The sequence below is a fragment of the Aphis gossypii genome, chromosome 2 (assembly GCF_020184175.1).
Source record: "Aphis gossypii isolate Hap1 chromosome 2, ASM2018417v2, whole genome shotgun sequence".
NCBI classification, from domain to species: Eukaryota; Metazoa; Arthropoda; class Insecta; order Hemiptera; family Aphididae; genus Aphis; species Aphis gossypii.
Genome location: NC_065531.1, coordinates 88,955,491 through 89,027,579, shown reverse-complemented (window position 1 = coordinate 89,027,579; position 72,089 = coordinate 88,955,491). Strand labels below are relative to the sequence as shown.

The 72,089-nt window shown below is 30.6% G+C and overlaps 10 protein-coding genes across 10 annotated transcripts; 8 read left to right on the top strand and 2 right to left on the bottom strand.

Moving 5' to 3' along the window:
• Positions 1-8,368: 8,368 nt before the first annotated feature.
• LOC126550179 (E3 SUMO-protein ligase ZBED1-like) lies at positions 8,369-10,157 on the bottom strand. Its single transcript, XM_050201221.1, has 3 exons — positions 9,332-10,157; positions 9,015-9,266; positions 8,369-8,932 (listed from the first exon to the last, which is right to left on the bottom strand). The coding sequence occupies exons 1-3, from the start codon at positions 9,825-9,827 to the stop codon at positions 8,574-8,576; spliced, it is 1,107 nt and encodes a 368-aa protein (XP_050057178.1). The 5' UTR covers positions 9,828-10,157; the 3' UTR covers positions 8,369-8,573.
• LOC126549906 (uncharacterized) lies at positions 9,945-10,700 on the top strand. Its single transcript, XM_050200306.1, has 2 exons — positions 9,945-9,954; positions 9,996-10,700. Exons 1-2 carry the CDS (start codon positions 9,945-9,947, stop codon positions 10,697-10,699), a joined length of 714 nt encoding a protein of 237 aa, XP_050056263.1. The 3' UTR covers position 10,700.
• Positions 10,701-27,645: 16,945 nt separating this feature from the next.
• Positions 27,646-28,248, top strand: LOC126549905 (uncharacterized). The gene has a single exon (XM_050200305.1). The coding sequence runs from the start codon at positions 27,646-27,648 to the stop codon at positions 28,246-28,248; it is 603 nt and encodes a 200-aa protein (XP_050056262.1).
• Positions 28,249-29,168: 920 nt separating this feature from the next.
• LOC126550180 (uncharacterized) lies at positions 29,169-30,250 on the top strand. Its single transcript, XM_050201222.1, has 3 exons — positions 29,169-29,566; positions 29,634-29,687; positions 29,760-30,250. Exons 1-3 carry the CDS (start codon positions 29,428-29,430, stop codon positions 29,942-29,944), a joined length of 378 nt encoding a protein of 125 aa, XP_050057179.1. The 5' UTR covers positions 29,169-29,427; the 3' UTR covers positions 29,945-30,250.
• Positions 30,251-34,352: 4,102 nt separating this feature from the next.
• LOC126549904 (uncharacterized) lies at positions 34,353-34,885 on the top strand. Its single transcript, XM_050200304.1, has 2 exons — positions 34,353-34,493; positions 34,538-34,885. Exons 1-2 carry the CDS (start codon positions 34,353-34,355, stop codon positions 34,883-34,885), a joined length of 489 nt encoding a protein of 162 aa, XP_050056261.1.
• Positions 34,886-37,359: 2,474 nt separating this feature from the next.
• Positions 37,360-37,833, top strand: LOC126549903 (uncharacterized). The gene has a single exon (XM_050200303.1). It carries the CDS (start codon positions 37,360-37,362, stop codon positions 37,831-37,833), a length of 474 nt encoding a protein of 157 aa, XP_050056260.1.
• Positions 37,834-38,555: 722 nt separating this feature from the next.
• On the top strand, positions 38,556-39,511 carry LOC126549902 (transcription factor Adf-1-like). The gene is made up of 3 exons (XM_050200302.1): positions 38,556-38,712; positions 39,234-39,384; positions 39,448-39,511. Exons 1-3 carry the CDS (start codon positions 38,556-38,558, stop codon positions 39,509-39,511), a joined length of 372 nt encoding a protein of 123 aa, XP_050056259.1.
• Positions 39,512-41,726: 2,215 nt separating this feature from the next.
• Positions 41,727-43,282, top strand: LOC126549901 (uncharacterized). The gene is made up of 6 exons (XM_050200301.1): positions 41,727-41,805; positions 41,881-42,008; positions 42,105-42,301; positions 42,365-42,447; positions 42,808-42,955; positions 43,021-43,282. Exons 1-6 carry the CDS (start codon positions 41,727-41,729, stop codon positions 43,280-43,282), a joined length of 897 nt encoding a protein of 298 aa, XP_050056258.1.
• Positions 43,283-49,157: 5,875 nt separating this feature from the next.
• On the bottom strand, positions 49,158-50,059 carry LOC126550351 (uncharacterized). Its single transcript, XM_050201707.1, has 2 exons — positions 49,560-50,059; positions 49,158-49,487 (listed from the first exon to the last, which is right to left on the bottom strand). Exons 1-2 carry the CDS (start codon positions 49,805-49,807, stop codon positions 49,322-49,324), a joined length of 414 nt encoding a protein of 137 aa, XP_050057664.1. The 5' UTR covers positions 49,808-50,059; the 3' UTR covers positions 49,158-49,321.
• Positions 50,060-54,067: 4,008 nt separating this feature from the next.
• Positions 54,068-55,121, top strand: LOC126549900 (serine/threonine-protein kinase fray2-like). The gene is made up of 2 exons (XM_050200300.1): positions 54,068-54,407; positions 54,709-55,121. The coding sequence occupies exons 1-2, from the start codon at positions 54,068-54,070 to the stop codon at positions 55,119-55,121; spliced, it is 753 nt and encodes a 250-aa protein (XP_050056257.1).
• Positions 55,122-72,089: the final 16,968 nt, after the last annotated feature.

The following is a 72,089-nucleotide window of genomic DNA, read 5'->3' as shown; positions in this document are numbered from 1 at the left end:
GTTTATCACTATATTGACAACTTTTATGATATTAATAACTGTTTAACAGAAGACGGTTATTAAATATATAGATATGAATATTTTCATAGTTCGAAATGGTATCGAAATTAAAAAGGGCCGAATCTATGTACTGTCATAAATGTTCATTATACCAATAACGGCATAAGGGCTCACGGATGAACAAGGACAAAGCGTTCGGCGACCCACGCCCTCTGCGCCGGAGGAGCCCGGGTCTGCACGCTGGGCGCAAAGTCTGCCACACTTTACAAAACGGCCGGTCCCGCGTTCTATGATAGAACGGGGACGCGCCCACGCGCTTTAGCCAATCACAGGCCAGGGATTGCGTATGTTCAGGCATCAACGAAACACAAACCACGGAGGGCGTAGTTACGACCGCAATAACCAATCACAAGACTAACGCGGGCGGCTTCAGCGATTACACAGCGCCACCGCCTATAAATACCAGTGCGGAGCACAAAATCAATCAGTATTCAGCCTACCTCAACCGTAGCAAGACCTACCAAGGCAGACTAGCGCGGTTTTTGGGACCTCTGATGTACGGCACCTAGCTACAGCAAGACCCACCCAGGGCAGACTTGCGCAGTTCAGGAACTATTGCCTACGTGACGACTGTAGTAAGACCCATCAAGGGCAGACTTGCGCAGTCGGACCGTATGGCAATAAGACAGCCAAACCACCACAAGCGAATTCACGGCAACTAAGAAGATACAATCCATTACAAGGCGAGGTACAAAACAATTATAAAGTTGTTTAACTATTTAAAAAAAATTGCAGATTAAAAGCCTGATCAATTACATTCTTATTTTTTCGAAAATCATTTGTTTAAATTTCCATGATTTTTCCTCCCAATTCATTAAAAAATCACTGTTCTAATTATTAAAACAAAAAATTTGTTTTCGTTTTCGGCTGACCACTAAAGGCCCCTATAACTACTATCTAAATCCTACTTCATTTCATTCCTTTCATCAACTAAAAATTTCAAACTCTTCATTATCCTTATAAATATAACTCCTGTTCTATTATATTCTTACTCCCAGCGATATCATTCTGAACCAGCCTTCTCAATAATTCTATCATGAAAAAACAATCAATACAAATTTATAACCTAACATGTCATAAGAGGAAATCGTTCGTAATATCATGAAAAGGCTTAAACCGAATATTTCTAGATATATAGACATTTCGGGTAATACAAATTTTTAAGAGTTTTAAGCAAATATAAAAAAATACGAATCAGATTGAATCACAGGTCATATGTATACCTCTAACTCCCTCATAATTCAAAACCGATATTATAAAAAATCAATTAAATTAAATTAATAGTCAAAATGTAGAAGAAAATAAAATAACTAAAGAAATTAAAGAACTAAAACAAATAATTCAAAAGTCTTTAAATACACCGGATAAACAAAAATCAAATTATTTTAATCATGCTAAAAAAAATGTGACATATTATGTTATTTAAATAATCATAACACAAACAATTGTTTTAAGAAACTAAATTTCAGTCATATTAAATGCCAACTATGTGATATACTAGGACACACGGTAATTAATTGTAAAAAAACAAATTAAAATAAAAAACAAAATACGATAATATGCAATCTCAAGTCATGTAACTAAGAACTGTTATTACCAAAACCGAAATATTATTAAATATCAATTATGTAAAAAATCAGGCCATATGGTAAAAAAACCGTTTTAAACCAAACACCAATTCAAAAGAACTCAAACTGAGGTTAGACTATAGGGTTGACCACGAATTACCCTAAGTCAGTCAACCTCTCAAATGAAAATATTAAACATATTAAAAATCTCGAATAACTAACACTAGAGCATATACTCGTATATGCACAACTAAACCAAAAATAAATTCCAATATTTATAGATACGGTATTAAACATATGCTGTATAAAACATGATATTTTACCAAAGAATCAAACAATTAATTTAGTAGGACTGGATAATCAACCACTTATGGTTTGTGGCTCAACACACATTGAATTAACTATCGAAAATCACATATTTCATATTTTAACATATACAGTCAAAAACCTTTCAAGCCCAATAATATTAAGAAATGATTTTTTAATCAAAAATAATGCTCATATAGATTATGGAGATAAGATAATGACTTTAAATAATAATATAAAAAAAAAGCTATATTTCTCAAGTATGAATATAAATGAAATACATCCACAAAATATTTTAGAAATATTGGAAAAATATTGTTTAATTTTAGGTGAAAAACGCTTAACATTAAACATGCGTGTTCGAACGTGAGTCTCTTTTACGTGTATGAATTAATCCACATAAAAGTACATGTTTACTTTAGAAGGATTAAATAGCGATGTTTGAAAAGCGCAGACACGCACCTAGTATGCTACTACCACCAGCGGTATGACGACCGCGAGGTGTAATCCAAAAACAGAAATGCATTGGAAAAATATTGTTTAATTTTAGTTGAAAGATGCTCAACATTTAACATGCGCCAGATGACATCATGTAGTGGGGATAACGCGCATAAAAACCACAACGCCCACACAGTATACAAGTTAGAAGTAAAACAAAAAAACATCGCCAACCTCAACGCTTCAAGGCACACGAAGTCAATATCGATGACAGCAGGAGAACTGGACAATAACTATAGTACATCTATAATGTTTCATAACTTGTGTAAAGAGTAAATCAGATCGTAATTAATAATGTTCATCGACTCATAACACCAAGTCATCTAATATTCAAATATAACACATCTGTCGACGAAGAAGGTGAGTAAAACTTCAATTTATACATGCAAAACTAAATACATAGTTTCACGTCAATCTAACAATATATTGTAGCAAAATAATGTAATGCAGACAGGGCATTCAATTACCATCATTTACACACTAAATATATTGCCCATATTACCTATTTTTTTTTTTCAATTACTTTATTAAACAACCAATTTACGCCCCCCCCCCAAATTAACAAGCTTTAATTTTGCTTAATTTATTCTACTACATTAACACTTAAACGTTCAGAAGAGTACGAGTAAGGTGATAGAGAAAACATCGTAGACCGAAGACTCCTCTTCTCTAATGAAAAATATGATTCTGATGTAAGTATATTATATGTATTAATTAAATGCATAAATTGTAAAAATTGATCCTTATATTTGAAGATAATCCAGCTTGACATGTTAGGCCAATCAGGTTCCACCCACTCCCAATGGAGACCTTTCTGGATTCCAGTGTTTTACATGAGATGTCAAAGAATGAAATATGAGAACATGAAAATAAGTAAAAAAAAAAAAAAATTAGGCACAGCTACATATATATTTGCTTTTTGAATCTGTAAGAAATTAATAGGAATTATCAAACCAAAAGTATTACTGTCAGATGATGAGGAAGCATTTTATAATGTATGGAGATCTATAATGGACCCAACTCCTAAGCAACTTTTATGTGCATGATATGAATCAGCGAAAATAGATATGATAAAATATTGTTTTACAAATAGATTCAGAAAATCATTTATGAAAATAATCAATATGAAGCAGAAGGAAATTGTATAGATTTGTTAAACACGACAAAAAGATATTGACTTGAAAAAATCAATACTACGTGACGGCTGTGTAACTTGGTTTTGTTTTCAATATTGTAAAAGAATTGAATGTCAAAATATGTAATAGTATAATCTGTAATGCAATGTGATTCTATATGTAAAAATTAATTATTACACCCAATAAAGACTTGTTAGTAAGTACCTAAAAATAATTGTTTTAGTTTTTTATTGTTATATTTATTTAAGTACTGTTTTTAATATTTATTACAGTATTGTTTTCATATTTATAAATATCAAACAAGTTTAATTAAATATCACTTGTTGTCTTGAATTATAATTATATTGTTTTATAATACTAAGATATTCTATGGAGGATTACAGTAATTGGAAGTATTTAATTATTTTAAAGCTATTACAGCAATTATCACTCTAAATTTATTAAGCCACAATTATTCATAGTATTATAGACCAAGTAGTGTAGATACTTCCCTTTAGAGTAATATAACTATACATCATATTATTGTATTTAGCTTGGTAAGTATAACATCAATTTATTTATTTTTTATATTTATTATCTACAATAATAAAAAATATAGATACTACTCCTGTAAGCATAGTTAAGTTAACATTCTTTTGTTGACATTTTTTATATAATACAACAAATGGATAAATACAATAAATACATTTAAATTTTAATTAAATTACATAAAGATTATTAAAATGAGATGCAATTATTCAGAGTAAAGCCGTCTACAAACTATTACTTTATTTCCAAGTATTACTATTGAATACATTTTTCTTATCGACTGTCTGAATTTGAATTTAATAATATTATAACAAGGTAATCAACAAAACACTTTCCAAAAGATTGATTTGTGTAACTGACTGAGATATCATAGCATCTATAAGCTCTTTTGTGTGTAAATTCAATTTTTATATACAATAGTCTGGCCGGTAGAATGCTTAACAAAGTATATTATTTTTGTTGAACCTTCTTATGTTTTTTCATTCAAAATGATTCTTTGAACAGAATTTTGATCGTTAATCACTGAACATATTATCAATAAATTAATTAGGAACATAAGAGTAAACTCAACAGTCGAGTTCTTATTTTTTGACCCTTCCAACTAGGAATGACAATAACTAATGCTTCAATCACTAGTGAATAGCCAATAAAGCGACAATAACAGCTTTTTTTATAAAATAGACAATTAATAATTGAAATCAATTTATAAAGTAAATAACTTTGATAGTACTTTTGATGGTAAATTTCCAAGAATTTTGTGTATAAGTCAACTGTAGACTCATTACATACCTAATTTCTTGTTCACATTTTCTAATTTTTGTACATAATAGATTAATGATTTATAAGAAATATATTATGAGCTAGTTGTAGCACTGGTAGGTATACCTTAACATGTTTGGTTAATACATTTTCAGTGTTTACGATCTTTACACTTGACATACTTTATATTCAACATGTCTTTTATGAAAGTAAATATATACATTCCCATTTTATATTATGAATTTAAAGTACATACTATGAGTATACTCCAAGCTAAATTAAATAACTTGTATTAATTATAGAGATTTTGTACAGTGTTTTTTTGTTAACCATATAACTCATTTTTTAATTAAAATGTTGTATGGGTAGTTAACACGTGTGTTTTCTATCTGTATAAAACCTCAATTAGACGTTGGTATTTTAATTTTTTTTTTTTTTAAGCTTTAGATACCACGTGTTTTAATAATGAAAACACGAATAATAATAATCCTTGCAAATGCGCTGTCAAAATAGCAGTGAATTATTACTCGAATTCGTACGTATTATATTTTATTCACATAAAATAAACAAAACGGCGTTTTAGTCACCGCAGTCGACAACAGCCTCGTTTCAACGATCGCCGTTACAATTATTAATGCACGGTCAAAACATAAGCCATTACATTTATCGTAATAATAACGCTTAGGCACTATTGTAATATGGCCGTTAAATAAATAGACAAAATTATTGTTTGTCCGCACGAACCGTCTCTCTTTCTACAATCACCTTGAACACGTGGTTGTAATACCAAAAGTGTACACGTAGACAACGGTCAACAGAACAAAACTTTGGCGACAGCGATAAAATAAAATATACACGTAGATTTGTTGTAGACTCTATTCCGTACCATTTAAGAGCACACCGGACGGCGAACGAATAGTGGTCGATTGTCGCGCAAAATAATGAAATATTATTATTTTTGAAAAAAAGCAGTCCATCAGTCGGCGTTATTACACTACCACGCACAATGGTGTTCAAATGACAAATAGCGATCGTAAATTCGTAACGTCGTAACCGGCGCGCGGCGGAAATGATAAATAGTCCGATATCATACTTCGTACAGTTGCTTGGAAGGGGAAATATGGGCGGCCAACACGAACGCGGCGGCACGAATTCAGAAAAAAATAGCGGTTCTAATGACGTAGGTATGCTATAATAGGTACCTACATTTGCTATAGACGTATAACGTGATAGGCATGATGGTCCGAGTCATTTACCTTTTACTCATAGGCCGCGGGCCGGCCCTCTTCACGTTTCCGCCGTGTCATGATAGGTGGCGCTTTTCGGTCACTGAGTTACTCTGATACGAAAAAAAAATAATCGTATAGGACCAGCTGCTGCTGTCCTATTTATCACTGATATTATTTACTCGTAGTGTTTTCGAGTTTTTCAGCGCGTTTTTATAATACTGTTATCCAGTTAAGTATTCACTTTTTACACTTTTTTTTTTTTCACTTTCTTTTGTTTATTGTAAAATATAGTGATGGTAACCTGTTATCAATTTTGGGAACAGTTACAAACTGTCATTGTTACTCCAAAAATAATAGTTAAAATAACAGTTACTGTTATTTCAAAAAAAAAAAAAATAAATAAATAACCTATGTCCTATGTTACTGTACTCCTTATTTGGATGTAGTTGTTTTTTTTTTTTTTTTTTAAAAAACTACTTAATTACTAATTTTAAAACATATTTAGTATGTACTATGTACTTAGTACTTACTTCTTAAGTACCTATGTAGGAAGCAGAGCGCTGAAGTTTATTTTTTTTAACAATTGCCCTAAGAACAATACACCAATATAAGAAGATGGGTGAATAATGAAAAATAATAGTATAAAAAAGTCAAATAGTATATTTCGTCTCAGTTCTAAAAATTGTTCATGTAGTTACTACTGTACTAGGTAGTACTGTATAGTACTTATAAATTATAATTATATATGGTGATCAGAATAACAGATGTACTTTGTACCTATTTATTTTATTAGGACAAATGGACAATACTTGTTTTTTGATACAAGTCCTAAATATTATATCTGAAGTACCTACATAAAAATGTACTTATGTTAAATAATGTAGGTATTTAATAATTAAATAAAGAATCATGCCTTACCTAACAATTTAAAATCAAAAAAAAAACTCGCAATAAAAGTTCAAAATAAAATTTGGGATTACTAATTACTAATTAAGTACTTTAACCCTTTCTGTCCCAGACTTTCATAAAAAGTAAAAAGTTAGAATTTCTTTAAATCGTGTTACCATTACCATGTAGTACTTATAAGTGCTTACTGAATATTGAATAACGAATAGTACCTACCTATAGGCTATAATAGATTACCTTTTGTAATAATTACAGTATATAATAAAATTAATAATGTTTTTTTTTTACTTATAACATGTTTACATTAATATGTAAACATAATTAAAAAAATAAATACATTATATATTTTTAATTACAACATAAACCTTATTGAGTTAATAGTTATAGTAACCTTTTGGATAGTCATTATTGGCATTGTGATTTACTTATTAGTTATTATTAACAAGTAAATAAAATTAAAAATATTGTTTGGAGAATTTTCAAAATATTTGTGATTATTTCAGTATAATAACAAGGATAACTAGAAAAAATATTATATTTTACAATATTACAATATTTATATGTTTCTTTTCTTTTCTTTTCAGACCAAAAATTGACTTGTAGAAACATGTTGAGTTTTCTTTATGAGAAAGCATATATTATAAGTACTCAGTAGCTACTTGTAACTTGTTATTGTCTATTAAGGTTTGTAACGTGGTCGGGGATGACCCGTTAAATATATGATATTCAGGGAAGAAGTTAGTTTCTTATGAATATAAGTTAACCGTAGCTCGGGAGCAAATGGTACCCAGGATACAAATAAATGTGGATTGATCCAAATACTTATAAATATATCCAGTTTATTCTTACCTAACTAAAACGTTTACAAGCTGTTGGGCTGGCTTGGAGTTCGTGTGCGCTGGTGTTAACGCGGGGAACTGGCTGTCTCTTACATATATTCTTATTTAGCCGTAGCTTTACAATAGTTAAATATGAGACAGCACAGGAGGGGCATAATGTACATTCATCATAATATATTTTACATGTTTTGGTCTACGATACACATACATATACCTATATACATATATGCACGTATACTATATAATATATAATATGTGTAAGTATATAATATGTACCTATACGGTTGTATAATATTATTATGTTTATAAAATATAGTGATGGGCGGTAACGAATAATTTGTACTATCGATTATTGTACGATTATTCGTATAAACTATCGAATAATCATTCGAATAATAAATCCAGGACTGAATAACATTATTTTTTTAAAAAATTATTTAAATAATCAGCACTATCGAATAATTATTCGAATAACCTGTAATACCGAATAATTTTTCAAATAATCTGCACTACCGAATACTTTTTCAAATAATCTGCACTATCGAATAATATTATTCATTATTCGAATAACCTGTAGGTACTACCGAATAATTTTTCGAATAATCTGCACTACCTACCGAATAATACAAAACTTCTTATAATTTTCAAGTACATTGTATATTATTTATAACTAACAAACTTTTCTTTTCTTTTTAATAATGTTTAAACTAATAATAGGTCGACATAACTATGTTTTTAGTGATTTTACATATTTTTATTAAGAAAAACAAGTGTATCCAGATTTTCGGGCAACAATCTGTTGCGTCTAGCTGACATAATTTGACCGGTCTTGGAAAATATACGTTCTGAAGGTACTGATGTAGCAGGTATTGATGCATATTTTAATGCCACTTCATTTAATGGATACAACAATGTCTTGTGCTTTTCCCAATATTCTGCAAGTTTGCAAGAAAGATCTTGATATGGCATACCTAAATATTGTTTAACTAAAACCATTGCACAACTTGTTGTTGTTGATTGACTTTGCATATCATTCACCTTTGTTGTTAAAAATCCCCAAAGGTCTTCTGTTTCTGTTTGTACAGGATGAACAACTTCTGGTTCTATATTAAAACATTTTTACAGGTAAAAATTGAATTATTATTAATATTAGAATTATTTATTTTATTAAGTTTAATTTATTACCAGGAATTGGGGTGTTTAATAGACTGGCTACTTCTGCTGTTATTGATGCTTCAGCATCAGAAGCATTTTGTTCATTTTTAAATGCCACTTTTTTACATCTAGGGTCAAGTAATGTTGCTCGACCGAAATGAGGAACCAATGATTGTTTTTCTATTCCTTGAAAACGTGATCTAATATTTTCGTGGAGATTAGATTTTAATAATATTCCAATTATTGTTGAGGGATCTTTATTGGTTAATGCAATCTGTAATCCTATAAAATAACTGTACTTCAATAACAAATTTACAAAAAAATATTTTATTTATTAGAAATATTACCTCGGATAAGTGGTATAACTTTGGAAATCGTCGGATATTCTTCAGCTGATAGTTCCACAGTAATGCTGTGAAATGGTTTTAGCAATGGAATGCAATCCTCCACTACATCCCATTCATCAGGTGATAGATTTGGTGGTGCTTCTTTTAACGTCATTATTACAATTGTAATAGATTCTTTTAATTGTACTAACCTTTCCATCATCACTAGTGTACTGTTCCACCTCGTACATACATCTTGTTTAAGTTTCAAAATATTTTGTAGACCCATTTGTTGTTGCTTTTCAACTAATTTTCTATTGCCCACTTCGCTGCGTTTAAAAAATCCAACTATATTACGACACTTTTTCAAAATTTCTTTTAGTCGACTATCAGAACTGCCATCATCATTATTTTCAATATTTCCATCTACATTTACATCATTATCTGTTAAACTTAGAGCATTTCTCACAACTAAATTTAATTTATGTGCTGTACAGGGAATATGTTGGATGTTCATAAGCCTAACTGCAGCATTTATATTTCTCCCTCCATCGGTCACTATAGCCACAACTTTATGAAAAATATCAAATTTATTTAATTCTGTAGTTATGATTTCAGACAGATAAACTGCAGTATGGCTTTCAGTTAACTTTTTTGTACAAAAATATATCTAATTTCCTCGGAGGGTCATGGGATATTCCATTTTTTCACATTCCACGAAATAACCCAGAGGACTATCTGGAAATGATGAAATCCCTCTTCTACCTTTCAGCACAGGACAAGGATATGCAAGTGATCGATTGTTTCGTGGTATATGTGAACATTTGCAGAGGGAGTTTCCTAAATCTCGACGAAGAAATAAAAAGAGCTATAAGATCAGTCGGATTCACTGTGACTGACTATAATGAAGAAGAAACCGATAACTGGATAAATGCTTGGGACGAGACTATGTTTGATAATGAGGAGTACACAGAATTAGAAATCGATCATGCGATAATCCAAGCTTCCATTGGGATATACTGGAATTTTATAACAAAGAGATTGACGAATGCAAACATTGAAGGATGGCTTAGGAAAAGAAGGAGCGCTTATGCTAAAACCTGCGGAATCAGCGAAGAGAACGAGGCTCTCATATCTTTATCTCCCGAATTAAATTTTGCAGATAAGGTCAACCAGTCTATGACAGCATGTTTCGCGTTCAAGACTACAATATTTAGAGCTGTTCAGGCACTTTCTACCAGACCATCTCATAGACTACATATTACTTCCAAATTTAACATAGTGGATGTTGCGTCCATGCAACAGCTTTTAGATCACCGATTAAAAAAAGAATTTTATGATTTAGATTATTTAATATTACAATATTTTGAAATATTTACATGTTACTAGAATATTTATTCATGTGTCGCTTAATATATTATTGTACTATGAACCTATGTATTATGAACATTTATTGAACATTATTGAACATTATGAACATTATGAACATTATTGACCTACTTTAATTTAAAATTTTATCAATATTCTTTTTTATTTTTTTTTTTATAATTATATTATTTGCACATCACATGGTCATACACACAACACACTCATTAAATATTTAACGTTATCGTTCCGGAAATATCTCCAACAATACTCTTGTGACCAACAACATTATCGTGTTACTATAATGACATCGTATGTATCATCGTACATTATTTAACATCGAATGTTTATCGTTATAGATGTATGTGTGTATGTATTTTGTATATTATTACAGCTTTCAAACAATACCTTCAGATTTTTAATAATAATAACGACTAACATCTAACGAACGAACGAACAAACGGACGAACGAACGACTAATGTTGTTACGTTGTTGCGTTGTTACGTTGTTACGTTGTTACATTTTTACGTTTTTTGTTTGTTTGTATATTAAACAGATTTCAAACAATATCTTCAGATTTTTACTAACATCTAACGAACGAACGAACGAACGAACGACTCGTTGTTACGTTGTTACGTTTTTTTTTTATTTTTTGTTAAGTTAAATTTGGGAATGGAAATTATACTTGTGCATTTTCTTTCGGATTTTATTACAACATAAACAATAAAAATCAAAATGGTCCGTTGGTCGTTTGATGTAACACTCCTTCCCCCCTACGTCTGTCATGATTTAGCGTCAATTCGCTATTGCATGACAAATTTCAGGGAGAGTGCCAGCTATGCGACCAACAACTTTTCAGTTCAGCCGGCGAGTGTGAATTAATTATGCACGTCGATCGTATTTAATAACTAATAAAATTGTTCTAGAATATTCGATAGACTTCCTATTACGTCACACGGTATCTACGGATATCCTCAGTATTCGTTAAAAAAACCACATAGATATTTATAATGAAATATTTATTGACCTACATTTATTATTATTTTTTATATTATTACGATATTAATATAATGTATAAAAATTTTACGCAAAAATATATATATTTATATTTGTATTGGTATATAGAGTCTTTAAAATAAAATTATTTTATTTTTAACAATCATCATATTATGTATTATCATATATTTAAAAATATTAAATATTATGTATGGGAATCGAACAATATCTTCAAATATAATAGTAATACCTACTATAATCTTATAATATAGTAATATTATATCCGATGAGTATCGGAGTGTTAATTCGAATGATGAAAATCAATTTGTAAGTACTTCTACAGTTTACTTAGGTGTTAAGGTTCTAAATCAAATTAAAATACCTGCTATTCAACAAAGAAAAGATATACTTAAAGAATTTTATAATAGATGTATTAACTTTATTAAAACTAGTTGCTTACAAAATAAAAAAAGATATGATTTTTCAAATCCAATACTACCTTTAGGTAATATGTTGACACCATCGATAGCACTCTCTTCGAATATGAGGGAAAAGTACCCATCAATCACTTGTTTGTCTGAACAGCTTCACAGAATTGTGAACGGAGATAGTAATATTCAAAAACTAGATGATCAGTGGCGCACTATAGTATTAGTTAGATTACCGAATGAAATTCAAACTGAAAAAGAACCAGACAAATTTTGGACTTTGATTAAAGAATTGGAAATTGGTCAATTCATAGATCTTGCTGAATTTGCATTATCTGTTTTATCTCTTCCTCATTCAAATGCAAGCTGCGAGAGAGTTTTTAGTAAAATCAACTGCATTAAGACTAAATCTAGAAATAGGTTAATAACTAGTACAGTATCTGCAACTGTTATAACAAGTGAATGCTTAAAAAAAAAATGGAAACTGCATATCTTTTCAACCAACCAAACTTATGTTTGATAGTATGACGTATACATCTTTGTACCCTCAATCAGTAACTAATAAGACTAAATTAAATAAAAATAAGACTGTGATCAATAAAAATGAGGAAGAAGAAATATTTTTATTAGAAGACTAATTATTATACCTTTTTTTTATTTTTTTATTTACATTTTGTTAAATAGGTATCAGTGTAAAAAAATTGTTTCATTATATTTATTATATACTACTTAACTACTAACTATGTAGTGTTTTGAAATTAAATTTTGAGAGGGACAAATATTTATATACGGTTAAACTAATAACACTTGGATTATATTTATTAAGTTGAAGTTTATTATATTTTTATTGTAACTATTTTACCTATTTTGTTATTTATTTTAATTAATTGTTAAATGGAAAGACACCATACATAAATAAATAAATTTGGTTTTTCTATATTATATTTCTATGTCTTTCTTTCCAGGAAATACAAATACATTAATAAAAAATATACAATTAATTATGCAATTTGATGATTTTGGTTTGTGTTATTGATTCGTGATTACTGAAATGAGTGAACGAGCGAAAACGTTCACTACCTACTATATAATATAAGTATAGTAGGTACTTAACAAAATAAATTATTTCAGTCTTTAAATTTCCTTTTAAATAAAAAGATATTCATAAACAAAATAAAAATTACTTGATACTTTTTAGTTAATCTCCAAAATTACTTTTATACAAAAAATATAGAATAACCCTACTTAGGTAATATTAAAAATATAACAATGTTTAACAAAATAACAAAAAAAAAAAAAAAAAAAAATACTTTTAAATATTTAAGTTGGCAGGTAACTAAATTACCTTAAGTCAGACTTCAAATTTACATTAATACAGTCATAGAAGGTGGAATTAAAAAAAAAATGGTGATTGAAAATCAATGTATCAAATTAAATAGAATCTTATGTATAAATAGGTAAGTTGTGATTACACCTTGCTGTCTAAATAGTGTTAAACAATCAAAAGAAGTGTTGTTTTTGTTTAGTTTCTAAATTCTTATCGAATCGTGATTTCAAAGTGATTATGATCGGTGTAGCGACGATAAAAAACAAAAACGACAACTGTGCTCCAATATACCCCATTTGTCCCAAGTATGGCACTTCTACGGTACGATTGTTCCCATTGTAAATTGGTAAATTACCAAAAATCCAAGAAAAAAAATTGTACGGTATTTGAACGATAAATACGAACTTTTTGATAACATCGTACGGTCTTCATGATTTAGAAACCTGGCAACACTGATCAGGCCACCGAGATGACTGTTGTGTCCATCCGGCGCAGTGCTGCCAAATGGTACGATCTTGGTGGGAAAATACGATAATTTAGAGACAAGTACGATCCCCCACCAAACCTTTAAATAATACGATCTTATTAAGTTTTTAAAAATAATTATTATATAATTATTATAAATCACGTATTTTACAATTTTATTAAACATGGAAAAATCAAATATTTAATAAAATTTATAATTTTTGGGCATAAATAATAAAAACCACTTAAATAGAATAGACAATGTCTATCTCACTATCTTACTGATAAAATCCAATGATTCTACGTCAAAATCTATTTATAAATTATACATATCAATAATCCATTATCCTCATTTTCCATAATTCATTGTCTTGCCTGTTGCCATCGTAAGGATGTTATATCGACTTCGGTTTTCACTTCCTTGTTCCTTCGTGTTTTCATTATATTGTACTGTGTAGGACGTAGTTAAACCGCGGTACACATAAAACATAGTACATCGTTTGTCGTTCACTTCACCGTTTTCTTATAACTCATTAATTTCACCAAATTTTCGTTATGTCGGAGAACGAAAGTGATAGTAATTGTTCGACGCCAGATAAAACTAAAAGGAGACGAGGAGAAAGTTCTAAAACCTATTCGCACAAAAAACAGAAATTTAGAGATGAGTGGTTAACCAATAATGAATACAGGAATTGGTTATTGCCAGTAGATAACAATAAGCTATTAGCCAAGTGTAAGTTATGTATTACAGAAATGACTGCTGAATTAAGTGTCATCAAGATTAAATTCGAAATATGAATATACGTTTAGATATGGATACGAACACTGTCACGGTATGGCGCTCTACGACGGCGAACAACCGCACACCATGATACGGAACTTTGTAAAGGAACTCGAATCGTGTTCGAATATATTCGTCCGGGGATCCGTCAAGCGACGCATACTGTCCCGCTTGATAAAGGGCACCAACGTTTACAATATCACGACGCTAATTTCGGAGATACTCGGTCACGGCGTCATGGGTAATCGGACTACCACGACGTCTAATCTGCCCGGATATGTCACATACGCATACATGCGACTCATATTGTATATTGTGCAATTGCATCTTATTATTATATACGTATTTTCCGTGTCTATAATATTGGTGTTCTTAATACTTCCCAAACATAATATATATATTTAAGGGGTTCAATAAGGTATTGGTCTTCTATGAACACAAATATACCTAATAAGCAAAATTTTTAAATACATTCGCATATTTAAAGTTGTACGTATTTAATAATAATACGCCGACTGTGGAAGTGAAGGCGTATAGTAATGATGTACCTACACTGATAATTAATAAATACTAATTTTGTATTGAGTATAACGAATTTACCAACAATAAATAGATTTACAATTCGTCAAGTCGAAATCTTATCGACGATAAGATAGTTTTACTATACTGCCCTGCTACCAAGAATTGCAGTAACTCCAAAATTGTGAAAAGTGAATTTATATAATATTCTTATTAATTGAACTATCCCGCGTTTTTTTTTTACCAAGGTAAAATGCAGTAAAAATCACTATAAACTCCTTGAAAATCGATTATTATTTCAAAGATATTCTGGAATTCAGGTAAAATACTAAGCAAAAGTGCAGTAACGCCATATACTAAGAACAAAAGCAGCAAGTCCATGGATTTACTACATAATTTCTTAGGAATCGGATTTCTAGAAGTTTTACATGCTCCTACTGCATATTGCCTTAGTAATATTGTGTGTTTAAATGGCTTCTTTGCCGTAACTCCATAAAATAACTTTTTGACATAACATAGGCTTCAGGATCTTTGAATTTAGATAATTCTAAGTTCTAACCATGGTTATACTTCATAATAATATTGTATTTGATTAGATAAGATTGATTACTCCTAATCTAACAAGTAACAACTGACAAATATGATACTATCTGACTGTTTAGGCGGTTGATAACAAAACAACACGAGTCGTCGTTACACGAGTTCCACACTTCCTGAACATCTTTTAATGAAGTTGGTTTTAAACAATATATTGACTGATTTACTGTTTACATTTTAATTACTAAAATTACTTCTAGACAACGCGTTTTAAAAATGTTAAATAAAGTCGTGCCTAGAAGAAAATTAAAGTATGATGCTATACAAATTCTTACAACAGTTGATGAACCAAATCCAATATCAAAAAAAAAGTGTACAGTTAGAAAAACTAGGTAATTGTTTTATTGTTTTATTGTTTTATTAACCTATGTTATAACAATATTTTGTTAATCTACCTTTATCCCTTGATACAAGTCAGTATCTAGTCACTATTTAATATTTTTATTGTTATTAACTTTTTTATTATATCCACTAACCTATGTTATAACAATATTTTGTTAATCTACCTTTATCCCTTGATACAAGTCAGGATCGACGATGAAACCGCCGGAGCGGGATTCGAACCTGACTATCCTAGCACGGGGACCTAACGCCTAAACCTATCGACTACAGTTTGAGATGGGAAACCGAGTCGAACGTCGAGCCCTTACGCCGTTTCCGGACCGCAGAGAACACCGCATATTATGTACAGTGTCAGTGTGTTGTAGGTATCTATTATAATATTACATCATAGTCCAATATATTAGACAAAACCTTAAAACAAATCAAATAGGTATCAATTGTACAATACAATATATAACAATATTTAAATATATATAATTTATTCAGAGAAATTGTTACAGTATACATTAAAATGTATTACACATTACATCATAGTCAATTTAAAGGACACGCATAATAAAATACTATAAGAAAAGTGTCATAAACTCTTAGGTATGATTAAGAATATTTGCAATTACAACTTTGACTTACCTAACTGCTTTTATATTAAGAAACATATCAATTTTATATGTATGTGTGTGTGTGAATAAATAAAAAAATTATGAGTATGCCATCATATATAATAATTCCGTATAATTCGTGTACAATAAAGCTTATATTAATATTAATTGTCTATTTAAAATAACGTTTCCCAAAGCAACGTACACTTGAAAATACAACAACATATTTTAATATAACAAACAGCCGATAAAAAAAAAAAAAAAAAAATCGAAAAAATAATAAAATCGTCGAAAACCCGCGTAATAATCGAACCTAACCTAAGAAAAACGCGTTATCGAGACGGCGGCGTTGGAGAACCGTCCGTTTTCGATAACGACGGCGGCGGGCCATGGAGTATAAAAACGGCGACCGAGGCGCACTCTTTTTATAAGGAAACGAACCTCTTCACGCTTTATTATATAAGGAGATATATATAAGTTATTTATATGTTTATGTAAACAATATTTTACTTTAGTACCTACGAATTGGTTAGGTTGGGAACTAAAGTAAAAAAGCAAAAACTATTAAGGGTTTGATTATATTATATTATATTTCATTTGTAAATTTGACCATAAAAAATAAAACATTATTGAAAAATAAAAATGAAATGTTTTATGGTATTTTATATATTTTTTTACCCTGGCTTCCAATCTATTATTCTACTCCCCCTTTGTACATTTTCAAAAATCTCTCGGCTTTTGGTATGTAATGCCATATTTTAATTTTTTTGTACCTATAATATTGATTTAAGTTGAAGTAAATAAATTTATATAATAAATATACCGGACTTTTTTTACCGGAATTTCTTTTGCCAGACTTTTGTTAGTACATTCCCACTGGATATCTGCGTCTCGGTTTTTTTAATTGATGTAATAATTTATTTTAGATGTACCAGCCAAGTGCTCCTCCATTTGAACACCTGCAGGCGCCGATGGTTGCAACTTCACAGCCCTGCGTAGTATACCAGCAGCAGCCCTCCGTTCCATACTACCACCAGCCCTCCATAGTATACCAACAGCAGCCCTCCGACCCTTACCACCATCAGCCCCCCGTCCTGACCACCACCAGTCACTTATCACCTTCTCTTCTCTACATCGTGTTTCACACTTTATTTTTTTTGTTTTTACTTTAAACATTTTAAGTATGTTTAAATGCGATAAGTGCCCGTCCGTTTTTAACGGGAAACCGTAATTTATCGGCTCAAAAAAAAAGTATAATTAAATTTGAGCAGTTGGAATATTTAAAAATGTATAAAATAAGCCAGGACCATTTGGAATTATTTTTCGGTACTATTAGATCGTTAGAAGGTTATAATAATAATCCTACCTCTCGAAAATTTCAATCTGCATACAAGAAGTTAGTTGTTCATACACATGATATTGAAAACTTTAATACAGGAATTGTATTCCCTCTTGATCATATTGAAATATTATATTATTCCACCTCAGATCCTATTAAAATGATAAATAGTTCTGCCTTTAATAACAATGTTGATTTAGTTTCATAGAAGAAAATGTCAAGGAGATTGATAAATTCATTACAATCAAAACAAATTATAATTTTTCTAATTTCACCAAAGAAATTATAATATACATAGGTAGATGAATTTGTTGTTCACAAATTATCATCGACTATTCAGTGTCAAACTTGCCTACAATCTTTGTGCTCTAGTAATAAAGAATTATTTTATAATTTTCATGTTGCTATTAAGAATAGAGGAGAAGAAAAAGGTGGACTAAACTATCCAAGCGATGACGTTATACTGATATGTATGCAGCAAACAGAAAAAATTATGAAATATTTTAGTTATCAAAAGAAACTATCCTTAACAACTGAACTAAATATGGTGCGGTGGTGTTTGTAAGAAAAAATTGTTCACAGACGATTCTCCTAAAAAAGAAAACAATTATACATCCAATGATATTGCAGATGTTTGAATTAATATGTTCTAGGAATTAATTAACGTAATTGTATTAAGTATAACCATGGTTTGCTTAGTGTTCCTATTCAAATTGAAGATGATTGATGTACTACAACGGTAGAAATTGAATATAATAAGAATAACGTTTCTATTAATGCAGTTTTATTAACATCAATGAGAAAATGATTATTACCCCTAAGCGGAAATCAGCTATTACCTTAGCTGAGAAGTTGTTTTCTTCTGGAAAGAGGTCTAATTCCATAGATATAAGTAACACACCAAAAGCAGATTTACATGAATTACCTACGAACTCAAAAAACGGGTAAGATACAGATGGTTACAGACAAAAAGACAATGATTATGAATCGGTCACAGTTGATAATATAGACATAGATTTGATAAAAATAAAATGAATTTGAAATTGATAGACATAGTTTTGACACTTCTTTACCAACCAAGGATAATGGATGTTATATAACAGAAAAAATTAATGTCGTTTAGGAAAAGTTAGTAACCCCTAAATGTAAAATCAATATTTCCTGTACTGGAGATGACTTGTATACCCCCAAAAATATGTATGACTCTATATCGTATGTAACAAGCCAGAAGAAATTAGCCATAATAACAAAACAGTTTTTACTAAAGCAATTTATAACAATTAGGAAATGTTAGCCACCCCTAAGCGTAGTTTAAATGTTTCATTCACTGGAGTTTTGTTTATCCCAGAAAAGAGAATTAAATCTATATCGCGTAACACACCAGAAGCAGATCTGAAAGCGTTAGAACGCAAAAGAAAGAACTCAAATAATGTATATCCCTTTAAGACCATTCAATAACGAAAATAAAATGAAAAAGGTAATGTGTTACAAAAAGTGTAATTTTGTGGAAGGAACTATTAGCATACTTGATGAAGAATTTAAGCACATGGAAAAAACACAATGGAAAAATATAATGTCATTTAAAATTAAATAAATGAATTGTTACATGAAAATTTTGAAATTGTTACCTAATAACTCTTGTGCATTGACTATCGAGAATAAAAATATTACCGAGAAACATTTAACATGTTATAGCATATGTCGATATGAATCTTGTAAGCAGTTTAAACTTGTGATGGTTCGGCACAAATTACAGTTTTGAATAACAGTCACAATTACAGCCACTATGATAAACTGACTACCTACATACTGGAAAGAAAAAAAAAGACAAATACAAAAACAAATGTCAATGTACTGCCCACCGATGAGTCTAAAATATATTTTAAAAGCATCTCCTAGTAAACTAAATCGTGCGGGTAACTTGTGTAACATCAGGTCTGATCGTGTATATTATAAGGTGTCTCACGAGCAAAAGAATATTGATGATTGAGCGGCTGAAGACAGGGTTGATATGTATTTATTGAAATATAATTGTCCAGAATTTATTCAGTTTGTATCCGATCCAAAAGAGAAAGATTTTGAAACTTATTTGTTTAGTCAAGAACAAATAAACGTTAAAATAAAAATAAAATGTATTACGATTCATATAGATGCGACTGTCGGATTGGTAAGAGAAACTACACGAGATCCAACGCTATTCAAAACTGAAAAAAGAAAAGAAAAAGTACTATTGTATTATATGGCTGTCGCCGTGTGAGCAGAATATCTGTCGACTACGCAGAGTGTTAATGCGATATCAAATTGGCTAGTGGAGTTTCAAACATTCTATGAACATCAGTGTACTTAGTACAAAATTCATGGCACATGTTGTCAGTGACTTTTCAGCAGCAATATTTAAAGGGTTTGTGAGAGCATTTAACAAATGTAACGTGGTCGTAGAATATTTGAATAAATATTATGAGTTAATGTATTAGGGGAAAATGTTTAATTGCAACGCACTGATAAGTCTTCGGTGTTATCATTTAATTAAAAATAGCACAATGCATTGAATATAAATTGAAAAAATATTGGAAAAATATTGTTTAATTTTAGTTGAAAACGCTTAACATTTAACATGCGTGTCTCACTTACGTGTACTCTACGTGAGACTCACCTCAGTTATACATTTCTTAATCAATTTTAAAACTTTTAAAACAATTGACATACATAACATTATAAATAGAACAAATATTTCGGAATGTTTGTCACGTAATGTGAGTAAGACTATTTTTATATTATACACTGTATACATTTTTAATTATTTACAATTATTCACAGTTAACAGAATCCAGTCTTTGGAAAGTTATTACATGATGCAATTACAAATATAATGCTATGTGCCAAATTTAATATTGTTTATCACTATATTGACAACTTTTATGATATTAATAACTGTTTAACAGAAGACGGTTATTAAATATATAGATATGAATATTTTCATAGTTCGAAATGGTATCGAAATTAAAAAGGGCCGAATCTATGTACTGTCATAAATGTTCATTATACCAATAACGGCATAAGGGCTCACGGATGAACAAGGACAAAGCGTTCGGCGACCCACGCCCTCTGCGCCGGAGGAGCCCGGGTCTGCACGCTGGGCGCAAAGTCTGCCACACTTTACAAAACGGCCGGTCCCGCGTTCTATGATAGAACGGGGACGCGCCCACGCGCTTTAGCCAATCACAGGCCAGGGATTGCGTATGTTCAGGCATCAACGAAACACAAACCACGGAGGGCGTAGTTACGACCGCAATAACCAATCACAAGACTAACGCGGGCGGCTTCAGCGATTACACAGCGCCACCGCCTATAAATACCAGTGCGGAGCACAAAATCAATCAGTATTCAGCCTACCTCAACCGTAGCAAGACCTACCAAGGCAGACTAGCGCGGTTTTTGGGACCTCTGATGTACGGCACCTAGCTACAGCAAGACCCACCCAGGGCAGACTTGCGCAGTTCAGGAACTATTGCCTACGTGACGACTGTAGTAAGACCCATCAAGGGCAGACTTGCGCAGTCGGACCGTATGGCAATAAGACAGCCAAACCACCACAAGCGAATTCACGGCAACTAAGAAGATACAATCCATTACAAGGCGAGGTACAAAACAATTATAAAGTTGTTTAACTATTTAAAAAAAATTGCAGATTAAAAGCCTGATCAATTACATTCTTATTTTTTCGAAAATCATTTGTTTAAATTTCCATGATTTTTCCTCCCAATTCATTAAAAAATCACTGTTCTAATTATTAAAACAAAAAATTTGTTTTCGTTTTCGGCTGACCACTAAAGGCCCCTATAACTACTATCTAAATCCTACTTCATTTCATTCCTTTCATCAACTAAAAATTTCAAACTCTTCATTATCCTTATAAATATAACTCCTGTTCTATTATATTCTTACTCCCAGCGATATCATTCTGAACCAGCCTTCTCAATAATTCTATCATGAAAAAACAATCAATACAAATTTATAACCTAACATGTCATAAGAGGAAATCGTTCGTAATATCATGAAAAGGCTTAAACCGAATATTTCTAGATATATAGACATTTCGGGTAATACAAATTTTTAAGAGTTTTAAGCAAATATAAAAAAATACGAATCAGATTGAATCACAGGTCATATGTATACCTCTAACTCCCTCATAATTCAAAACCGATATTATAAAAAATCAATTAAATTAAATTAATAGTCAAAATGTAGAAGAAAATAAAATAACTAAAGAAATTAAAGAACTAAAACAAATAATTCAAAAGTCTTTAAATACACCGGATAAACAAAAATCAAATTATTTTAATCATGCTAAAAAAATGTGACATATTATGTTATTTAAATAATCATAACACAAACAATTGTTTTAAGAAACTAAATTTCAGTCATATTAAATGCCAACTATGTGATATACTAGGACACACGGTAATTAATTGTAAAAAAACAAATTAAAATAAAAAACAAAATACGATAATATTTAATCTCAAGTCATGTAACTAAGAACTGTTATTACCAAAACCGAAATATTATTAAATATCAATTATGTAAAAAATCAGGCCATATGGTAAAAAAACCGTTTTAAACCAAACACCAATTCAAAAGAACTCAAACTGAGGTTAGACTATAGGGTTGACCACGAATTACCTTAAGTCAGTCAAACTCTCAAATGAAAATAACAAACATATTAAAAATCTCGAATAACTAACACTAGAGCATATACTCGTATATGCACAACTAAACCAAAAATAAATTCCAATATTTATAGATACGGTATTAAACATATGCTGTATAAAACATGATATTTTACCAAAGAATCAAACAATTAATTTAGTAGGACTGGATAATCAACCACTTATGGTTTGTGGCTCAACACACATTGAATTAACTATCGAAAATCACATATTTCATATTTTAACATATACAGTCAAAAACCTTTCAAGCCCAATAATATTAAGAAATGATTTTTTAATCAAAAATAATGCTCATATAGATTATGGAGATAAGATAATGACTTTAAATAATAATATAAAAACAAAGCTATATTTCTCAAGTATGAATATAAATGAAATACATCCACAAAATATTTTAGAAATATTGGAAAAATATTGTTTAATTTTAGGTGAAAAACGCTTAACATTAAACATGCGTGTTCGAACGTGAGTCTCTTTTACGTGTATGAATTAATCCACATAAAAGTACATGTTTAATTTAGAAGGATTAAATACCGATGTTTGAAAAGCGCAGACACGCACCTAGTATGCTACTACCACCAGCGGTATGACGACCGCGAGGTGTAATCCAAAAACAGAAATGCATTGGAAAAATATTGTTTAATTTTAGTTGAAAGATGCTCAACATTTAACATGCGCCAGATGACATCATGTAGTGGGGATAACGCTCATAAAAACCACAACGCCCACACAGTATACAAGTTTGAAGTAAAAAAAAAAAACATCGCCAACCTCAACGCTTCAAGGCACACGACGTCAATATCGAAGACACCAGGAGAACTGGACAATATCTATAGTATATCTATAATGTTTCATAACTTGTGTAAAGAGTAAATCAGATCGTAATTAATAATGTTCATCGACTCATAACACCAAGTCATCTAATATTCAAATATAACACATCTGTCGACGAAGAAGGTGAGTAAAACTTCAATTTATACATGCAAAACTAAATACATAGTTTCACGTCAATCTAACAATATATTGTAGCAAAATAATGTAATGCAGACAGGGCATTCAATTACCATCATTTACACACTCAAATACAATGCCCTTATTACCTTTTTTTTATTATTATTTTTTTCATTTACTTTATAAAACCACCAATTGACGCTAACCCCCCCCCCCCCCAAATTAACACGCTTTAATTTTGCTAAATTTATTCTACTACATTAACACTTAAACGTTTTATTTATAGGATTCTGTTCAGAAGAGTATGAGTAAGGTGATAGAGAAAACATGGTAGACCGAAGACTCCTTCTCTAATGAAAAATATGATTCTGATGTAAGTATACATAGGCCAACCAGGTTGCACCCACTCTCAACGGAGACCTTTCTGGATTCCAATGTTTTACATGAGATGTCAAAGAATAAAATATGAGAACATGAAAATAATTTAGATTTACTCACTACTTTAAGCAACAATAAAACCAATACCAAAAATTACCAATTGCCAGTAAACTATAACCAGGTTTCACAAACAGAAAAACATACAAATGGTACTGAATCAATCACCAACCCCACAAAAAGATTCAGCTAATATCTAAGAATGGCCCTTGACTCTCATCTACACTGGATTATACAACTTCAAAAGAAATTATAAATAAATGAAAATTTAACTAAGCAACATGAAAATGACTTTAAAGTGTTCAACTATAGGTAGAACGCATGAAACAACAAAAAGGATGGAAAGGTTCCGATTTTATATTTTAAACATCAAAGACCGGATACTTTTAACACAAATTTATCAAAATATGAGTTTTTTTGTAATAATGGCCAATTTTCCAGCAGATATGTTATTACAATTTGGCAATAAGAAGATATCCATTGGTGAAAAACCCGCTGACGGTGGGGCCGGCCGCACTGCTTCCGTCCCTCAGACGCCGGAGGCGCTCGCTCGTCAGAAATTTCTGACGAAGGCGCTCCGGACTCTGACGTCGGAAGGACCGGCGGGCGAGCTCGCCCGCGTGGTCTGCAAGATCACCCGCAGAAAGGTCATCGACCGTGTCGATAACATGACTGCGGATGAGTTTGCCAGTGCGCAACGCATGGTTAACAAGGGTTTGCCCGCTTTGGCGGCGAGCGGTTTGTTGAGATGCGTTGACCTGTCTGAAAATCTATCCCCGGAAGGTCCGGTGGTAGACTGGACTTCTGCGGAAGCCTTCGACTCCTGGGTCGAAGCTGCTCACGCGAAGTTCAAACAGTCAAAGGGTGCAGCAGTGAACGGCCCTCGGAACGTTGTTGTCCATGAGGGTACCGCTGCACTCCCTGGCTCCTACCTCCAGCTGTGTGCTGTGATTCGAGAAGATCTCTCTTGCACACTCGCCTGCAAAACAGAGGAGGAGCTCAGTCAGTTTGGCTTGACCGCGGCAAAACGTTCTGCCTACGTAAGTCCTGACTCTATCTGGTTGTTAAACCGGAAGGGCAGTTCAAACGTGTTCAAGCTGGTCGTGAAAGTAGCGACACAAAAACTGACCGCGCTGCTGCAGTACTGAAGTCTTATGTAGGCTTCGTACAGAGCAACGGTGGCAAACGGACAGATATCATCTGGTCCGCCGCCCTTGCGGCGCTTGAGGCATATGAGTTTGTATGCCTCCTGCAAGTCCCTCCCTCCGGTCAGCCGGAGGTGGCGACTAAGGTTGTGACGATTGTCACGCCAGCCGTTGGTGTCAAACGTGCACCCGGGTCACACGACCTCGGGGCGCTTGGCGCCAGCAGCAGTGCGTTTAGGAATAAAGATTCCGTCGCACGCCGGGCGCGCGGAGGTGCCTCCAACAAGAAGAAGTAGTAACCTTACTACAACTTGTTGAATGGAGGTAGCTCCTACTCAACGGGGTTGCCCCAACGAACCTTCTGAAAAATAACAAACAAGTTTAATTAAATATTACTTGTTGTCTTGAATTATAATTATATTATTTTATAATACTAAGATATTCTATGGAGGTTATAGTAATTGGAACTATTCAATTATTTTAAAGCTATAACAGCAATTATCACTCTAAATTTATTGAGCCACAATTATTCATAGTATTATAGACCAAGTAGTGTAGATACTTCCCTTTAGAGTAATATAACTATACATCATATTATTGTATTTAGCTTGGTAAGTATAACATCGAATTATTTATTTTTAATATTTATTATCTACAATAATAAAATATATAGATACTACTCCTGTAAGCATAGTTAAGTTAACATTCTTTTGTTGACATTTTGTATATAGTACAACAAATGAATAAATACAAAAAATACATTTAAATTTTAATTAAATTACATAAAGATTATTAAAATGAGATGCAATTATTCAGAGTAAAGTTATCTACAAACTATTTCTTTTTTTCCAAGTATTACCATTGAAAACATTTTTCTTATCGACTGTCTGAATTTGAATTTAATAATATTATAACAAGGTAATCAACAAAACACTTTCCAAAAGATTGATTTGTGTAGCTGACTGAGATATCATAGCATCTATAAGCTCTTTTGTGTGTAAATTCAATTTTTATATACAATAGTCTGGCCGGTAGAATGCTTAACAAAGTATATTATTTTTGTTGAACCTTCTTATGTTTTTTCATTCAAAATGATTCTTTGAACAGAATTTTGATCGTTTATCACTGAACATATTATCAATAAATTAATTAGGAACATAAGAGTAAACTCAACAGTCGAGTTCTTATTTTTTGACCCTTCCAACTAGGAATGACAATAACTAATGCTTCAATCACTAGTGAATAGCCAATAAAGCGACAATAACAGCTTTTTTTATAAAATAGACAATTAATAATTGAAATCAATTTATAAAGTAAATAACTTTGATAGTACTTTTGATGGTAAATTTCCAAGAATTTTGTGTATAAGTCAACTGTAGACTCATTACATAATTTCTTGTTCACATTTTCTAATTTTTGTACATAATAGATTAATGATTTATAAAAAATATATTATGAGCTAGTTGTAGCACTGGTACCTTGACATGTTTGGTTAATACATTTTCAGTGTTTACGATCTTTACACTTGACATACTTTATATTCAACATGTCTTTTATGAGAGTAAATATATACATTCCCATTTTATATTATGAATTTAAAGTACACACTATGAGTATACTCCAAGCTAAATTAAATAACTTGTATTAATTATAGAGATTTTGTACAGTGTTTTTTTGTTAACCATATAACTCATTTTTTAATTAAAATGTTGTATGGGTAGTTAACACGTGTGTTTTCTATCTGTATAAAACCTCAATTTGACGTTGGTATTTTAATTTTTTTTTTTTTTTAAGCTTTAGATACCACGTGTTTTAATAATGAAAACACGAATAATAATAATCCTTGCAAATGCGCTGTCAAAATAGCAGTGAATTATTACTCGAATTCGTGCGTATTATATTTTATTCACATAAAATAAACAAAACGGCGTTTTAGTCACCGCTGTCGACAACAGCCTCGTTTCAACGATCGCCGTTACAATTATTAATGCAAGGTCAAAACATAAGCCATTACATTTATCGTAATAATAACGCGTAGGCACTATTGTAATATGGCCATTAAATAAATAGACAAAATTATTGTTTGTCCGCACGAACCGTCTCTCTTTCTACGATCACCTTGAACACGTGGTTGTAATACCAAAAATGTACACGTAGACAACGGTCAACAGAACAGAACTTTGGCGACAGCGATAAAATAAAATATACAACACGTAGATTAATTATTGTAGACTCTATTCCGTACCATTTAAGAGCACACCGGACGGCGAACAAATAATGGTCGATTGTCGCGCACAATTTTTTTTTTTTTTTTTTTGATGGTTTGTGCTGATGCTACATACAAGCTGGTGGATATGAGAATCCCATTGTATGTGCTATTAATTGAGGATGGTAATGGCCAGAGTGAGATAGCTGCTCTTGGATTGCTAGTAAATGAACAGAGAGAAACGTTACAATGGTTCTTTAATAAGTTCAAAGAATGTAATCCAGCCTGTTCAAATACAAGAGTATTTATTACAGATAAAGATTTAAAAGAGCGTTCTGTTATCAAATCATTGTTTCCAACCTCTCGTCTTGTGATTTGCCTTTTCCACACTCTGCGCACATTTAACAGAGAAATCACCTGCGAAAAATTAGGTATAACGCCAGATGAACGAGATAGTAGCAAAAAGTTTATTGAACAGTTATGCTACTGTAAAAATGAAAAAGAATACCAAGAGATACATACCATTTTTTTAAGTCAAGCTCCCCATCAAGTCAAAATGTACTTTGAGAAGAATTGGCATGATATCCGCGAAGAATGGGTCACTGGTTTAACTTTTCAAAGTGGTAACTTTTTAAATACCACAAATAATAGGCTTGAGAGTTTTAACTCAAAATTAAACTACCCAATTCAAAATAAATTAACCAATTCCTTATAATGCACATAATTATTTGCATAAAGAAAACTTAATAATAGAATGGCTCACAAACAAAACAGTTGTCAACAAGGTGAGAAAAGATAAGTATTTAATTCAAAGCAAAGATATTAAACACTATTCAGATGTGTTTAATGGGATTATAGAAAATGAGGTTGATATAAACACTGTGAAGTCATACTGCTCCAATGATGCATGGAAAAAAATTATTGCTGTACTTAAACAAAAAAAAAAGAATATTACCTGGGTATGCCCATTATGTAATAATGACATAGGAGCTGATCAAAATTCCATATTGTGTGACTCTTGTTTAATTTGGCATCATATGGACTGCGTTAAATTAAAACAAAATGGGAAATATTGGTTTTGTGACACATGTAAATTAAAGAAATAAAATATTCAATAATAAAATTACCTTTTGTATATTGTACCTTATTACGAGAACCACCGGATGCCACCGGATATTTATTTAACAGTCAATAAGTAACAACACCTACACGGCTCCATATTGTGCTAAATTAGTACCTTGCAATTTGCATATTATTATTTAATTAATTAATTACAATTTATAAGTATATCACTCATGCGCATTTGATAACAAAATGGTCGGGTGACTACTATCAGCCCGACCATGGTCGGGTGACCATTAAAATCCCGACTATGGTCGGGTGTATATACACAGCGTATTATAATGGTTACTTATATGTATTTTACATTAAAAAAAAATTTAAATATCAATGTGAAGTGAACACATGTATCTATATACTCTATTCCTAATCAGCAATTAATAATTAATAAATTATTGACTCTTGTAGCCATATAGGCAATCGTATACTCGATTAATTAAAAACTCTTTTTTTTATAAACTTATTTATTCAATGAAAAATTTCAAAAAATTGTGTTATGCTTAACTATATTAATTGTGTAATATGTATAAAAATTACATCTGCGGTATAAGTGTGATATGTATATACGTAAGACTAGTGATTTACGACTATAATTGTATTACCATGGTCCATGAGCCTTTTTTCCGTGGGCTTTTTTCTTCAGTATGTTTATTTCTCTGGGCTTTTTTTCCACCTAACCAATTAAATAGTATAATATTTTTGATGGTATGTCACAATATATCGGTTTGTTGTTTTTTAAATTAATAATTATCAAAGTTAATTTGTTTTCTTATAAATGTATGGCAATATAATAATAAACAGTGGTGGTTGGCGGGGCAAGGGCCGTGGACGTGGACGTGGAGGTGAGCGTGGGAGTGGTGGTGATCTTGGACGTGGTGGTGCCAGCACAAAACCCCCCAAAAAGTTTACTGGAAGTAAGTATCAAAATATATAAGTAAATCAAAACTAAAATAATAATTATTAATTACATTTTTTTTTCAGAGTGCGACCTATGCAAGGTGAAGGGGCACAAAATTATTGACTGTCCAAAATTGTGTAAGTTTCGACATAATAATTTTCTCTAAAATCTTTAAAAATTAAAAATGTATACATTTTATATTATTCTAGTGACTATAATGGCAATGGCCGAGGCAGCCTCGTCTCCGCCGACCAATGAGGGCGAAGGCAGCGGTGTAACCGGTGGTGATGGCGTGTCTGTCGGTGAAGGTGGCGGTGCTGGAGAGACCGGTGGTTGCGAGACCGACGGTGGTGGTGGTGGTGAGACTGGCAGTGGTGGAGAAGTCATTTTATAGTCTAAAATGTATAAAAAATTAAAATATATATAACCTACGGCAATACATACAATATATAAATATAATACATTTTCTATTGTTTTTTATTTATTTTCGTCCAAAGCCATTTTCCTTAGTTGTTAGAACCTACCTAAAATAAATAAGCAGTACAATGTACAGAGTAAGACGTATTAGTCATTAGTTACAAGTTTACAACCATAACAACGATTATTAATTGTAGTAGTTTTTAATATTACTTTATTACTATGTGTATAGTATTCCTTGTTATCGCAATATCGCCGTGCGTCGTGCAGACAGCTGCAGACAACGGCTAATAAACTCAACAGTCGAGTTCTTATTTTTTGACCCTTCCAACTAGGAATGACAATAACTAATGCTTCAATCACTAGTGAATAGCCAATAAAGCGACAAAAACAGCTTTTTTTTTTATAAAATAGACAATTAATAATTGAAATCAATTTATAAAGTAAATAACTTTGATAGTACTTTTGATGGAAAATTTCCAAGAATTTTGTGTAGAAGTCAACTGTAGACTCATTACATAATGTCTTGTTCACATTTTCTAATTTTAGTACATAATAGATTAATGATTTATAAGAAATATATTATGAGCTAGTAGCACTGGTAGGTATACCTTAACATGTTTGGTTAATACAATTTCAGTGTTAACAATCTTTACACTTGACATACTTTATTTTTAACATGTCTTTTATAAGAGTAAATATTTACATCCCCATTTTATATTTTGAATATTTTCATAACACTATTTTAAAGTATATACTATGAATTTACTCCAAGTTAAATTTATTAACTTGTATAAATTATAGATTTTTTACAGTGTTTTTTTTGTTACACATGTAACTAATTTTTTAATTAAAATGTTGTATGCGTAGTTAACCTGCGTGTTTTCTATCTGTATAAAACCTCAATTTGATGTTGGTAATTTTTTTTTTTTAAGCTTTAGATACCACGTGTTTTAATAATGAAAACACGAATAATAATAATCCTTGCAAATGCGCTGTCAAAATAGCAGTGAATTATTACTCGAATTCGGACGTATTATATTTTATTCACATAAAATATACAAAATGGCGTTTTAGTCACCGCAGTCGACAACAGCCTCGTTTCAACGACCGCCGTTACAATTATTAATGCACGGTCAAAACATAAGCCATTACAATTATCGTAATAATAACGCGTAGGCACTATTGTAATATGGCCATTAAATAAATAGGCAAAATTATTGTTTGTCCGCCGTCTCTCTTTCTATAATCACCTTGAACACGTGGTTGTAATACCAAAAATGTACACGTAGACAACGGTCAACAGAACAGAACTTTGGCGACAGCGATAAAATAAAATATACACATAGATTTGTTGTATACTCTATTCTGTACCATTTAAGAGCACACCGGACGGCGAACGAATAATGGTCGATTCTCGCGCACAATAATAAAATATTATTAGGTACTTTTGAAAAGAGTAGTCAGTCAGCGTTAATTACACTACCACACACAGTCGTGTTCAAATGACAACAGACAAATAGTGATTGTAAGTTCGTAACGTCTACTGTCAAGTGATGGGCACTATCGAATGGAAACTATCGACAGATTCGATTATTTGTAACTATCTAGTGTTGGCAAGGTAACGAATAAAAATATCGAATTATTCGATAGTTTTTCCAATTAAGTTATTCGAATAATCGTTACAAATTATTCGAATAACGAATTATTCGAATTTTTATTCGATATATTTTAATATTAAAATTCGATTACAAATTATTCGAGTATTTTTTATTCAAATAATTTATAGGTATTCCAAAATATGAAAAAACCTCATAACTTCATAATTTTAGATAGTTGAATAGTTGATACTGCAGCTGTGGTGATACGGTATTATCACCACTACACCGCGCACGAAGTGTCACTGCTTTTTGGTCGTCGTGTTAGTAGCGTACAATTATTGTATTATGTGTATATTATGTGTGTTATATCTATGTATGTGTATTGTAACGTTTCGATCTCGCGCTACCTCCCGCCAGCCCGCGCGAACGACCGATTCGCGCTCCTCGGTCCGACCGTTACGCTCGATTCGCGGGGCTCTTGCTTCTCGACGCCCGAACTGTAAAGTTTTCCGAAGTTAAACGTACACGCCGTCGCGCTTTCAAAACTTTTGTATCGTTTTCGCGTCACGTCGGTCGACCTTTTTTCGAATTTTTCTCTTTTTGTCCGTCGCGACCGCGACTCGTTAGTTCATTGATATATTTGTAAATAACTAATGACCCTTTTTTTTATTTTTGTGCGAAGATACTTGTTTTTAATTAGTTCGTTGTTCGAATTGATTTTCGAACATCTCGACCAGGTCCTTTTCAGGCGAAAAAGCGTCGACTTAAACGCGTCCGACCGACGCGTAGGTTGTTGGTTGATAGTGCGACGCTTACGCCCGTACTATCACCACACTACTATGGATAATGAATACTGTTATCATGATAAAATTGTATCAAGACTATTATGATATTTCGCAAATCAAAAGCATTCCGACTTCGTGATCGAGAGATTCTGCGATTTCTACATGACTGCTGCTGCAATTAATATTTTGAATTTTGATTATATTTTTTATTATTGCATTATGTCGTGTCTAAAAAAAAAAAATAGCTCCATAGTATGGAAGTTTTTTGAAAAAAATACTAATTCTCCAAATGAGGCTCTATGTACGATTTGTAATAAATCATACCAAAGAGTAACACACGTATTCAAATTTCAAATACAATCCGAATTAGAAAATTTGTTAGTTCACAGTAGAGATGGGCACAACCGACTGACGACTAACGACTTAGTCGGTAGTAAACAATAAGTAAATAAGTCGGTTATTAAAGTAGGTAACTAATTATTAAAACCAACTAATGAATAACGAATAAAAATCTGACTAACAAATAATAAACCGAATAACGAATAACGAACAAAAATCTAACTAACGAATAATACGCCGATATCAAATGATAATACAAAATTCTTATAATAATATATAAATACCATGTCCAGGCGCGTACTGGCCCGCCGGGATACCTGAAAAATCCCGATAGCCCCTCTAAAATATTATAAGAGCTGGGCCCTGTAATAATCCTCATTATAGTCGGGGACCCGAAAAGTGGCGTGTGACCTTGACTATACCCCAACCCACACCCGGCCAGCGGGTCGGTGGTTCTCAACATGCGGCGCATGCGGCGTATTTCGCGCGCACAGCGTAACATTTTGTGCATTGTACACATCATAAAAAAAAATAAGGTTACTTTTTTTATTCTATGGCTTTCAGGTTGTTTGTTGCATAGACCTGTTATATAGGTCTATGGTTTGTTGTAGCTGTTATTTTCCCTTGCATTTTGTGGGGAAAGAGGGGTTGTTTTTATACTAAATGTACAATGAAATACCATAGCATGTACCTACCTTTAGTAGCTCGCAAGTGGTTGACGACTAGGTACATTCGTGTGTTAACTGTTTAGTGTTGTATTGCCTGTGCGTTTTAGTAATTTATTTACTATGCTGTTATTTTGTAATTTTTTAAAATGTCTTTTAATGTTAAAGATATTCATAGTCAATCTAAAAAAATTATACATAGAGTGTATATATTTTTAAAAAATTTATCTAAAAAACCTGATTTAACGCCAGACTTTTTTAAATGTGCTCAAGACCTTACATCCCAGGCATGTGGAATTTTACTTCGCACCGTAAGCCGCATTTGCTCCGAAGCAAAAAAATCAGAAAACACGCAAGATGAACAACGAGTTGTTCCATTTTTTAAATCTCCGCGTAAAACATATAAACGCGTAAAAATTCAAACCTAGTTGGACGATTTTGATGGATATATAGTCAGAAGAATTATTCACGACTTTTATGATAGAGGTGAGTACCCGACTGCCTTTTCCATACTCAACACTTACCGAGAAAAAAATAATTACACTGGAAGCGTTAGGTCAATGCGACGCGTTCTTAAAAATTTGAATTTTTCATTTAAGAAGTGTAATGACGGGCGCAAATTTTTAATGGAACGTTTAGACATAGTTGCTCTACGGTGCACATTCCTCAGAAAAATGTGCACACTGCGTAAAAATAACGATAGTCGCCCTGTTGTTTATGTTGATGAGACTTGGGTAAATCAAAATCACTCACGATCCATTATTTGCCAGAACAATGAAGGTACAGAAGGATTAAAGGTTCCAATTGGCAATGGTGGTCGACTGATTGTATGTCACGCAGGATGCGCCCGCTACGGTTTTATTAAGGATTCAAAATTAGTTTTTCGTAGTAACACTGGTAATACTACAGACTACCATAACCAAATGAATGCTGAGGTGTATAAAGAGTGGTTTTTGGAATAACTCAATCATCTTGAAGAGCCCTCTATTATTGTTATGGATAACGCTTCACATCATTCGACCTTGGCTGAAAATTATCCTAAGAGTAATTCTAGAAAATCGGATGTACAAAAATGGCTTAAAGATAAAAATATTCCCTACAGTAATCTAGAAATATTAGCCGAACTCAAAATGAAGGTGAAAATATAATGCCACGTGAAAAATCGTATCTCCTTGATCAGTTGGCATTAGAAAGAGGTCATGAGGTGATACGACTTTCTCCCAATCACAGCCAATATAACGCTATTGAGTTGATTTGGGCTCAAGTTAAAAATGAAGTTGCCAAAAAAAATAACACTTTCAAGATGGTAGACATTGAACGTTTGACTCATGAAGCGTTAGATTCAGTGACTGTACAAGACTGGGAGAAATGTGTACGACATGCAGAAACTATTCAATCGCAAGACTATGAAAAAGAAGTTCACAGGGATGCCATATTAGAACCTATTATATTGACCATATTACCAGGTGATAGTGATTCAAGTGATGATGAAGACACAGATAATAATGAAGACATATTTTGTAACTAATTTCAACTTTAATTAGGTAAATTAAAATTGTATATATAATGTTGTTTATAGTATTTTGTAAAAATAATAATTTGTAAATATATAACATAAGCATATAAAATGATAAGATGTTTTTAAATAAAATTTTTTATATTAATAGTACGATTTTGTTGTTTTGGTTTTTATTATTATAAATAATATGTAAATATTTTTAAAAAAGCGCGGCAATTAGTATTGGCCGTTTAAGAACCCATTAGACGATTTAACCGCTTGGATCGCGTCGGTCACACGCTACTTTTCGTGTCCCTGACTATAGTAAATTTATTGATATCACGGACTAAGATATAATGGACTGGCATCGAATTGGCTGGGAGAGTAGGAGGGACCGAGCATCAAATGTTATGAAAAATAAAATCCGAATGATTCCAACGTCATCTACATTTTTTTTTTTATATTATTTTAGTATATAAAAGTATATAAATTATATAGAGAGCGCTAAAATCATTCGGATTTTTTTAACCCCCTGCACCCCTCGCTCGCGTAACATTTTCGGCTCACAGATATTGCACTCGATACCAGTCCATTATATCTTAGTCCGTGATTAATACTATATATAATATTGTATTTATGCACAATATCATTATGTATATAACACGTAGTGGATGTATGGGTCATGGGATTATAATAAGGTACGAACGCTGACGTTCACGTAAACAATATTATTATGTATAAAAATAGTGGAATAGATCATTAAGTTATGCACGCGAAATCTATAATCGAAGTGGCGTGATCATAACAAGGGGAAAACTATTAGCTTAAATAGAGAAGGGCATCAGAGATTCGGGGAGTCTGCCTTGGAACTTGAACGACGTTGTACTTTAAGTTTACGATTGTTATATGTGTTGTAAAATATATTAGTGTACTGGTGTATTCAAACTCGTATACTTTATTTCAATCCTTACCTCAATTTTACAAGTGCTTGCTGGACACGTTACAACATTTTGGTGGCAGCGGTGAGTAGGTATATTTTGTATGTTCTATCCAAGTTTTTACCGTGTACACACATATTGTACATTTTATCAACGTGATCTCAAATTATACATTTTATATTCTAATTTTCGATAAATAATCAATAATAATATATAACAATGTACATTGTACCTTTATCATCTTAGCAGATGTATATTATAGGAAAACCTCATTAATATATATGAAATATATAAATATATTGTATAACTATGTACAAATAATATAGTACGATGTACAAAATAAAGTAATAATTATACTATAGTCGGCGACACTAAAACTGGCGGGTGATCGCCGTCGTACCCCGAACCTCACCCAGCCAGAAGACAATGGTTCTCATTTTAGTGCAACCACCTGTTACGCCCAACAGCGCTATAACGTGAACAATAAAAATACTACCCAGGCATTACTTACCAACATTTAGTTCCCTTTTTTTCGAGTTTTTGCATTCTACACATTCGACTGTTCATATTTTTTTGTATAGAGTAATAAGAGGGGGAAGGTAAGTATGGTTATGTACATTTTATGCCGCTGTATTCTTTATTGTGTATACTGTGTTTCCAGCGTGTACACGTTTTTTGTAAAACGTTCGTTAAAATCGTTTAAAAACCTAGTTGTTTTTTATTAATTTGTTATTTGTTTTTTTGTTATTTGCGTACATTAACATGTCTTTTAAAGACAGCGACGTGCATAGCCAAAGTAAAAAAATTATATATAGTGTTTATTCGTTTTTAAAAAAGTTATCGGAAAAAGAAGATTTAGACGGTAATTTTTTTAAAAAAACTCAAGACGTGACTGCTGAGGCTTGCGGGATTTCAAAGCGGACAATTCAGCGCATTTGTTTAGAAGCTCGAAAAACTGAAGAAATTGAAGAAGCGCCTGGTCCTTCCTTCGTGTCACCGAGAAAATCTTACAAGCGAGCAAAATATGTATCAGAAGTGGATGATTTCGATGGTGATATAGTAAGGAGAACTGTACACGAATTTTATGACAAGGGTGAGTACCCCACTGCACAACTTATACTTAATTCTGTCAAGAAGAAAAACGATTATCCAGGAAGTCTTAGATCAATGCAAAGACTTCTAAAAAATCTAAAACTTTCATATAAAAAATGCAGTGATGGCCGTAAGTTTTTAATGGAGCGCAATGATATAGTTTCTCTTAGGTGCACATTCTTACGAAAAATGTACACATTGCGAGTGAACAATGATACTCGACCTATTGTATACCTGTACGAAACATGGGTCAATCAAAACCACTCACGGACCATTGCATGGCAAAATGAAACAAACTCAATAGGTCTTAAAATACCAACAGGTAAAGGAGGGCAACTTATTGTTGTTCACGCAGGATGTTCTAAGTACGGGTTCATACAAAATTCGAAATTGGTTTTCCATAGTAATACCGGTAATTCCACAGATTACCACAACCAAATGAACTTGGATGTATTCTAATCTTGGTTCATCACAATGTTAAATAACCTTGAAGAACCGTCTATCATTGTGATGGATAATGCATCATACCATTCGACACTAGTTGATAATTTTCCTAAGTGTAATGCTAGAAAATCAGATGTTCAGGATTGGCTAACCAAAAAAAATATTACATTTTCTCCATTAGAGACGCTAGCGGAACTTAAACAAAGGGTCAAATTCCTAATTCCGATCGAAAAAAAATATGAATTAGACGAATTGGCATTGAAAATGGGTCATGAGGTGATTCGACTACCACCATATCACTGCCAATACAATCCCATAGAACTGATATGGGCTAAAGTAAAAAATAAGGTAGCGACAAAAAATAATACATTCAAAATGGTTGACATAGAAAAGCTAACACATGAAGCGTTAGATTCAATTACGCAAAATGATTGGGAAAAATGTGTGAAACATGCCGAATTGCCGAATCAATACAAGACAAGGACTACGATAAAGAAATTTTAAGAGACAGTTTGTTAGAACCTATTATATTGACTATATTACCAGACGACAGCGATTGGGACTCTAGCGATAATGACGAAGAGTGTATTGAATAGCCTTGTATAATAAATAGTATTTAATGATTAACAATTGATCTGTACATGTATTTTAGTTTTTTTTTAAATTGTATATGTATATATATGTAATTTTACTAATAATTTAAGTAAAGTATGTGTTTATTTTTGTATATTAAGTTGAACATAATAAGAAAAATTAAGAAAAATAAAAATGCGTAATATTATTATTTTCAACAAATAAAAAAAATTTATATGAATACGAAATATTTGAAAAAGCGCGGCAAAAAGTTTAATGACCACTATTGCGAAAAACCCGCTAGGATCGTTGCGATCACCCGCCAGTTTTCGTGTCGCCGACTATAAGATGCGTATACTATATAAGGTATAATTAGGCATTAATAATTATATTTAGGTATAATATATATATATATAAACATACATTATGTTTATAATAAATTACCATCACTCGATTATTGTACAATTATTTGTTAAGGTACGGTTTCCTAGACGCGACCAGTCTCCGCGACGGTCTCTCTCCCACTGTTTATATGTATTTTATATTGACTGGTTTCCCAAACGCGACCGTCGCTTTGCGACCAATTTTTTTCGGCGCGACCAGCGACAGCACCGGTCGGAAAGCAGTGTATCGCGACCGTCGCCTGCGACAATATGGCAAAATTAACTTTTTCTGCCGAAGAAGAAGAAAAATTAATTGAAGTGATTCAAAAAAACTCTGTTATTTACGATCTTGCGCATCCAAAATATAAAAACACAATTTACAAGGATGAAATTTGGATTGATATCGCCAACACAACAGGAAAATCTGGTAAGTATAAAATAAAATATTGTTGAAATAATTAAATAATTTAGCACATTAGACAAACAATTTTAGATATATTGTCGGTATATGTTCCTGTAGCAAATTTGTTGGGGAGTAACTCTACCATTGATTAAATATACATATATTACGTATATTTAATCAATGACTAAACTACAAACATTATGATTATTCATTATGATTATAATTTCCAATATATTTAAAAAAAAACGTGTGGACAATATTGTATTATTTTATAATCATATATTACACAATTCTTTGATTGGTTTATTTTTGATATTGTCAGATAAAAATAATAATAATATCTATTAATACACATTACATTTGACGTATTATTATACATTGTATTGGGAATAACACAAAAATATCTGCACAGACCTAATAATATATTATATTATTAGGTTTATGAATATTTAGTAAAAGCTATACAACTAAGTGTCACAAAAGTACAGATACTGAGTGTTTTAAATTCTATTTTATAAATACACGATAAATGTATTATTTTTCAGTCGAAGATTGTAAAAAAAAGTGGAAATACATACGGGATACCCACAACCGCTGTAAAAGAAAATTATGTACTGGATCTGCAAGCTCAGCAAAAAAACATTGGCCTTTGGCAGACCGTGTGTCATTTTTAAACTCTGTCGAAAATGAACGAAGGTACCTATATAAAAATAAATTATTTGTTTGAAAATTAAATATTTATAAATAATTTGTTTATAGTTCTGAGAGCAACATGGGATCACATAGTGAAGAAGGAACTATAGACACTTTGAACATTGGCTGAGATTCGGTCATTTCACCAGTCCAAGATGAAGAATTGTCTGGGCCTTCATTTACAGAGGAACAAGTGGACCATCAATACCAAGTACACAGTTAGGAAAGTTCCATTTATAACAAAATTCTTCAGCCTTTTTTTTAAAATCAATTTGGCGTGGGTCTGGCAAAAAAATTGGAACTAGTTTATGTTTTAAAACTGTTAAAGTTTGCTTTACTATTATGCTAATATAGTCGTGACATATTCGAAAACCAAATGACAGCGATCGAAATGATTCTCCAGTAGCCATATACCTATAAAAAGTGAATGATATTGATACATATATTTATTTTAAATTATTTTATTACGGTATTTAGTAAAACCATTACAATTTACAACAATGAGCACGTCTTTATCAAATATTTATACACGGTAAAATTGTATAACCACAAAAACTTAATGTCTAATATATAACATTATGTATAACTTTATAAGTTAGGTAACTAATGATGATTGATACAAATAAGTATGACAAGTTTATATTATACTAGTAGCTCACCTTAAAGTAACTGCCAATTTTTCTGAAGCTGTAATTGGTTCTTTCACTCGATTGTATGGTTCTTTCGATAATTCTACCTCAACAAGTGATAACAAGTAATCGAATTGTATTTTGTTAACACGGAAAAACTCGCGAAATTTCGTTTCGTCATTCGACAAATGTCTATTTATTAAAATTTCAAAGAATCCCTCTGTTTTTCTATTGATAAATAAGTCATTCACTTTTTGTCTCTTTTTATAACTTGTAATTAATAATTCATCATCTTCTTCAAGTAAAAGTAATATAATTTTATTATTATTAGTTATTATATTAGTGATACTCATATTGAAACTAAAAAATAATAAAACACAAAATAGGTCTTCACGGCGAGAACACTGAGACGATACAAAATATAATATTATAATGTAGACTAATTGTTGGTCTCGGCGACCAGTCGCGCCTGGGAAACCAGCACGCACCAACGACAGGTCGTAGCGACCGATCGCGGAGACCGGTCGCGTCTAGGAAACCGTACCTTTAAGTATAAGCTTATACTAATTGTATAACGTTGTTGATCAGTGCATTTTATTTATTTCAACTTATAACCACGGTATATGATGGTCCTGCATCGTTAATAATTTCAAATGCCATAAATGATTTTTCAAATAATATATATACCTATATTGTGGAAACGGATAAAATAGTATTTTCCCTAAAACAAATTAAAAAAAGTTTTGCATGCGGGATGCCAGTGATTCAAACTGAACACATACAGTTATGTGAGTCATACTTGTAAATACCGCATTTTTCAATCGATTTACGACAACAACAATTTCTCCGCAAAACACTGATTTGTTAGCCTACGTTAATACAAAATTTGTTTATGTTGAAAACTTCTTTAAATCTACGATAACATCATTGTATAATGACATAATTAAAAAACAGTGTGATCTCGAACGAAAAATATTACAACAAAAGCTTACACTAGCCTCTTCGAGCATTTCCGACTTTTCGTATCTTATGGGCGAAGGACCAGGTTTTACTGCAGTGAAAACAGGCGAAATAATATATTTAATAAAATGTAAAAAGGTAAATGTTGAAATATCGAGAAAAAAGGTATGTTTTAATGAACTACCAATTTTATATAACAACAAAACGTTTTTCATGGCCCCCAAAACGCACATATTGCAACAATTTGGAACTCAAATTGATTGTAATATACTACTTCCACCTGGCTTCAATTTGGACGGAGACTGGTTTGGTATTGTACCAAATATACAAGAAATAAAAAAACCACAAAAGCTCAAACCGGCTACAACCTGGACGTGGTCGTACAAAAGTCCAGGGGGTCTATTTTTGAACTTGATCGAATAGTATTAGTGATCTAATACGTCCATTTTCGATCATCTATTCGATTAACAATACAAAATAGTATTTTTGAATTCAATCTAATGATTAGTAATCGAATAAGTAAACTAATTATTCGATTACTATATTAGGTTGCTCATTTAGTAATCTAATAGCATATTAGATTAGTTATTCGTGTTTTCCTTATCACGGCTCGTAGTGTTAAAAGTCATAAAACAATTTTTATAGTTTTTTTTTTATTATAAATTCTTATTTAATTTATTCTTTCGACTTTTGAGCACATATAAATTAATTATTTGTAAAATTATGGATTTATTACTCAATTTAAATCATCTGCAAATGATCAGAAATCTTGAAGAGTTGGAACTCGATGGAAATGAAAATCGACGATTTTACACCGCCGAAAATGCATTAGATGGTAATAACTGTTAATTTAAATACATACCTAAAACTATTTTAGTGTAAAACAAACTAACTAATGATATGTATTAAGATTTAAATGATCGTCAGTTTATAAAAAAGTTTAGACTACCTAAACAGAACGTCCGAGATAGAATACATGAACTATCTCCATTTATGATCCATCCTACTAGATGCTCTGCTATTAGTATCGAACGACAGGTATTTTGAAATATTAAAATAAAATCGACAATAATTTTATACTTATACACGTCATACAACACATTAAAGCAATAACATTTGAACATAAACATATAGGTATTGACTGCATTACGTTTTTACGCAAGCGGTTCTTACCAGCAAGATATTGGGGAAAACAGAGCTTCTTCGATGAGCCAGTCAGCTGTTAGTCAGTGTATAACAGAAGTTACCGAAGCTCTAAACCAACCGCTAGTTTTCAGTAAACATGTTTATTTTCCTAGAACTATAGAAGAGTTGAACATTGTCAGGCAAAAGTAAATTTTATACTACTGTCTAAAAACCACCTAATTAAATTATATTAAATATATATTTTAAAGATTTTACGAAAAGTATAGAATTCCTGGTATAATAGGAATTGTGGATGGTACGCATATCGCTATTGAACCTCCTAAGAGTGAGGGTATGTATCCGGAGCATATTTACGTAAATCGGAAAAATTATCACTCCATTAACACTCAGTTGGTAAGAATAATACTATTACAATCATTAAATGCCGAATGTATCAAGTATTTTTCATAAATGTTTTATTAGATTTGCGATTCTAATATGAAAATAATAAATGTCAATGCAAGATATCCGGGTGTACACATGATGCCTATATTTGGAATAGGAGTAATATTTCTAATACTATGCAGCAACTTCATAGAAATGGCTACCATTCACATTGGATGTTAGGTATATGTGCTTACAAGTTAATTTTTATAAATTTTCAGTTAAAATTTAAAATTATATACTTAAGTGTTCAATAAAATCATTATAGCAGATTCTGGTTATGCTCTAAGGCCGTGGATGATAACTCCTTTACATGATCCACAACCAAACACACCAGAAGCTGATTTTAACAAATGGTTTTTAAAAATAAGGAGTCTTATTGAAAGATGTAACGGTGTATTAAAAATGCGATTTTGGTAAAATAAATTATAAAATCTTATTTTACGTAAGCCGTTAAATAATTTTTAACATTTTTTTTCAGCTGTTTGTTAAAACATCGAGTTTTACACTACGAGCCTTTAAAAGCTTCTAAAATAATTAATGCGTGTGTAGTTTTGCATAATATATGCATAGATAACAATGTTTCCGATGACGACATAATTTGTGAAGATGATATGATTTTTGACGAAGACGATTTAGGAGTTATTCCTAATATTAATAACGAACAAATGCGAGCTATAAATCCCTTGTTGGTTGCTGGTCGAGACATGCAGAGAACCATAATCCAACAATATTTCACATAATATTAACATATTAATTATATTTTAGAATATTTTGATTTATTAGGTACTTCTTAATTTTAGGTAGGTATAATAGAATAGAATAGAAGAAAAAATTAAGTATTTATTTATTTAAATGCATAACAATACTATTTAAGTTTTCAACCAGTTTGTTTTGCAAAGCCAAGCTTGCAGAATAATATTTTTGGTTGTTTTCAATTTCAATTTCTTTCAGCTTTAACTTTCTTTCATAATAACTCTCCTTCAGTTTTACTAATTGTTCGCTAACATTTCCCAAGTGTGTAGTCGCTTCCATCGTTTTATTTAATCGTTGACTTTTATTCAACTTCAATTCACTATTAAAAGAATTTATATTAATAAAAATTGTGTACATATTATTTACTAAATAAGTATGTATTACATATATGCTTACTAAAAGCTAATTAATCTTAAGTATTATAATTTGTTAAATAAAAAAAAACCAAAACCAGCGAAGCTTCAAGCTAGCCTATATAATTGTAAAATAGTATTATTACCTATTATTATTATTAATATTTTTTAGCTAAATTATTAAAATATTATACTTTTAATTAACCTGCTTTTTTTCTTGTCGACGCTAATATCGAATATCGGTGAACTTTTTTCAGTGACGATCGGAATTTTATTAAATAATCTAAACATAAAAAAAATAAAAAAAAATTGAGAAATATATATTATACCTAATTAATGGTAATAATTAGTAAACTAAGATGGTTATAATGAACAATGAGTATCAGTGGAGTATTTAAATTTATGTAAACGGAGCTTATAATTTTTTAATAAATGAAATAATAATATAATTTCATTCTAACAAAGTTTATTTTGAAAATGTATCAATTTATATGCGCCACTATTATTCATTCATGTGATATTATATTAGTATACTTGATGGCTAATATAATACAGTTATACCCGATATAACAAAATAGTAATTACAAAATACGAACTCATTATCTTCTAAAGGCAAATTTATTGTGTCGTTTTAAGTCGTTTAGTCGTTTAAAAAAGATATTGATGCCTCTGCTTCCATGATACCTTCATGACCGTGAATTGCTGTAGGACCAATCATATTTACAACCGTGTTTTCTATTTCACTAAGGTAATCGCTGTCCGATTTGTCACCACCTTCCGTTTTATTATAAGAAGCTTTAGATGGGACTTTGCTTTTAGTCAACCACTTTATATAATTGTAGCACTAGTAATTAAATAATTCGTAATTAAAAAAATGCTATGTAATAATTGTTTAAAAAAAAATGTATTCTTTACTTTTCTCCAAAGCTGCCATGTTTTAGTTGCGCCAACACACGAATTTAAAATAATGGTCACATTTTCCCAAAGCCGTTGGGAATCTTTCAATGTAAAATTAGCAGAAAACTTTTTTGTGTTTAGCTGTGGATGTTTGACGACCCATTCAACCAAAATTTTTTTTTACTCCTCGCTTATATTTTTGCCCTTTGGGCGTTTTTCAGTGACTTTACTCATTAAAATGAAATTGAAAAAAAAATTGAAATTTAAACTTTTATTTATTTTAATTATTCACGTATAACAATCAAAACAATAATCACAGTGCCTGTGATTTAATGTTAATTAAATAAAAGTAATAAAAGTAAAAATGTTTTCCATAGATGTATAACGAATTTTTCAACCATCCGTGTATTTTTAAAATAACAGCTGTGATAAAACAGTGACGCCAACGCATATTCATAAGTTTTATAACAATATTCATTCGTACACTAACCGTTCGTTCATCTTTATTAGATTATCATTCAAAAATAAGGTTTTTCATCGTTAATCGAAAATCAGTGAACGAATGATTCGTATACGAGTAATTCGTTCGTTATTTTCGATCAAGTTCAAAAATAGACCCCCAGAATCGCTTATGAATGCTGGTATATACACACAAGACATAATGAAAGCTTTTCAGCAACATATTTTGTTTCCACAAGAAGTGAGTGCTGCTACAAATAATTTAATAAGATAATCTATGGGATATGATACGACTAACCAAGGTCTGCAATATAAATATCTTATTGACGAACAGACAATAAGCAACATGGTCGAAAATAAATTACATCAACTTTGGGGATGGTTTACAACTATTGGTACTTTTGTTTCGGGACTGATGGGGATATTTTTTATTGTAAAATTAATATTTACACTAGTGGATACGGGGATTAATATTACTATTTTATACAGAACCTTTGGGTGGAGTGCAAAACTGTTGGCAGGAATTTTTTCTAGTATTACCCATTATTTAATGTTAAAGACACACAAAAAAAAAATCAAAATTTTTGATTAAGACTCGCTAGACACAAAACATGTTCGCTATTCAATTAAAAATAGCAAAAAAGTGTACCCGAGCTTGAGTCAAGATTCTGTTTAAACACTTTAAAGCCATACAGAAATAATGCAATATATATGAATAGTAGTAATAAATACTACCTACTTGCTATACATAAAATAAATTTAAAGGTGTTTAAAAACTATTCAATAATAGGTAGCTATTTTTTCACTAATTTTTTCAAAATTATTACTTAACTCATTTTTAAAAATATTATCATTGCACCTATAACATAATTAGTTATATTATTTATAAATTTAAGGTGGATATATAATTAGAATGCATTGTGAATATTTTGTATGAAATACTACATTAATAAATTAGCTATGTATCTTTTACTTATTACTTATATTATATATAATTTTTTTTTGTACCTTCAATTGTATGTTATGTTAAAAAATAATTACATAAATATGTAATATAGATTGTTTTTTGCATCTTACAATTTACAATATTATGAATAATAATTCCCTAAAATTAAAAAGTTTGCAGTCACATTACAGTACTACTCACCAAAGGCTTATACATATGTCCGAGAGCAATTTAATAATGCATTACCTCATCCGAGGACATTAAGTCGTTGGTATATGGCAATTGATGGACAACCGGGATTCACAAAAGAATCATTTGACACCCTCACTGATATGGCAAATAATGAAGCAAAAGAAGTACAGTGCAATTTAGTGATTGATGAAATGAGTATAAGAAAACAAGTAGAGATGGATAGTAATCGTAATATCTATGGTTTTGTTAATTTAGGTTCTTTCAATAATGCATCAGATCCGGATAAAACTGTACCAGAAGCAAAAAATGCATTAGTCTTTTTACTAGTTGGAGTAAATGGCTATTGGAAGTTACCAATAGGCTACTTCTTAATTGATGGCTTATCTGGTAATAAAAGAGCCAATATATTAGAAAAAGCAATAGAATTAATAAGCCAAACAGGAGTCAAATTAAATTCTCTAACTTTTGATGGAGCTTCAGTCAATATGACAATGGTTTCTACTTTAGGAGCAGATTTAAATAACGTAACATACATTATGAACTCCTACACAAATGAACCAATCTACATTTTTCTAGATGCTGCACACATGATAAAACTTGTGCGTAATGCTTGGGGTGATTCTACATATAAGACAACTGAAAAAAATCAATCAGTACGCATATTAAAAGAATTGCGAAATTCAAATAAACAATTAATTAAATGGGCTTATATAGAAAAATTATATAATATAGAAAATGAAAAGGGATTAAGAGCTGGCACTAAATTAACAAAAAGACACTTACATTACTCCAACGAAAAAATGAACGTTAGACTAGCTGCTCAAACTCTAAGTAAGAGTGTAGCTGATGCTTTGGCGTTTTTGAAAACAGAAGAGTCTTATTTTGAAGATGTTGACACTACAGTAGAGTTTATAACATACATGAACAATGCTTTTGATATATTAAATAGTAGATCTAAATTTTCTAACAAATCATATAATAAGCCTATATCATTTGACACTGTGACTATATACAAAGACTTCACAAACAAATTTATTCAATATGTAGAAGGTCTTGAATTTATTGAATATAAAAATGATCAACCCATTGTGATGAAAGTACTGAAATCAAGTAGGAAAACAGGTTTTCTTGGTTTAATATTAGGTTTGAAAAATGCAATTCATTTATATGAGTTTATTGTGGCTAAAAATTATATGACTTACTTATTGACCTATAAGCTATCTCAAGACCACATAGAAACAACATTTAGTGCAATCCGTAGCAGAGGTGGTCATAATAACAACCCGACTTGTAGACAATTTGAGGCTGCTTACAAGCGTATATTAGTGCATAATCAAGTAGTTGGTTCAATTTATGGTAACTGCACTATCTTGGATGGCACAAAATATTTAACTGTAAATGCATCTAATAAACAAACAGTTACTTTACAAAGTAATGATAATTTAATAGATCATGATTACTTTGATATAGTTGACGTTGGTAACTTTATATAAAACATTAGTTACTATATCGCTGGATTTGTCGCTCGATCAGTAGCAAAAAACGTTGAGTGTACCAATTGTCTTAGAATGCTAACTGCTGATAAAAGTTCAAAATCACACTATACAAAATTATTTGATCAAAAAAATCGAGCTACGTTGACAAATCCTAGTGAAATTGTACGAAAAATATGTTTAGAAGCTGAAAGAGCGTTTAGAAGTCATCCAGTCAACACTGATTATAAATAACATTCTACATTTCTATGGAATAAAATTAAAAATAGTATATTTAAATGTAGAATACTATTTGATGCTGATAGTTGCGATGAAAATTATTCAGTTATAGATACTCATAGAGACCAATTAACAAATTTAATAATATATAAATACTTGGACATTAGAATGTTTCACGAAATAAAAAAATTGAATGAACAATTAAAAATAAGATCGAAGTACACCAAATTAATTTTATTTAAACACCAATAAGAAATCACGTACCTATTTTGACTTTTGACTATTTTGTATTAGAAATATCTGTACTCTGTAACCATTTTTATTATAATGAAATTAATGAATTATTTTTAGTTATTAGTTACATATTATACCAAAAAAATTATTTTATATTATATAAATATAACTAACTAATATTATACTATTTATACTAGTTTTCGTTATCATTTCTGGTTGATACCACACCTAAATTATGTATAACCACTTTGGTAACTAGTATGCTCTTCGATCACAGTAAAATCGCGGTATGTCCCATCCATGTATATATTATCTATGATAATAATAAACACCGCTCCCGAATAGGCATAATCAGTTTTGTCAGATACCTAAGACTAAAATCTCGTATCAAGCTTCTCAAAATTCTCGTATTTCAACTTCAATTCTCGTACACTAAAAAAAAAAACACTCGCTTCGCTCGCTATGACGTGGGTCCATCATAAATCATAATTATATGCATGAATTAACTTTTTTTTTTAGTCATCGTTTCATAATTTAAATAAATACTTATTTTTAAGGAGGGTGTCATCACAGAATCTATTCTGTGGTGTCATATCTGCCTGGCACCCCCCTCGCGTACGCCACTGATTTATTAATTAAGTATATCTATAAAAATAAATTTATAAACAATATTTAGTTATTTTCTATGCATTATCATAATTACCTTAAATGATTTTAACACACTTCAATTTAAAAGGGTTTATTAAAGAACACAAAACAAATATACAAATATAAGGATTAGTCACTGCATTAACAAACATAACATTACATTGTTATTTAACAAATATGTAATAAAATATAAAGATTTAACTGATTTTAACTATGTCATTGTAAAATAGCTGTATTAACTTATACATAAAAACAAATAAGGAATATATTATTTCTTCTTTAATCAGTAACAATTCAATTCAAACTAAAACTTATAACATTAAAATTAAAAGTGTAACAAATAATAATTATTTATTCTGTTTGGTAGCTATAGTTAACACATTGCACATAATTAATATTTTATTCATCAGTTGAATAAAATATATCAGTAGTAATATTATCTGATGAGATTTCTTTTTTAGGATATAATGTATTACTGGTCATTCTATTAATCATTAACTTACTAGGAACAAAGTTTACACAATTTTTTGTTTGAGATCGTCCGCCCTTTACACACTCTTTTGTCAGTATAGTACCATTTATAGTTTAGGTAACTAACTTGTTTCGATACTTTGTTTTTATAGCATTAACTCTGGAAAAAATTATCTCACAGTGCGCATTAGAATGTGGTAGACAAAGAACTGATAATGCGAAATCAGGAAGTTCTTGCCCTATTGCTTCAGTTTTTAAATCATAATCCTTGATACTAGACCTGAAATAACCATTGTAAAATTATTATAATTACCTAAATTTTTTTTTCAAAATTGAATAATTAATTTATTACCAGAATATATCAGGTGATTCATTGGCATACTGTAAATTAGTGATGGATTCAGGCATATGTATCATTTTCAGTGGAAGACTACGCCACTGGTCATCTATCTTTTGGATTAATTGTAAATTGTCTTCTGGCACTATTCTTGACATAATTGAAATTAAAGGAACTAGAGATGGGTGTGAATTATGGTAATTTATTGATAGGGCATTTTTTGCACTTAATGATGGCAGCTTACTCAATACACGATCGTCCATATTATACCGTTTCTTCAGCTCTAAAGTAGCGGTTTGTAAAAAATATCTACAACTCTTGAAAAAGTTTTTTTTCTCTTCAGTTTCGTTTGCTAGCTCAGGTACATTAATGTATTTGAGAACCTGAGCACCTAAATATAACTGATTATCAGGAAGGTGGTGTTCACCATTTCACATACCATCGGGTAATGTACAATTACCCTGAAGATCTTCTACAATCTACAGTACATGCATAAGTAATATAATACATTTTTTTTTTAATATTTTTAGTATTAATTCATCAAAATGCCAAAATAGGTACCTATAATCGGATTAAAAAAATTGATCGATTAAACATCACTGGGGGAAATTTAGTTGAAATTGAAAAATTTAAAAATAATAGGTCAACAACTTTTTATTTAAAAAACAATGATAATATTGTTGATTTATTATCATTTTTAAATTCATCATCATTTTTTTTTTTTAAATTAAATTTAAAAGAATTATGTTCTTCGTCATCATATAAATTTAATTTATGGGTAGATTTAGTATATGAAAATATAATCACTGGCGAAATACGTGATGTTTCTTTTAAAACGTTAAATGTTGCATGTTTTTTAACATCTAATTTTACAGCACTTTTAAAAAACATTATGATAAACTATTAAATGAGCAAGAAACATTTACATTGAAAGGGTCATCTTGGAGACAAATTAGTTTAGATGGTTTACAATTAAGAATTAATAAAGTTAATTTACTTGGTGGTTCATCACTTATAAAATTACCAAAAATAATTTATGATAAAAAAGCCATTATAAACGTGAACAATTATGACAATAAATGTTTTAAATATGCAATTTTATCAAAATTTAATGAAAAAAAAAAAATAAAAACCATTTTAGTAATAAATATTTTAATTTTTTGGAGAAAAAAAGTGGTCTTAATTTTAACTGTATTAATTACCCTACACCAATCAATCAAATAAAAAAAAAAATTGTACTTTTTGAAACATAAAAGTGAAGTCAAAAATATAATCGGGACGGTTATACAAAAAGTTAAAACTGATACGGGTTTCAGAGTTCAGGTTATAAGAACGGATAACGGTTTAGAATTCGTTAATAATGAAGTAACCAGTATTTTGCAGAAATACGGAATTAGACATTAAACAACAGTCCCATACACGCCAGAACAAAATGGAAAAATTGAACGTGACAATCGGACAATAGTTGAAGCTGCAAGGACAATTATACATTCAAAGAAATTGGATATATCATTATGAGCAGAAAGTGTTCATACAGTTGTGTATACATTGAATTTAACAGGTACATCTTCAGTTAAAGGTAAAACACCGTATGAACTTTATTTTAACAAAGATTCAAAAATAAGTCATTTGAGAATATTTGGAACAGAAGTATTTACTCACATTCCAAAAGAGAAAAGGCAAAAGTGGGATGTTAAAAGCAAAAAGGGTATTTTTATTGGGTACAGCAATAATACTTAAGGTTACAGAGTATGGTTTCCGGGTACAAATAATATAAGTATATTTAGAGATATTATTTTTAAGAATGAGATTAATCAACAAGAAACAGTGTATGATGAAAATCAACAACAGGTTCATGAGATCAAAACAGAACCAGTGGAAAACGACACAGAAAGTCAACAAGAACAGCATCAAATGCAGCTACGTGATAGAACTAGATTAAAACCACCAGACAGGTATGTTGCACAATCGTTTATTACCAATTATGTGGAAAGTGAGCCATTAACATATAGTGAAGCCATTTCATGCAAAATGCAACTAATTGGGCAGAAGCAATGAACGATGAAATTAAATCATTAAGTGATAATGAAACATGGACTTTGGTATCAAAGCCGGTCGGAGCAAATGTTATAAACAACTCATGGGTTTATAAAATAAAACATAATGATCGTTTTAAGGCTAGGTTAGTCATTAATGGATCAAGACAAAAATATGGTATTGATTATACGAAAACATTTTCGCCAGTAGTAGGGGAGAGCGGGGTAAGTTGTTACAGGGGCAAGTTGTTACATTGGGAATATTTTTCACTTTAAATTATGGTAGCACTGTGTCGTTCAGATGATTTTGTAAAACAAATTAACGAGAAAAATATTTCGTGATAACAACGGTTGTATTTTATCAATATCAATATATATTTATGATTTTCTGTTTTTACTTATCAGTAGTAAATTCTAGTTGACAATTTCATTATTTTTTTTTGGAGCAAGGACTTAAGGCAAGACATTTTTGTTACGATGTATATATTCATTAGGTAATACTATTTCATTTTTTATTCACAAATTACAAAATTAACCATTTACTTTCATATGATAACATTGCATATGAAATATTCCTGTATGGGGCAAGTTGTTATAGTGTATCATCTTACCCCACTACCAAAAAAAAAAAATTTAATTTGTATGTACAACTTATTAAATTATTATAACTGTCTTATTTAGATGGTCAGAAACTATGTAAAAAAAACAAACCGTGGCATAGTCCCTGAAGATATTTATAAAAATGCCGCTGCTGAAGTGTTAACAAAAGAAAGTTCACTAAGAAATGCTGCAGAAAAATATCAAATAAACTTTATGACTCTTCAAAGATATATAAAGAAACAATCAAATTTACCACTTGTTGTATTAAGCAATACTGTAAATTCGTAGTCACGGCATATTGTAATAATATAAAAATTAGAACATAGGAAGTATTAACTATAAACATACACTACGTAAACATTTTTAAATAGACACTATTTTAAACAATAATTAACATAGGTATAAGAACAATAATTGTAATAACTTTTAGCATGTAAGCAATAAATATGTGTAAGTAGGTTAAGATATGGATATATATATATAGGGTTATGATTTTATGAATAAAGGGAGACCAGAGAGTGAGTGGTCGTGTGACTCGGCCACTGCTTAGGGCTTAGATTCTCTAAAGTGTAATATTGAATTCTGTTGTGTGTTTATGTCTATATGTACGATTTGATCGGCGTATACGACAAAGTGGCGCCCAACTAAGGCTCGTTACCTACCGAAGTTTAAATTGTGTGTGTGTGTGTGTGTTTTTACATTTTTGTGTGTACAATTGTCTGAACATACGAACATTTTATTTTCGTTATTTTACGAAACCAAGTCTGCGCGTATATATTTGTGTATACGATTGACTGTATATATTGACTGTACGGATTTGAGAAGTTTTTTCGAAGTTGATTTTCGACAACAAGCTAGGAAGAACGTTTTCTTCTTCTAACACAGTCAAATTCAACGACATTATTGAAGCATTTGACGGAAAGCAGAGGAAGTTCCCTGAATCCAGAACGCGGTCAATCTCGACAGCAACATCGTTCAGAGCGATATCGAGAACATCAACAGGGGTAAGTATACTCAATTTTACTTCAAAGAAAATTTTTTTTTTGTTGTTGCACACATAATATTTTTTTTTTATATATTAGAGTACCCATTATACTAGAAAAATAATTCCAAAAATTCTTCATACTGTAAAATTTTTTTTTCGAATGGATAAAAATTTTAAATTTTAAAGGACATGAGCAAAAATAACATCTTAGAATTTTCAATAACAACGTTAACAGAGATTTACAATAAAAAAAACCTGAGTTAATTGACATTTGTATATCACAAAATTTAAAATCAACAGGAACAGTTCGAGAATTGAGAGCTCGTTTATCAAAATATTTTAAAGGTAACATAGAACTTGACGATATTAGAGAAACTTTAACAGAAAGAGAAAAACAGGCTGTAATTAATATCTCAGTGGAAAATAGAATCAAAATAGAAGGTATTGAGCTTGAGGAAAATTCAGAAGAAGAGAATGACTATTATAACTTAAAAACGAAAGAGGAAGTAGAGAAATCAAAACAATTATATGAAAATATCAATACCAAAGCTCAGGACATAACTAATACAATCGAAAAAATTATAAATAACGATAAAAATCAATACATAAATAACTCTGACAACATATATGAATCATTAAATTTTAACGAACAAAACACAGAAGGAAACAGTAGTGACAATTTCGATAGGTTTAACATTTTAAATAAAAGTTTCCATAACAAAGATAAGAATATTCTCCCAGAAAATTCAGAAAAAGAAAACAATTTAAATACTTTAAAAATTAGCAATAATACTTGTGAAAATCATATTACTTCTGACAACAAAAAAAATAATAAAGAAGTGTCATTCGACGATAAAAATAAAAAAAAACAATCATCTAACGAGTTAAAAATTTTACAAAACATGACCGACAGAAAAAGAAATTTACAAATGACACCCGACTATTTTACAGGCAATGAGGACGTAAAAAAATTCTTAAAACAATATTCTATGATAACTGACTTTAATAACTGGGACGAAAAAGATAAACTAAAATTTTTACCAATGTTTGTAAAAGGAACTGCGAGCAATTTCTTAGACAATTTAAATAATTTAAAAACAAACTGGACATGGAAAGAGATAGAGGATGCGTTTATTGATCAATATCTACCTATTGATTACACTACCATTTTAAAGACAAATTTAGAAAATAGGAGACAGGGAGAATCAGAGTCAGCAACAAGTTTCATGACTGAGATCGAAAGTTTGTGCAGACAAATTGAAACTCACATGAAAGAAGAGGATATATGCATTTACATTTTAAAAGGACTAAAAGAGAATATTTTACATACAATTTCTATGCAAGATAATACAACTTTAAAAAAATTAAAAAAAATCTAAAAAAATACGAACTTATGCAACATAGAATTAATAACAGAGGCCCGACAATTAAATTACAATTACACTGACTTACTAAATTTACAAGTGACTAAATTACAAGAGTTTCATAAAAATAAAGAAATAAAAAAACGAGGAACACACTGAAAACTTATTATTAAAAATAGAACAACTTACGGAAGAAGTTAAAAGAATGAATATGCTGGGAAAGAATACAAATAGATCTGTAGATTTTAGAGAAAATAGATATTATGACGATTATGAAGACAAGAGTTACTATAGAAATAATGAGACAAGAGGCCGTGATTATAATAGAAATAAAGATTACTATAGGAAACCAGAATATAGATACAAAAGTCCATACCCAGGAAGATCGCGAGAATCAAGCAGGGATTCAAGAAGATATAATAGAAACCGATCTTTTTCGAGAGATAATCAGCGTAGAAATAGAGATAGATCATATTCAAGAGAGAGACCAGACTCACGTGAACAAAGTTACACTAGAGAATCACAAAGAGATAATTATAAGAGACAAGATAGTCGAGATAGACAAAGCAGATCGAGGACACCGGAACAATAAGAAATAAAGATAAACAAAAAGAAATGAGAGGTGAAATGGAAAATATAACGTGTTATAAATGTGAGAGAAGAGGACACTATGCAACACAGTGTGATAATGTAAAAAACTAAGAGAGACCGGGTTTGAAGCAAAAATCGGACAACAAACTCGGGAAGAAAAAAAACAGTTTACTGAAATAGCAAATAAAGAAAAAGAACAACATATACTTTTTGTAAAAAACTGGTATGATAATATACAAATAGGTCACATAGAAAAAATTAACCAATATAAAAAGAACTTGAAAACAACCTCGGACAAAATAAAAATGAATTATTAACAAAATTAGATAACATTAAAAAGAAAAACCAGGTTTTATCCATAGAAATACAATTTCAAAATAAAAAAAAACAAGCAATAATAGACACAGGTTCAAATATATCTTGTATTGAGTATTCTTTCATAAAAAATAAAATTTAATAACACCAGAAAAACAAACAACTATTACAGGAGCTGACAACTCTATTCTAGAAAATATGGGTACGACACAACTAAAAATAAACATATTAGGAACGGAATACGAAATTAAGGCTTACGTAATCAAAGGTTTAACATGCGAATTTTTATTAGGTAATAATTTTTGTTTGAAATATAATTTAGTTATAGACTTTGATAACAAAGCAATAAATTTTAAAACGGGAGATAGTATTAAAATGGACAAAATATGGGTTGAATACAATGGGATAACTAACATAGGAAAAGAAAGAGAAAATATAGTAGGAAAAATTATAGTAACTCAAGATATTTTAATTCCACCGAAAGTAATAACTAATATACAAATTAAAACGGATATAAAAATAGACAATGAACAAATGATTATAAATCCAGTGAATCGCTTAAGTCAAAAACATTATTTAAAATTAGAAACAAATAGTTTAAAGAAAAATGAAACAACTATTCCAATTTACAATTTTTCAAATTTATACACAAAAATATATGAAGGCACGGTAATAGGTGAAATACAACAAAATACTAACGTTTTTACAATAAATAATTTTCCAAATGAAATAACCGATAAACAAGGGACAGTAATACAAATATCAAACGATTTAACAAAAGAACAAAAGGCAAAAGTATTGATTTTAATATCCAAATATAAACATTTATTTACTTCTGATCAACTTGATTTAAATTGTGCAAAGGTAGAAGAATGTGAAGTAAAATTAAGTTCGGAAAATCCGACATTTCAGGCACCTTATAGAGTTTCACCCGCGCAAAGAGAAAAACTTAGACTTTTAATTGACGAAATGATTAGAGCCGATATAATAGAACCTAGCAAAAGTAATTATGCAGCGCCAGTTTTTCTTATACCCAAAAAACAAAAGGGAGAATATCGTTTTTTGGTAGACTTTAGGAAACTCAATGAACAAACAATAAGTGATAGACATCCAATACCACGCGCCCAAGATATATTTAGGGCGTTAGAAGGAGCAAAATATTTTTCCACAATAGACATGGCACAAGGCTATTTCCAAATTCCGGTAAAACAAGAAGACCGCTCAAAATAGCTTTTACAACAGATTTCGGGTTATTTCAATTTAAACGGATACCACAAGGCTGGAAAAATTCAGCGCCTATTTTTCAAAGAATTATCAATCAAACTTTTAGCGAATATTTATATAGGTCTATTGTAGCATATTTAGATGATATATGTTGTTTTGCTGACGAATTCGAAAAAGCATTACATAATTTAGAACAAATGTTTATTAGACTAAATGAGACAGGTTTAAAATTAAAAACTAATAAATGTCATTTTTTTCAATCAGAAATAGAATTGTTAGGACACAAAATATCAAAAAACGGTTTAAAACCATTAGAACGAAATATAGAAGCCGTAAAATTATTTCCAAAACCAATAAAAATCAAGGACGTTAGAGCATTTATTGGACTCTGTTCATATTAGGAGGCATTTTAGAACAAGAAGACGAAAACGGAAAAAAACACCCTATAGGATATACGTCAAGAAAATTAAAAGGAGGGGAAAAAAATTTTTCAACTACAGAATTAGAAATGGCAGCTGTAGTATTTGTAATAAATTATTTTAGAGAATACTTGTTAGGCAGAACATTTACAGTTTTTAGTGACCATTCTATTTTACAATATTTTAAAAACATGAAAACTCCATCTTCTAGGATAACAAAAAGTATTTTTAAATTAATTGAATATGATTTTGTAATTAAACATAAACCAGGCTCAGCTAACTTAGCAGCAGATAGCTTATCTAGATTTCCCATACACCTAACAGAAATAGAAAAAATTGATAATAATGAAAAAGAAATGTCTATAGAAATTTTAAAAACTGAACAGTCTAAAGACGAATTCTGTTCAAATATTTTAAAAGGTCTTAAAAGTATAGGCAGTGACAAATATAAAAAAAAATCACGAAGATACTGTGTGATAGATAACGTACTTTATTATAAACAATGGAATAAAAATGAACTGATCAAACTTATAGTAATCCCAAAAAATTTAATTAATTCTATTTTAAAAGCCTATCACGAATCAATATTTAGCGGACATTTCGGTATTACAAAAACACTTGCAAAACTTAAATTAAAATACCATTGGAATAATATGATCAAAGACACTACAAAATTTATTAACTCTTGTGTTTCGTGTCAATTAGTAAAAAATCCGATAGGAAAAACTCCAGGATTATTACAGCCGATACCAATAGATTCAGGCAAACCATTACAACGGTTAACCTTTGACTATCTTGGACCACTTCCTCCATCTCATGGAAAAAAATACTTAATAGTAGCAACATGTAATGCAACAAAAATGGCTTTTGCAAAAGCCGTTGCAAACGCAACCGGGGCAGAAACAATAAATTTTTAATGGAATTGATAACATCATATGGAGTTCCCAAATATTTTTGTAGTGATAGAGGCACTCACTTTAAAAATAAAGAAGTAGAAGAAACATGTAAACTTTTAGGTATTACACAAGTATTCTCAAGTGCTTACCACCCACAAACAAACGGTATGACCGAACTAATGAATAAAATAATATGTAATAGTCTTACACATTATGTTCATAAAAATCAAAAAGATTGGGTACTCTATTACAAAATGATTGTATTTGCATATAATACATGTCCAAGTTCTAGACTTAAAGTTAGTCCTTTTTATTTACTACACGGTATGGAAGCAAACCAACCAATAGATAATAAAATTATACCAACTAGTGACAATTTCAAAATTAACGATTCGTTAAGAAAACTACAAGAAATTCGTAAAGAAATACCAGAAATAATAAAAAAAGAACAGGAAAAACAAAAACTTGATTATGACAAAACCCATAGAACAATTACCTTTGAACCAGGTCAACAGGTATTAGTAAAATTTCATTTTCAGGAGCCAAATAAAACAAAAAAATTAGCTCATAAGTACAGAGGACCATTTAAAGTAGTAAAGAAAATATCGGATGTAAATTACAAAATAGAATTAATATTGAATGGAAAACAAACCACAGATATTATACATGTTCAAAGATTAAAACCATTCTCTAACTAACTAAATAAAAACCAACTGTAAATAAAAAAAAAAAATATAAGTAAGAACTACACAATTATATAGCATAATATAATAACTAAATAATAATAAGAGCGTAACAACACCTTTTTTTTTTTAATCATTTTGCGTTTTAGAATATGTTTCAGTACACAATAATATGTATGTTCTTCCTGAGAACATGTAGTCCAATGGAGCCACTGAGTATCACTGTATCATCAGGGGCATTTTTCAATGAAATCAAGGAAGCGATTACCTACGATAAGAGCATCCCTTTAATATACACTCAAAAGACAATAACAGAAGAATCCAACTTTTCAAATGACTTATTGGAAGTAGAAAAATATTGTAAAAACAAAAACACACAACTTACTGTCATACTCTAAAACAATGTTCTTCATTGTTAAACTCTTAACTCTAACATAGACAAAAATAAAAAAAACATGGAAAAACTAGAAGAAATAAGTAACAATAAAATCAAAAACTATAGAACAAGAAGGGGAATACAATTCATTGGGGATTTTTACAATTTCTGTTGCAATATAGCTACAGAAAAACAAATAAAACATTTTTACACTAACGAAGAAAAATTAAAGGAACAAGCCGATAGACTTAGAGATGTTTTCGTATCAGATCATAAAGATCTAAATACTATTACAACCCAACTTAACAACTACACAACAATAACGGCGGGTAAATTAGAGATTCTAAAGAAAAGCTTGGAACAATTTTACGAAGAAGAAAGGGATAACGGTTTGTTAGAAAATGCAAAAATAGATAAAGAGATTAAAGGGATACAAGAAATCATTTTTTATGTAATTACAATGTTAATAAAATTCATAAATTATGAAAGGGAATCAAGTACACACTTACACTGCAAAATAGGGAAAATTCCTCCAAGACTCATTAACGTAAACATACTATATGACGATTTACGAAAATTAACAAAAATATTAAAAAAGGACGGATATGAATTAGCCATCTCAACAGACGACATTTCTTCATACTACAACATCCCAATAACAGAATGTCAATTTTCTAAAACAGAGATTTTAGTAAAAGTAAAAATACCGATCCGAGAAATAAAAACCAATTGGAAACTTTTTCAATATATCCCTGCCCATTTTAAATCAAATAATTCAACGTGTATTATATATTCCGAAAAAACATACGTAGCGGTAAATAAAATAAATAATGAACATAGGATCATTTCAGGAATAGGTCTACAACACTGTGACCCTCCTGTTACAGATTTATGTTACATTCCAAAATTTTCTTCAGATATATCACTAACGCCAAAATGTGTCGAATCAATTTTCAAAAATTCACCCCTAAACGAAATTAACAAATACTGTTACTTCCAATGTGTAACACAAGACGAAAATGACGATACAATAATTAAACAAATAGGCATTCATACTTTCGCAGTTACAAATCCACAACCAACATTATTTATTAGAAACGGGATCGGGGAAAACACAGAAATACAAGAACTAAAAATTAATTATGAACACCCTGGACTAATTAAAGTAAAGCTACCGTGTGACCACGAACTATTACAAAATAAAAAGGTAATAATCCCAAAAATGTATCCCTGCGAGTTAATTAATACAAACACACTAACAATACAACGAGTGTTACCAATATCTTGGACCACTTTAAAATCTTTAAAAATTATACACGAAGAACAAAAGGACAAAATGTTTTTCACAAATTTAACTGAAATACTAAATCATGATTGGAAAAAAAACGTCCCAAACTTTCATATAAACAAACAAAAAAAAAAGACCCCGAAGAATATTTCAAAGAAATTGTTTTAGAAAAATGCCACAAAGACTAATAAATGACTTTTTGGGAGATATTATGTATATTACATGGCTATCCATATTAACCATAATCATACTATTTACCATCTATAAAATATATCCAATAATAATAGCAGTACAATTAATGATGACAGCACACCAGTTACCCCCCCCCCTATTCCACTTAGATGATACATTTAAACTTAAAACATACAACGTTAACTAATACAAATACATACATTTCATATTAAAATTAAAATAATAAAACTAAATCCACAGGAATCGACAGGGACGACAAATTCAATAGCGGCAACCTCCAACACAGACAAATCGCTAAAAGAAAAAAAAATTCATATATAATCACTGTATCAAAATTAATACTATTATATTCATATGTACTTACGTATGTTTAAACATATATGTAAAAAAAAAAATATATATATATATATATGTATGTAAATAATAATGAAAGACTATTACATAATTAAAATTTTTCACTTGTAAACTAGCACACAACTAGTACAAACAAATTGTTTAGCTTATAAGAATCATTCAATTGTATGCAAAATATGTGGATGTAAACGAAAATTGTATAAAAAAAAAAATAAAAAAAAAAGAGTGTAATAAGGTTATGAAAATTATTTATGTATATACTAACTAATATAACAATAGACAAAATATGAAATTACAGTAAAGTCGTCAGTCAAATAAAAATCATCATTCGAACTCTACACAAAAATTTAACAAAATAAAACAAACATAAAATAGAATTATTAACAAAGTGCCCCACGAAGACGCCGCAGACGGATCAAGTTAATGTCCACGTGGTACAGACCGCGAACGTAGGACATATAAAGATCACTGGCGTCGTTATAGTAATCCAACACCGCGAGAGACCGAATAATCACATCACGTAAATCATGTAAATCATTTACGTCCATGAAAATATAATGGCAACGAACACGTAAAGGTCGAACAATCCTAGCACAAACACGAACAACAGGTTTGGGACACATGATGGACAACAACAGATGAAAGAACGACGCAAGAATAAAACATGACAACAACACACAAGCCTACTCAGACAGAAACTACCACAAAAAAAAACGCAACATAAACATATTTTATGATAACAACTAATCAAAATATTCCTTCCATTTAAAATATGAGGACATATTTTTTCCTAACAACGGGGACTGTTGTATTAAGCAATACTGTAAATTCGTAGTCACGGCATATTGTAATAATATAAAAATTAGAACATAGGAAGTATTAACTATAAACATACACTACGTAAACATTTTTAAATAGACACTATTTTAAACAATAATTAACATAGGTATAAGAACAATAATTGTAATAACTTTTAGCATGTAAGCAATAAATATGTGTAAGTAGGTTAAGATATGGATATATATATATAGGGTTATGATTTTATGAATAAAGGGAGACCAGAGAGTGAGTGGTCGTGTGACTCGGCCACTGCTTAGGGCTTAGATTCTCTAAAGTGTAATATTGAATTCTGTTGTGTGTTTATGTCTATATGTACGATTTGATCGGCGTATACGACACACTAAAACCAAATTGTAAACTGGTAGGTTATGCAAAAAAAAACCAAATCTTTTCAGATGAGTTAAAATCTACTTTATCTAATTACTTGGTACATTGTAGCAGAATTTATTATGGTCTTACACCATCAGATGTTAAGATATTGGCATATGAATATGCAAAATCAAATAATATTGCATATTCCAAAGGGTGGGATGTACACAAAATAGCCTCTAAAGACTGGTTTACTAGTTTTTTAAAAAGAAATCCTACTTTATCATTACGCTTACCTGAAGCAACTTGTCTTGGCAGAATCACCAGTTTTAATAGACACAATGTTGCTATTTTTTTTTGATAATCTACATAGTCTGTATGTGAAGCATAATTTTGAGGGGCATAGAATATGGAATGTTGACGAAAAAGGTGTCACAACTGTGCAAAAACCAAAAAAAATTGTTGCAGAAAAGGGGAAGAAACAAGTTGGAAGGTCTACTTCTGGTGAAAGAGGAACAACTGTAACAATGGTGTTTACAGTCAATGCAATAGGTAATTCTTTGCCACCTATGCTAATATTTCCAAGAGTTAATTTTAAACAGCATTTTGTAAGTAACGGACCTAGTGGTTGCATTGGAGCAAGCCACCCTAGTGGATGGGTTACTGCATCTTCTTTTTTAATGTTTGTTCAGCATTTTCATAAACATATTAATTGTAGTCCGTCATCTCCAGTCCTACTCATTTTAGACAATCATATTTCTCATTTGTCTATTACTGTTATTGATTTTTGTAAGAAAAATGGTATTGTATTGCTATCTTTTCCACCACACACTACGAATCACTTACAACCATTGGATGTGTCAGTCTATGGCCCCTTTAAAACATTTTATAATAATTCAGCTAGTGGGTGGATGGACACACATCCTGGTATCCCAATATCCATCTATGATATACCGCCATTAGTGAAAGAATCTCTCCCATTAGCAGCAACTCCAAAATAAATAACATCTGGATTTACTAAAACTGGTATATGGCCATTTAACAGGAATGGGTTCACGGATGAAGATTATTTATGCTCTGAAGTTACTGATAGACCATTTACTGCTGATTCAATAAATGATACTGTTGCTATTGAACTGTCAACAATTAGTCAACCACAGTCAACCACTACAGATAATAATATTGATCATACTTTAATTCAACATCTGACTCCTAATAGACCACAATGTGTACAACCATCTACTAGTGGTCATACTATAGTAACCCCTGAAGACATAAGACCTCTACCAAAAGCAGGTGAAAGAAGAAACAATCGTACAAGAAAGAAAATGAAGTCTACAATTTTAACAAACACACCTGAAAAAGTAAAGTTGAGATTAGAACAAGAGGCTCGTGATGAGAAAAATAAGAAAAAAGACCTTAGATCTAAACGTAAATTAGATTTTAAGAAAACTAAAACCAATAAAAAATCTAGTCAAAAACCAAAAGCTAAAAAACATAAGTCCAACACAGTAGACTCAGACTCAGAAGAAGATGATGATTGTTTCTGTATTATCTGTCTTGGTGCATATTCTAAAAGCTGCAAAGGAGAAGACTGGGTTGAATGTTGTTCTTGTAAGAAGTGGGCTCATGATAAATGCGCTGGAGCAGGTGGGTTATTGTTCCACAATTGCAAAAACTGTTCTTCTGATGTTGATGAAGATTTTGAAGGTACTGAATAGTTTAAGAGCCTATTATGTAATGTTTAAGACTGTTAAATAAATAAAACATAATACCTACTGTTAATTTTTATACAAAAAGGTTTAAAAAGTTAATTTTTTGTTAGTTATATAATATTGTGTAAAATAATATTTAGTTGTTTGATTTAATGTTTTTTATTTATATTTTATTGTAATACAGAAGACTGTTTTAACTATAATACCTTGCAATAAAAAATACTTAATATTTATGTAAGACTGTTAAATAAATAAAATATGGGACTGTTAATTTTTATTTAAAAAGGTTTAAAAGTTATTTTTTGTTATAAAATTGTATAATAAAATATTTATTAATTATTATTTTTAATATGTTTAACTAATTTTTAATTATTGTTATATACAAGGCTGTTCTTATTATAATAAACTGCAATAAAAAGTGCTTAATATTTGTTATTTTTTGGAATAATATATCACATAATAACACAAAATGTATATTGTAACAACTTGCCCCTGGCCTCTAACAATTTACTCCACCCAGGGGCAAGTTGTTACAGTTTGACAAGGTAACTTAAGCATATTTAATTAAGTATTAAAAATTGACTTTTTCTGACTTTTTTTACACAGAAAGATACCTAAGAAGTTACTTAATAAAATGGTACAACATAAATTATGATACTGATGAAAGAAAAAATATTAAAATTATATATGTTGAAATTGTAACAACCTACCACGCTCTCCCCTAAGGTATGAATCAATCAGAACCATTTTAGCTGTTGCAGCAGCAGAAAATTACGATTTAAAACTAAAATCGATACAATAATTTTAGCTATTTTTGTTGATGATGGCTTGATAGCGTCGAGCAGCAAAATAAAAACAGATAAATTATTGCAAGGTCTTGAACAACAGTTTGAGATTACACAGGGTAATTTAGATTATTTTCTAGGTATGGAAATAACTAGATGTACTGACGGATCAATATAAATACATCAGACAAATTACGCAAATACAATTATTAGTAAATTTAATTTATTAGATGCAAAGGAGTTATCAACACCAATTGATAGGTCGCATGGTGCAGAACAAAATTTAACGACGAGTGATAATCAATTTCCATACAAGCAGACTGTAGGAAACTTATTATTTTTATCTCAAGTCACGAGGCCAGATATAGCGTTCGCTGTAAACTATGTTAGTAGGTTTTTAAACAATCCAACGACGGTACATTGGACCATGGTTAAACGAATAATTCGTTACGTAAAAGGAACAACAAAATTTGGTCTATATTACAAATCTAACGTAAATGTATGCTTAAGTGTGTATTCAGATTCAGACTAGGCAGATTTAGGAACAAGACGTTCAACCTCAGGTCATCTGCTCATGCTAGGATTATCTACGGTATCATGGCAAACGCAAAGGCAACCCATAGTAACTCTCAGTTCAACAGAAGCAGAATATATTTCGGCATGTGAAACAATCAAAGGTTTGATTTGGATTGACAGATTAGTCAAAGAAATTTGCAACAACGCAACGGATGAACAACCGACATTATATGTGAACAATCAAAGTGCAATACGACTAGTGAAAAATCAAGAGTTTCATAAGAGGACTAAACACATTGACGTCAGATATCATTTCATTAGGGAAAAGTTTGAAGAAAACTTATTTCGACTACAATACGTAGATACAGAAGAACAATATGCAGACTTTTTCACTAAACCACTTCCGAAGGATAGGTTTGAAAAATTAAGGCAGAAATTATCGTTGTTCAAATTACTTTAATATTCATGATTATATAAAATATTAATTACGGGGGTGTGTTGAATATAATTTAACATTGTATAAAAGTAGCATTATAATGTGCAATAACAACAACATAGTAAGTTGTTATTGCAATCTGTGGTATATAGGTGAGTATGTAGTGTGTATGTATGTACTGTAGGCTACATATAAACTCATATACAAATGTGTTGACCCAGGGTAAAGGAGCGTGTGACCATTTCGGTTCCCACGATGGACTACGTGACCAAAATGGCTGGGTCAGAACATACTGAAGGCCCCGGACGGACCGTTGCGACGGCCCGGTCGGTGGTCGGCAGTCAGTCGAGGAAAGTCGAGAGTGAGAAAACGACTAGTTTGTTTTAACAGAGCATCTTTTAGTTTGTTTTAACAGAGCATCTTTTAATTTTTAGCAGAGAATCTTTTTAGTTTTACTTAGTCAGAGCACCTCGTAAATTATAATAACATATTCAGTCTATAGTGTTTTTATTCAATAAACCTCAAATTATATACCTAGTTAATTCCTGTGTTTTTTATTTGACGCCGATACTACTATTTGAACACCATTCCACGGTGGGCTACACTTCAAATCTGTAAAATCACACCACATATGGCGTGATATTATATTAGCCAGTAAAGATAGCTTATAAAATGGCATGAGCCATGGGACAATAGATCATTAGTATATAAGGCTGTGTATTAGTGTACTATGGACGGCATTTTTAGTATTGTCTAAGTGTACGTCATGTATGTCTCGTAAGCATAGAACTTACATTGTTAGAAGACAATTTACTTTTCATACTTAGTTATGTGTTTTAGTTATAGTGAAATATTACGTATTCTTATTATAATTAATTGTGATGTACATTTAATCTTTTGTCGATCCATTTTATAATCCTCGTTCAACATAAATCAATAATTGCAATTATATTGTTTGGATGGTATAAAATAAGAAGATGAAATGTAAATTTCATCAGTTAATTTTCAACACTAAGTGACAAGTTTGGTTAGTAATAATGTCGAACACAAGTATTCAAAATTCCGATGAAGAATATATCAATGTAAGTACATACATATTATTATTATTTGGTATATCGTTAATATTTTAATTTAAAAATATGATACTATAAATTTAGGAATTTTATACAAACAAAAAAAAATAGGGTGCAACAGAATCTAAAAACAAAATCAAAAAAACAGAAAGCATCATTATCATACACGAGTAACCAAAATACTGATGATGAAGATGTCAATGTTAATACGTCATTGTTATTATTATATCATTAGTGTTATAATTTAACCCACATTAAACACATCAAAATTAAAATCATAATAATTTTAATTTAGGAACTGTATGATAACCAAAAAAATAATAAAAGACAAATACAGAATTTAAAAAAAACCAGAAAAAAACAGAAAGTGCCTAATAGCTTTTTTTATATATACCTACTTAAAAGTGTTAAAGTTATAGGGCCAGTTATTATTATGCCCTACCCTATCAAATATTGAAATGACGCCCATGATATTCAATAATAGATCTTTTAAGAAGAAAAGTGTAACGGTTGGATTTTTGGTTAATAAAACGATTTCTGTTATTGTAATACTAGAATGTAATGTTACTAAAAAATTGTTAACCTTCGATTTACTTCAGTGGTGTACACTAATGTGTGATATCAATTATAGTTCAATAACTAATAATCTACATACTAATTTTAAACGTGTCAAAATATCTGATAACATATATTATTCAGTCAATTTAAATCAGTTAACTATTAAATAATAAGTGAATGATCATTTTATTACCTTATCATTTACTGACTTACATCGTTTAAAACAATTACAACAATGTATCGATTCACATATTGTAGAAAAGCAGAAAAAGTTGTTTCATATCAGTCAACTTTTGATACCGTATATTCATTAATTAATTAGAGCAGACATCAATATTCTACCATCATCTTGTCAGCGAAATGATTTTACTAATCAGTATATTCAAAATTTTGACTTTAGCATGTGTTATATACAGAACAATGATTCTTGTTTTATATATGAAATACTTCAATTCCACAATAATTCACTATCAGATATGATATTATATGATTTAATGACGATTTAAAATAAAATTTGTATTGAACTTTATACCATTATAATTGTTATAATTACTCTAAGAATTGATTTCAATATTATAGTAAAAAAATAAGATTAGTTAATTTTATCAATTTTAATAATTTTATTAAATGTTATAATTTATAATAGGTATCAATAAATAGTTTTCACATTATAATTTATAATGTATTATTTGCATTTTATTTTTTGCTGTTTCTTACAATCTTTCGTTTTGGGTCTGATGAACATCGATTCAATAGATGATCAATAAATGACTATATCGCTGTTGTTTAACTATAGTTCATCATTTAACCATTGGTTTTTTTATTATAGTTTTTACCTTTCAAGTGACGGAATGTCCTTAATAGCACTAGTTTTATAATGTGTTACTAATTGCGAACTATTAGTGTTACATTATTTTATTATTTTACTTAATAAAAACTGATAATTGTTTTTTATACATAAATAGTTGAAAATACATTTCGTTAATTTTACATCACTAACTGCGTCGTGTATAATATAAGTTATAGCATGGTTTTGGTGACAAATTGAATCGTGAGTTTCCTTCAACGATAAAAATCTACCATTTTTAATTATATAACCTAATTTATGGTTTAATATAATTTCATTACTATTAAAATAAATTAATTTTAAATAAAATACTCTATTATTATCAGTATCGTATGCACTCATATTCAACATTATATTTGTATTAAAACCTAATCTTTGTAAAATATTTTTATCTGAATTACCATTCCATAGTAAAATAATTGCATTTTGGTTATTAAAATCAAGATAGTTTTTTAAAAAGCTTGTAGTTAGGTTCGACGTTTTTGTTTTCATAGCTAAATGTAATACGTTTAATATAACTTGAAGCTGATCTGGTTTTTTTAAAAATGTTTAGTAACAAATCTCTAGTTTTTATATATGAATAATTATTCATTAATCTTATTCTTCCATCAGGTGATACTATTAAAGGTCGATCTCGTAGACGAATAATTTCAGATTTTACGTGAGTCTGTGATATAATTGCAGAAATAAGTATTAAATCTGTACGTTGATAGTTGCTGAATTCAAAATCAATTATAATTATTTAATTTTTTGGTTTTAGCCTGTAATTAAACAACACAAATTAATAGTAACATAGTATTATTTTATCTATGTTACTAAAATATATTTTAATAAAAATAAAATACTGATTTCATAATTTTTTATTTTACATAAAATTTAGATAATTGAATGTACTTTATATTTTATTGATTTCCTGAATAAAAAAAATTTATTATTGACTAAAAGAGTAAAGACATTAGATGATTTAGTGAAACATCTGAAGGATGAAAAAAAAAATGATATCAGATAATTGTTTTACAGTTCTGAAGGTATATATTATACTATTGGTTTAATTAAATAGACTGTATATACTAGTGGGTTATAAGCATTTAGGAAACATTGTCAAGTAGTCTGCACGAAATGGTGATGAATCAATTACATACATTTTCAGGGAACACAGTGACCCCAGAATTGCGATCTTTTGCACTCACATTGCGTTTGTATTCGTCTGCAGCATACAATTATGTGAGAAAAACATTCAAAAAATGTTTGCCTCATCCAAGCACTATCCGTAAGTGGTATTCTACTATTGATAGGTATCCAGGAATTACTCAAGAATCATTGAATGCCATTGCAATGAAAATAACTGAAATGAAACAAAAAAATTTAAATTTAGTGTGTGGTTTAGTTATAGATGAAATGTCTATTAGAGAAGCTGTACATTTTAATGATAAACACTTACAGGGATACATTAATTATAGACACAAAGTTAATGATTCGGATGCAATGCTAAAAGCTACAGAAGTTCTTGTGTTCTTAATTGTTGCATTAAATTCACATTGGAAAATCCCTGTTGCATACTTCCTAATAAATGGATTAACTGCTGAAGAAAAAGCCAATCTCCTTGAGACGTGTCTAATTAATATTCGTGAAACCGGTTCTATTGTAAAAACTCTTACCTTTGACGGAGCTGCTTTTAATATTTCAATAGTTAGACATTTAGGAGCTGATGTACACAATCAAATGTCATTGTTTCTCCATCCAGTGACAAAAGAAGATGTGTGTTTATTTTTGACCCAGCTCATATGCTAAAGCTAGTCAAAAATACAATTGGAGATTGGAAAATATTATATGATGCTGACGGCAACGCTATAGAGTGGAAATATTTAAAGAATTAGTCAAGTTGCAAGAAGACAACAGGCTGCATTTGGCTACAAAAATTTGGTCTAGACATGTTTTTTATAGCAAAGAAAAAATGAAGGTTTCCTTGGCTGCACAAGTACTAAGCACAAGTGTAGCTGATGCATTGTTACATTGTAAAACAAAACAAATTAAAAATTTTGAAAATTGCAATACAACAATTACATTTGGTAGAAAAATAAATGATGTGTTTGACTTTCTTAACACTAGAAATTGTTAAGCAAACTTAAATACAAGAAACCATTATTCTTAGAATACGATGCTGATATGAATAATATTTTAATGATTCATCAATAAATTATTTAAAATCGTTACAAAGCAAAGATCATTTAAACATACTCACATCTCCACGAAAAACAGGTTTTAATGGACTCATTGTGTGTATTCAAAGTATGAGAAGATCATTTGAAAATGTTATAAAACTGGACAAATGAGTTTTATCCTTTCATTTAAAATTTCTCAGGACCATCTGGAAATGCTGTTTTTCGCAATAAGATCAAGAGGTGGTTTTAATAATAATCCTACAGCAGCACAGTTAGAAGCCACTTACAAAAGATTACTGGTTCATACTGGAATGCCATTTTCTACAAATGCTGATTGTGCCCCACAACATTCAACCAGTATTTTATTTGTTTCTAGCGGTAAAAAAATAATAAAAGAAAATTTCTTGGATATTTTATGTGTAGAGGAAAAGCAAAGTTTTGCTGATGAAAATGAACAAGATGATGCAGTAGACATGGATATGGATACCTATAGACAAGACATAATCTAATACATAATATCAGATTTTGTAGTTGTTTGTGCGCCATTTTGGTGACCGTCACGACGGGTGTCGAGTGTCCACGACTTTCGACCCCGTTCCTCACGTCCCACCCTCGTCGCGCATGTGGTGACCTCCGTCGCTAACTAATGCGAACAATAACGCTGCGCCAACCAGTCTTGATGATATGCGTGACGCATGTCGTGTCTCTGCCTGTTTCTATCATCCCGTGGGTTTTTTTGGTGTTCGACGGATTTGCAGTCCGACCGCCTTTTTTCTCCTCCGCTCATGCTTGCTGTTTGTATCGCCATGATAGACAGCCATCCATTTGTCGTTCGTGGACCAGATCGTGACCCGTTTGTGCCACCGTGCCACGTGTGTGTTGAGGATCGCTCCCTATTCGACAACGTCCGCTCCCGTGCGCCCCTAGTGCTACGTGTGTCGTATTATTTCTGCGTGGTTGTGTCACGTGTCGTGCCACGGTGCCGTTGTCCGCGTCCGTTGTCCGCGTCATTAGTTAATTGTATATGATCGACACCTTGTGTCACATATTTGTATTATTATTATATATCTTTATATCAATATTTTGTTAGGTGTGATCATACCCCCTACCTCTTGTACAGTAATAGAATTTCATTGTCTCATCTCTACATTTAAATTAGAGTTATTTTCTTCCTGTCAAATATTATCTGCACGTCGCAAGTACCGCACACCCAGCTTACGAAAGCCGACTCAATAGCTCCACGACGGTGCGACAACAGTTGTGAAACAATTAAAAAAAACTATTACTTGTCATATTTGTTGTAATGCTCTTGTAGATCAGACAAAAAAACATGCACTTATTAACATAAAAAATAGAGGAGGACTAATAAAACCATCAACTGACGTCATAACACTTTGTAAGGCAAGTGAAGAAGTATTTATTTTCAGAATTAACGAAGTTCCTAAACATTTGGGATACCCAATAGATTTTTTATTAATAAAAACCATGTCTCTAATTAACATGAAAAATGTATTTCCTTCTTTAAATAGTCACATTTATCACAATCGCCACTAAATAATCATTTATTACAAATTGTTAAATGTATCATACAAAAATACATGAAAATTAGATTACACTATTATAATAATCAATTATGTCAACCCAAAAAAAGATTGAGATCTAAATTAACTAAAATAATTTTGTTTCAACATCAATAAAGAACTAATTACCTCAATGTATTTGTTGTTTTCATTTAAAAATATGTACCTATTAAAATTTTATTTTGAAATATATAAAATGTTTATATTATATCATAGAGTAAAGAATATTGACTATTCAATAATACCTGGTTTCTAGGTGAGTATTAATATGTCATTTGAAAATGTAACGATATAACTATTTAAGTTAACTTACAATAGTTAAATAAAGCAGTAAGTATTAAAGCAGAAAGTAGAAAACTAAAATGTAGAAACAAAGCTATGGGTTTTTTTTATATTGTGAT

Bases quoted from the DNA above. Each gene is read 5' to 3' on its own strand.
- LOC126550180 (XM_050201222.1), top strand. From the start codon at position 29,428: ATGTATGGCAATATAATAATAAACAGTGGTGGTTGGCGGGGCAAGGGC. The intron at 29,567-29,633 runs GTAAGTATCAAA...TTTTTTTTTCAG, and splicing joins CCCCAAAAAGTTTACTGGAA to AGTGCGACCTATGCAAGGTG. The intron at 29,688-29,759 runs GTAAGTTTCGAC...ATATTATTCTAG, and splicing joins TATTGACTGTCCAAAATTGT to TGACTATAATGGCAATGGCC.
- LOC126549904 (XM_050200304.1), top strand. From the start codon at position 34,353: ATGGATAACGCTTCACATCATTCGACCTTGGCTGAAAATTATCCTAAG. The intron at 34,494-34,537 runs GTGAAAATATAA...CTCCTTGATCAG, and splicing joins TAGCCGAACTCAAAATGAAG to TTGGCATTAGAAAGAGGTCA.
- LOC126549901 (XM_050200301.1), top strand. From the start codon at position 41,727: ATGATCAGAAATCTTGAAGAGTTGGAACTCGATGGAAATGAAAATCGA. The intron at 42,448-42,807 runs GTATGTATCCGG...AAATCATTATAG, and splicing joins TGAACCTCCTAAGAGTGAGG to CAGATTCTGGTTATGCTCTA. The intron at 42,956-43,020 runs GTAAAATAAATT...ATTTTTTTTCAG, and splicing joins GTATTAAAAATGCGATTTTG to CTGTTTGTTAAAACATCGAG.
- LOC126549903 (XM_050200303.1), top strand. From the start codon at position 37,360: ATGTTAAATAACCTTGAAGAACCGTCTATCATTGTGATGGATAATGCA.
- LOC126550351 (XM_050201707.1), bottom strand. From the start codon at position 49,807: ATGGACGATCGTGTATTGAGTAAGCTGCCATCATTAAGTGCAAAAAAT. The intron at 49,488-49,559 runs GTAATAAATTAA...TGGTTATTTCAG, and splicing joins GAATCACCTGATATATTCTG to GTCTAGTATCAAGGATTATG.
- LOC126550179 (XM_050201221.1), bottom strand. From the start codon at position 9,827: ATGAACATCCAACATATTCCCTGTACAGCACATAAATTAAATTTAGTT. The intron at 9,267-9,331 runs GTAATATTTCTA...GTTATTTTATAG, and splicing joins AGTTATACCACTTATCCGAG to GATTACAGATTGCATTAACC. The intron at 8,933-9,014 runs GTAATAAATTAA...GTTTTAATATAG, and splicing joins ATTAAACACCCCAATTCCTG to AACCAGAAGTTGTTCATCCT.
- LOC126549902 (XM_050200302.1), top strand. From the start codon at position 38,556: ATGGCAAAATTAACTTTTTCTGCCGAAGAAGAAGAAAAATTAATTGAA. The intron at 38,713-39,233 runs GTAAGTATAAAA...ATTATTTTTCAG, and splicing joins CAACACAACAGGAAAATCTG to TCGAAGATTGTAAAAAAAAG. The intron at 39,385-39,447 runs GTACCTATATAA...ATTTGTTTATAG, and splicing joins TCTGTCGAAAATGAACGAAG to TTCTGAGAGCAACATGGGAT.
- LOC126549900 (XM_050200300.1), top strand. From the start codon at position 54,068: ATGACCGACAGAAAAAGAAATTTACAAATGACACCCGACTATTTTACA. The intron at 54,408-54,708 runs GTTTGTGCAGAC...TATTAAAAATAG, and splicing joins TTTCATGACTGAGATCGAAA to AACAACTTACGGAAGAAGTT.
- LOC126549905 (XM_050200305.1), top strand. From the start codon at position 27,646: ATGGTTTGTGCTGATGCTACATACAAGCTGGTGGATATGAGAATCCCA.